The sequence below is a fragment of the Epinephelus fuscoguttatus genome, linkage group LG1 (genome assembly GCF_011397635.1).
Source record: "Epinephelus fuscoguttatus linkage group LG1, E.fuscoguttatus.final_Chr_v1".
NCBI classification, from domain to species: Eukaryota; Metazoa; Chordata; class Actinopteri; order Perciformes; family Serranidae; genus Epinephelus; species Epinephelus fuscoguttatus.
Window position 1 is genome coordinate 28,654,579 of NC_064752.1, and position 58,141 is coordinate 28,712,719.

At 40.9% G+C, this 58,141-nt stretch overlaps 3 protein-coding genes across 11 annotated transcripts; 2 read left to right on the plus strand and 1 right to left on the minus strand.

Moving 5' to 3' along the window:
- Positions 1-508: 508 nt before the first annotated feature.
- b4galnt1b (beta-1,4-N-acetyl-galactosaminyl transferase 1b) lies at positions 509-19,380 on the minus strand. Of its 8 annotated transcripts, none has more exons than XM_049577422.1 (12): positions 18,975-19,380; positions 17,088-17,189; positions 11,690-11,912; positions 11,419-11,595; positions 9,855-9,961; positions 9,373-9,410; positions 9,106-9,286; positions 6,907-6,999; positions 6,607-6,794; positions 5,300-5,440; positions 4,942-5,179; positions 509-2,763 (listed from the first exon to the last, which is right to left on the minus strand). In XM_049577422.1, the coding sequence occupies exons 3-12, from the start codon at positions 11,902-11,904 to the stop codon at positions 2,546-2,548; spliced, it is 1,596 nt and encodes a 531-aa protein (XP_049433379.1). In that variant the 5' UTR covers positions 11,905-11,912; positions 17,088-17,189; positions 18,975-19,380; the 3' UTR covers positions 509-2,545. The 8 variants fall into 8 exon arrangements, with proteins under 8 accessions (XP_049433379.1, XP_049433113.1, XP_049433534.1 ...); XM_049577156.1 differs by having other exon boundaries at positions 11,690-11,998; positions 18,975-19,379; XM_049577577.1 differs by lacking the exon at positions 18,975-19,380 and adding an exon at positions 18,337-18,514.
- A 625-nt stretch (positions 19,381-20,005) lies between these two features.
- os9 (OS9 endoplasmic reticulum lectin) lies at positions 20,006-40,419 on the plus strand. 2 transcript variants are annotated; one of them, XM_049559853.1, is made up of 15 exons: positions 20,006-20,206; positions 20,631-20,813; positions 27,194-27,257; positions 27,341-27,417; positions 29,130-29,228; positions 29,348-29,549; positions 29,867-30,022; positions 31,280-31,395; positions 31,705-31,765; positions 32,777-32,859; positions 32,977-33,180; positions 33,295-33,496; positions 33,915-34,082; positions 34,571-34,680; positions 38,420-40,419. In XM_049559853.1, the coding sequence occupies exons 1-15, from the start codon at positions 20,057-20,059 to the stop codon at positions 38,555-38,557; spliced, it is 2,013 nt and encodes a 670-aa protein (XP_049415810.1). In that variant the 5' UTR covers positions 20,006-20,056; the 3' UTR covers positions 38,558-40,419. The 2 variants fall into 2 exon arrangements, with proteins under 2 accessions (XP_049415810.1, XP_049415889.1); XM_049559932.1 differs by lacking the exon at positions 33,915-34,082.
- A 251-nt stretch (positions 40,420-40,670) lies between these two features.
- On the plus strand, positions 40,671-47,030 carry c1galt1lb (core 1 synthase, glycoprotein-N-acetylgalactosamine 3-beta-galactosyltransferase 1, like b). The gene is made up of 4 exons (XM_049560063.1): positions 40,671-41,259; positions 41,423-41,692; positions 44,380-45,044; positions 46,448-47,030. Exons 2-4 carry the CDS (start codon positions 41,467-41,469, stop codon positions 46,754-46,756), a joined length of 1,200 nt encoding a protein of 399 aa, XP_049416020.1. The 5' UTR covers positions 40,671-41,259; positions 41,423-41,466; the 3' UTR covers positions 46,757-47,030.
- The last annotated feature ends 11,111 nt before the right edge of the window (positions 47,031-58,141 follow it).

Here is a 58,141-nt window from a genome sequence, read left to right on the forward strand (position 1 = left end):
CAAACCTGACAGGTTTGCGAGTCACATGCGGTTCATTCAGAATGGGCTTGCGAGTCTGGTCTCACTCCGAAGTTGTCGAAATCCGGCACTTGGGCAGTGACTTTCGGCATCAGACACTGTGATAGTTTAACGGCACCCAGCGGCATTGCAGGAAACGCGGCAGGACAAGGACGAAAATTAAGGTGGTGAATGTCTGAGTGGGGTGGGTAGGAGTGGTGGTGCATGGGTCCAACAAACATCGACTTTAACCCCAATGTAAATGGAAGTCTATCTTGAAAGAAGACAATGCATGTAACAGGCAGAACATCTTCAACCAATGCAGCCAGGGTACCTTGCATGTCATATGTGGACATAGAAAGTCCAAGACCAAGCACGTCAGTATGTGACGAGGTCAGAGTGAGAATGTGTTGGGCTTGCGACTCACTTTTGGACCGCAACCCACCAGTTGGGAACCACTGCCTTAAAAGACACTTGACTATAATGTAGACCTAACCTTTACAACCTGCCGTCCCAGCCTCCACACATTAATTTGGGCAATGAAAGAAAGGAGTTTGTTTCCACAGATATTTTAATATGTCAACTTCTAAAATAAATTAAAGTAAAAATGCTCATAATTCTGTGATCATTCAACTCACACCAGTGGTTTTTGGGTAAAGCAGGCAAGTTAAAGTTCTGTGTAAACACAATAAACATCACTGTTTGAAGAAAAAAAACAAAAAAAAAACAAGCTCAGCTATAGATCTGTTGATGGTCACAAAGTTCTGACATGAAACAAATGTTTGAACACGCCACCACACAAAAGTCTGTTATGATACTGTCATTCTGACCCCTGTCCACAGAGCGTCACATTTTGGTCGACAAACAAACAAACAAACAAAAAAAAAAATCCATGACGGAGAATCACACAAAAATAGTTTTAAATATTCTTCTCAAGATTTAAAAAAAAAAAATCAGCTGATAAATCTCTGGCACCTCTTTGCTAATAACAAATAACTGTTAAAAAGTCATTTGACTTGTTAGGAAACAATAGAGTGATACAAGGGCGCCATCTAAAGGCCATGGTATAAAACAACAGCATCATCACTTCAGGCATGAGTGTCAGTCTTTGATATACAGTAACTCTCCAGAGAGTCAGTATAAAAACAGAGTTTTCAAGCATCAGTGCCTCACAGCCTCGACTTATCTCAGTGACTTTTTCTCACCTCAGTTTTCAGACTATTCACACTGTGTTTCAAGAGGTTAAAGGTCCAGTGTGTAGGATTTAGGGGGTTATACTGGCAGAAATTGAACATTATGTAATAGGTGTTTTTTTTTAGTGTATAATCACTTGAAAATAAAATTGTTGTTCATCCAGAACAATAAACACTGAAGGAATTCTAACCAGGAGAAGTTTTAGCTGGTTGCAACCTCCAGTCTTCACCACTAGATGCCACTAAATCCCCCTAAATCTTACACACTGTTCCTTTAATTTAACATCGAATTCTCATTAATTCTGTCTCAATGTGCTAGTTTTTTTTCTCTCTTTTCTTACGATGAGGAAAAATAAACATGCACTTTGGTTCATTCAACTTTTTCTTTTAGGCAGCACGAAAAGATGCAATCACTGTCATTGTCATTCATCAGCGTGCACTGAACAGAAACGCTCCTCCTCTTCTTGTTTAGATGTTTGTTGAGAGTGACAGACAGCAGAGGACAAAAACAAACAAGGCTGCTCCCAGATCAGGTAACGCCAGATCTGTTTGTGATGGGACCGAAAGTTTCTCCTCCTCAGACGTGATTAATTGCTCACAGATGACACGTAGGATTCTTGGTTAAAGGTGGGGGGGTATGGATGGCAAAACCGAACACACAGAGATAAAAACACCCAAAAGCCAGCAGCCAAACCTTTGGCACAATGAGTCAGTCGCAGAGTGCAGGTACCGCAGGTGGAAAAGTTCTGAATGCGTTCTTCATGTGGCATTGGTGAGAAGGATACCTACAGTGTGCTCTGTGTCTGCAGGATTGTCACTTTCCGAGAAGTGTCCCCTTGTCCTCAGGCCCTCAGACACTGCTATTGCTTTTCCAGGCTATTGTTTGGATAGTGCAAATTGTAGGAGGACACATGTACCTCTGTTCATATTAACCTTGAATGACTCAGACTGTAAAGATGCTACCTGTTGGGTTTTAAAAGCTTGGTCTCTGTGTTATGACAAGTCGAGGGTGTGTCGCCACATACGATTTGAATCCTTGAATTAATCAAAATGATGCTGGGATTGAAGTGGGTCTGTGTAAACAAGATGTTTGTTACTACAGCTGATTCTCTTCTCTCTGGAGAGCCTAGACCTTCTTCATATTCACTGAAGACTTTTTTTTAGCACTGACAGAATAAACATGCTAAAACTGCTCTAATGGCGCATTTTCTCTACACTGAAGCTTGAATCCTCTCGTGAAAGTTTTCAAGAAAAGGCAAACCAAAGTCGGAAATCTGATCTGAGAGGCGGAGGAAGAGAACTTCTTTGGCAACTCAGGAGGAGCAGCGGAACCCTCGGGATAAGGAGGAGAGGAGCTAATTATGAGTCAAACACTGAAATCGGTTCTTGAAGAACAGGAGGCCATTTTTCGTGTGGGTGGCTTCAGAGGAGGCCGGTGGGTAACGAAACTTGGCATAAGCCTTGTCGCTCTCTGATTGGCTGACCCAGGGGAGTTTGATTTTGGTCGCGTGGTTGACGATGACATCATCACAAGAGCCCACGTGGAGAGATCCCAGGCCGTCGATGAAAAACTCTGCAAAACAAACACAAGTGGCATACACCGTTGACCTGCTATCTCCCTCTAAATATCCCCTGTGGTGGGTCTCAGTTAATCTAAAGTCTAACTGACTTAGCCTCTTAAACCTCACTCATTAGGCTAGCCTTTCCTCAAACCCTCAAGATTTCTACAATAACTCTTCCAAAGACACCAGATATGTCAAGTATAGGAAAAATGAAATAAAATACAAAATACACAATGAAAATTGATGTACAAGACATTTAGAATATTTCCATTTGTTGGAACAATGCAGCCATAAAACATGAGAGGATATCACATGACCTAAAAGCTAATGGGCGAGAAGTGGGAAACTGGATATTCGAGGGCTAAACTGAAGTTAAATTTAATTTTCTTTCATTAGTGCATTTAATTTAATTACAGAGCACTGTTTCTGGGATGTCGGCACACGCTGATTAGAAACCTTCACAGCATAATTTCTTTGCAACGATTATCTTGGTATATGATATTAACTCAATGACTGGAATGAGATATAAATCTTTGGAACATAAATTGCTAAAAGACTTTACTTTAGAGCGTGGGATGATGATTATAACAGTTTTTCATCAGACCATCCTTTTTTTGTTAACGTTACTTCTTGGACTTTTTTTGCCTTTATGATAGAGCAGCTGGAGAGTGAGAGGAAAAGGGAGAGGGGGGATGACACGCAGTTCAGGGCCACAGGTCCTGTTGAACCTGAGCAGCTGCCAAGGACTCAATGTAGATGGGGCGCATGCTCGACCCGGTGAGGTAGCGGCTGCCCCCGCAAACCATTATTTGATGGATAAACTTACCTTTTCATAATGTGTAATCATTAAAGGTATACTATACATGATTGTCACTGTTACTGTTTGTAGACATGCTTGCCAATGAAAGTTAAATCCAACCCCAGATTCATCCTCATTTGGTGTTTCACCTCCCTATAGTTGAGGTTTTTCTGCACTCTTAGATTTCTTTGATGCCTGCTGCTTACAGTCTGGCACCTGGTCGCTACCTTTATGTAAAGCCCCAAACTCACTGAGGTAAATTTAATCTGCAGTGCAAACCAGTGAAGACAGATCAACTACCATCCATGCTTTCACATCTTGTATAATTTCCTCTAAGTACAAAGAACCACTACGAAAAAAATTGTCAAATCACGTCATGTAGGATTACTATGTGTACTCGTGTAGAGGTGGGACACAGTTTTCACCTCTTTAACATCCTGCTCTGATAAATGTGTATTTACCATCACACTGCTGTGTCTTCTCTACATGTGGGACTTTAAGAAAATGTCTATCTTGTGTTCATTGTCATAACCATAATGCTAAAACACAATATATACATTCAGAGTGTCTATTTGCACCTGGGAGAGAACAGTCACACTGCAGCTATTCAGCTATTTTCACACATCCCTATGACACCTTATTATGAATCCCACTGTGTGCTGTGACTGGCTAGTACTGTCACATTGATGCTAGGGTGCAGGAAGGGCAGGGAGGTGGGTGTAGAGAGTGCTGCAGCACCCCCTATTGGCAAGGGGTGGAAAAACACAGTCTGTAAATGGATGGCTACTGTACCATAAATTGTGGGCTGAAAAAAAGTTTAAAGAGTGCATATTTAATTAATTCCTCAGATCTAATGTGAAAATGACATCACATCAGGTCAAAGTGCAAGGGTCGGGGTCAGCTCATGGAGCAGCTAATGTTAACCTTGGGGAGGGTTAGGGATATTCATTTCTCTGAGATTAAATGGTGAATTTAAGAGGAAAAAACTCACAAATGTACTGCCAGAAGAGTCAGGTAACGTCATATATAGACTAACAAAATCCACGGAGAAAGTAAGATATGGTGGATGACGGGATAAGCACTGGATTTACACACAGGAGATCGGGACTGGCTTATTATTTTTAGACTCAAATGACTTATTATTTTCAGTTTTTAGGATGTAGCTGCTGCATGCACACTGTGCACACGAACAGTAGCAGAAAAGACTTGTCCGTGGTAATGTCATATTATGAAGTTGCTAGAACACCCATGAATATACACTCTGGGTGTAAACAGCATTTTTGATTATGGACTCCTGGGTGATAATAGTATGTACTGTAAACATGTTTAAATTACATTGTTTACAGTCATATCTCTGCTCCTATCTGTATGTAATTCTTTTTGTACTCACCCAAGTGAGCTACTCTGGTGAGGCGCGGGTCAAAGCCGACCTGCTGGACTTTGTCGGTGCGAGCAAGGAAGAAGTTGATGACCCCGTCAGTCACAACACAGTTGGGGAAACCTTGGATGATGTGATGAAATCCTCTCCTCATGTGTAAACAGTCACCATCCTCCTCCCCTGACTCAATGGAGATGGTCTGTCTGTAGGTGGCAGTGTAACCTGTGGCCTCCCGCACTGCACCACCCACCTGGACACACACACACACACACACACACACACACACACACACACACACACACACACTAACATGAGTGAAAGCAACACCACCACTGTCACAGTCAGTTAAAATGAATGGGCCATCCCTCACCAGATCCAGAGTGGTTCTCTCTAAAACATCCACCAGTTTCTCCAGCTTGGTGTTGGCTGTGAAGACGAAGTCATCATCCACCCATAGAACATACTTTGTGGTCACCTGCGAGACGGCCAGGTTTCGTCCAGCAAACCAACCCTGTGACACATGGCGTACAGCTTAAACACCAAAGAGCACCAATGTGACATTAAAAGACTTAAAGAGACAATCCACCATCTTTTTTGTGGATGTTCAGTCAGTGTTGATGGTAAAAGTAGTCGCTTAAAGCTACAAAGTCATCACTGCACTCTAAATAGACCGAGAAAGCTGAGCTGGCAACTACAAAACTTCTCACCCTGCCCTTTCACTCCTTGCACGTATGCTCACTCACTATCATTGTCATTGTCATTGTCTGGGTAGGTCAATTGAGTCATCAGCTGATTCTTAATCAACCAGTAGCACAGCGACACACCTTTTCTGTCAGCCTATCATCTTAACGCTCCTCATTTTAAATATGGTTCTCTCTCTGCTGTAGTTCTTTCTTACTGCCATCGTGCCCTCCCTCCACCTCCCCATCACCACCCAGTCTTTACGGATTCATCAGCCTCGTCCACCTCAGCAGTCAGCAGCCTCAGAGTCAGCAGCCACCACCACCACCAGTGTCTGGACTCCATGGGGGGGATTGATCCTGCTGCTGCTCAGATGTCCCTCAGTCACAAAATATCTCCCTCTAGTGTCCAAGCGCCAAAGAAAATCTTAATCAGCACAAATTATCTGTTAATTTATACACTCATATTCTGTATTAAATGTTATCTTAACTTCAGTCTTCTGTCTCTCCTGATTGAACTTAGACCAGCAGGGCCAAGAGGGCAAATGACTGCTGAGTATTTTTGTCATTTACCTCCAGTGTAAGCTATGCTGTTGAGTTACCTCTTAGCGAAGGCTCTGAGTAATCCAAGTTGGGCTTTTACCATAAAAAGTGAAAAACAGATGGAGTGAAGCTGCAGTGTTGCCGTCACTCTAGTTCAGACTGCAGAGCCTCTGTGTTTTTATTTTGTCACCTGCAGAAGTATGGGCATAACTCATAAACCTCAGCTACACTACTGTTTTGCCAACAAAGCAATAGCTATAGGCATCAGAGGCTCACTTGCAATGCATCATGGGACATGTAGGCATCTCAAGCACGGCTCTGTGAGCAGGAGAACTCCGCTTTCTTGGTGAGTATGGCACACACTGAGGAATTCATTGCTTCAGTTGACTACATTTACCATTAATGCTGACTGGATATCCACATAAAACATGTGTATGTCTGACACTTCCCCTACCTTTCCAAAAGGCATGATGTAATGTTCGATGTAAGGCCCGGAAATTGTTTTGGGGTTTTCGCTGTCGTCGGCAATTACTATGGTGACAGTGGGGTAGTATTTTCTCACGCTGTCGATAAGATCTTGGAGCTTATCATAACGCAGGAAAGTCTTTGTTGCTATGGTAACAAGGGCACTGACGTTGTATTCTACAGAAAAGGGAGATCAAACAACCATTAGAGGATATTTGGCTTTTGTCTTCAGAGCAGATGATTATATTTAAAAAATATAAGGCTTATGACTGAAGGTGTTGTGTTTTACCTCCCTTGGATCCTGTGTTGTACAGTTTGGGTGTCACACCATGTCGAATCTTGATGCTGAAGCTGGCTTGATGTCCCTCTGTCTCAAACTGCACTGAAAGACACAACAAAAACTAGTTTTAATAAATTTAATCAGTGTAATAGGATCTACCCGAGGCTGATGGCTCCACAGTTGTTAATATGCTGATTGGAGTAAAACATCTACATGTACTCAATGTCATATTTTGTAACTATCCACAAAAGATGAATAATTATTAACACCTGCCATATGAGGGTAACAGGATGTGAACAATCTAGACAGATAAAATTGGTCCTTGGTCAGGCGTTGACCATTGTTACTAGTGAAGCAGGCCGTATTTTTAGACTGCCTCCTGATTGGCTGCCGAGCTTTACACAAAGAGATAGTGTCCAAACCTCTGCAAATATTGGACTATTATTTCTACATGGTGACCAACAGCCAGTGTGGAGCCGTTAAAAGAAAAAACTAACACCAACACATTGAATTATTAGATCAAATCAAATCAAATCAAATCAAATCAAATCAAATCTTTAAACCAATAGTTTGACATTTTGGGAAACATGTTTTTCGTCTTCTGGTGGACAGTTAGGTGAGAAGATTGAAACCACTCTCATGTTTGTATGGAGCTACAGCCAGTTAGCTTAGCATGGCATAAGGACTGGAAACGGAGGGAAATTACTTGCCTGGCTTTGTCAGAGGGTAACATAATACACCTCCAAAGCTAAAAAATGCACATTTTACACTTGTTTGCCCAATCTGTGTGGAAACAGACATGTAAAAGAAACAATTTCTTGGCTGGGGGCCCGGGGCCAGTCACATCCTGGAATAGAGTGCTACAGGAATGAGTCCTAAAAGCCGGAATTGAGATAGCATGTTAGCACCTCTGGTTCCCACTTCCCGAAATCAGTGGATTTTTGGTTAGATGCCTGAAATAAGCTCTGTGGTTCACACAAGCTTAAGAGACTTTTATGTTTTGTTCTACGACGTAAAATACATCAGTAAATACCCCGCACATGATTTTGAATCCTCCACTTGTCTTAAAGGTCCAGTGTGTAGGATTTAGGCTGATATATTGGCAGAAATTCAATACAGTAAGTATGTTTTCCTTAGTGTATAATCACCTGGAATTGTTGTATTTCTGTTATCTTAGAATGAGCCGTTTAAATCTAGATTGGGAGCAGGTTTATGGAAATCACCATGTTGCACCTCCATGTTTCTACAGTAGCCAAGATTGGACAAACCAAACACTGACTCTGGATAGGGCCAATTAAGTTTTCACATCGGCCACCTTAGTAAGAAGCCCATCTGCAATGAGCAATGTCGGGTAAACATTGATTTATAATGTATTGTAATGCTGCTGTATTTTGTGTTTTTCTTTCTGGTTTTCATCACCTGGTCTGTTTATTTCAGAGAGGAGGAGACCTCTGTGGATAATTCGACTTTTGGTAAAAACCTCCTGAACAATAAACAGTGAAGGATTTCTAGCAGGGAGAAATTCCAGCTGGTTGCAATCTGCAGTCGTCACCACTAGAGGCCACTAAATCCCCCTAAATCTTATACACTTCGCCTTTAAAAAAGACAGTTGCTAAGAGGTGGCTAAATGAGACTACAGAATGTCATCATGCCTTACACGGTTTACAGCCTTGTGTCAATGCTGAAGTCAGCCGTGGTGTCACTTATTTATAGCCTAACATTAGCTTTTTACTTCTAGCGATTGCACTTATGTTTCAAAAATCATAATAGAGGTTTTCATTTGTAAACAAAATCTGTAATAATCTTTTGTTTGCCACAGAGCTTCTTTTTTGCAATTTCAAAAATCAGTTGGAAAACCATCATTAGCCTTTTGTCAAGGGAACCACGGAGATGCTAACCTGAGTGGTGACCATAAAGAAAACATCATCCTTGGAGCAGTCTATCTCCGCTGGTTGCCCAGCAACTACTGAGACCCACATATATTAACACACATAGATGTAATGGCAACATATAACCACATATTGATGTTTTGACACCTTGCTTTCTGGTGTCTTTTGTGAGGATTAAACAAAAGAGATGTCATGTGTTAATGGTGTTAGGAAGATTTTATCACCTTTAGACAGAGCCAGGCTTTTTTCCAGTGTCCCCTATAACTTCTCACAAAAGAAAAGAAAGAATAACAAAGATGATTTTAGTTTAAGGCCTCACCTGTGTCTGCTGTGCTCGGGTGGAACAGTGTGTTTGTGTAAGTGACAAACTGCAGCTGTCGGTTCAGGTTCGGCAGGAGGCTGCCGGACAGAGTCATGTGCATCTCGCCATCACCTTTGATTTTCACCCCATCTATCTCCGCTGCCACATTCAGCGTTCCCAGCGTGGCAGAGATGTTTATCTGCCGCATAATGGAAAGAAAAGGTATGTGACAAAAGCAAAGCAGATAACTAAAATGTGTAAAGACAAACATGGTGACAGACTTACTGAGTAGTAGTCTCTGGGAAGGTCGTGTAAGGCCAAGCCTGAAAGCATATGGATTGACAGACTTTTAGTTTCAACAGTCAGCCATTGTATCCACTTCCTGTCAGCATGAGTGAAAACAAAGTGCTTTCTGAGGAATGAGCGTGCTGCTAACTTTCTCTTCAGGCATTTTGCAGTTTTTACAGTACTCACTCTTACCATGAGTGATAATTTCTGTATGTATTTGCTCTCTGTGTTTCCTGCTTTTTTCAATCCAGTCTGCTTTTGGTACACCAGCCTGGTGCAGTACTGGACGTACAGTGGCACAAATGTGCCAGCTCTAGGTTGGTTCAAGAAGTGACTTGATGTTTGATTAGCTGTAGTCAAACGTAATGTAATACAGCACCACTTGTGTCACCAGATAATCCAAAAGTTTCAACTGTTGGACAGAGATCTAATTTTATAAATAGGGCTAAAAGTGTGTCCCACTCTCTCTGAAGTCTTACCTGGGATGATGACTGTTTTCAGGGGTCGTACCTCCACCCCCTGTGTTGGGTACTGTAAGGGATTGTTAGCCTCTGCAACAATGAGAACATCTGCAGGTGTCTGTGACCTGAAGGGGGGGAAAAACACATCAGGAAGATGCATACTGCAGCCTTCATACAGTACAACACACTGTACATCCATATGCACAGACAGGAATAGAAAATGCAGAAAAAGGCACTTATAATAATAGAAATTACTTGATTAAGGACACAGAGAAAGGTCCATAGGGTACCACATAAAAACAGACAATCATCTATGTACAAAAGACAAGAAATACCCAACACTACATTATGCAAGTTCATATCCAAATCTATTTTCTGCTCTGAAAACACAAACAGCAGAGAATTCAATAGCAGCTATTAATAAAAGACCTTGTCACCTTGTGATTTTGTTCTTGGCTGAGCAAAAAATTGTAGACAAAACTTTTCAGTGTTAAAGGTATGAAAGAGACCAGTGTAGGGAGGAAAGAAAATGAGTAATATGATTATTCCATTTGCATGTCCTTAATACTTAAAGGGACACATTGTTGATTTTCATTCAGCTTTGTATGTTAAGAGTGTGGATAATACGTGTAAATGAACTGTGGTAAACTTCCCTCCATCTTACCAGCACCCAGATCTCCCTGCTCATCTCTCAGCTCAAATCAAACAAGTCATTTGGTGGATTTTTGTAGACAGGCTGTTGCTCAAACTACAGATTGTATTCCCATATTAGGAAACAAAGAGTATAGAAGCAAATCTCTCTTCCTCTATCTTAAACTCAGGAAAAAACTCAAATCAAAATGTATGCCTAAAACTACTTCAGAAACATATTTTATCTCACTGTCTGTTATCTGTAATAGTAGACTGTTTAACAGCTGGCTGCCATGTTGTTTTTGGATGGGAAACTCGCATTAAGTCATCCAACAGCAGGAGCATTTAAAGGTCTGGTGTGGCCCAGTGCATTCTGGTGGTTTCAGGTTTTCTACTTGTGTTTTTGATATTGTATATTTTGGATCACAACTTATTTGCACTTGCAGCTAGTTTTATATTTTGTACCTTACTGTTATCTAGTTGTTAAATTTGCCACCCTCTTTGCTTTATTATTTTAGTCCTTTAATAATGCACTCTTTGTATCTGCACTCCCCAAGCTTGTGTTGCAATTGCTGCACAGCAGTTTCTCTTAGGATAAATAAAGTTTTATATTTTACTTTTTGTCTTGAGAAAAAAGTGGCTGCCACAGCCCTTTTTCTCTGTTTACACTGGTCATGTAGCACCATTCTCAAAAGTATTTGCATCTTAGTACTGCATAGACAGCCCAATTTATTAAAGGCCCATCTTTCCAGCAGTGAAATGCTTCTTTAATTGCTGTTGTGTCCTGGTTAAAGATGGAATTGTGAATCCTAAGAGGCACCAAACTGAACTGAAGCTGAATTTAGTCAAATAAAGCCAAATTAAAATGGTATTCAGGAAGTGCTTTTCTAGCAGTTGAAATACAGCTCATGCTCCATAATATTTGATATATGTGTTTTACAGTGCTGCTCACCTCTCCTGGAAACTCTTGTACTCTTTGGCCCGTCTCCTCTTCATTTCCTCCAGCTCAGAGGCCTCAAAGGCAGTGTGCAGCGGGTGAGCTGACACCCGCGGAAACAAGAGTTGGGCGAAGGGCAGGTTTACTCCTCCACTCTCACCCTCACACACACATCCGTTACGTGCCAACAAGCTGGACAGACGATCGGAGACACATGCATGTGAGAAAACTTGGTTTACACTGAGCTCTGGTCATGTTGATAAATAGACTAAATTAATAGACTTACCTCGCCACACTGTCTCTCACGTGAAAGGGGATGTTGCCTAATCTGTGGTCTGGTTCTGGGAGCCTGTCCTCCAGATGTCTCTCTAGAACTGCCCCTGGTCGCTGCCACACATCCACCGTGGTGTAAGCCCGAGTGGGCCATGAATGGAGGAGGGCCAGCACCAGCACCACAGACACCAGGATGGCAAGCAACACTGTCTTTCTCAGGGAGCGCATCCTGAAACCTGACGCAGACAAATGTATGTTGAAGGACTCCTGTCCACACTTGCCATAAAGAGCTGAAGTTGTTAGGAGGTTTCAGTAGTCTCCACTGCAGCAAACAGAAAGAGGGAATGTTGTTCTGAAAAGCCTGAAACCTTCAAAGATATCCACTTGATTTGATTGGCTTTGACTGTTGAAGCCTCATATTAAAGGGACAGTTCATCCTAAAATCAAAAATACATATTATTATTCTTACCTGTAGTGCTGTTTATCAGTCTAGATTGTTTTGGTGTGAGTTGCAGAGTGTTGGAGATATCGCCCGTAGAGATGTCTGCCGTCTCTCAATTGTAATGGAACTAGATGGCACTCAGCCTGTGGTGCTCAAAGTTGCAAAAAAAAAAAGAAAAAAATCAAAAAAGAAACCCACAAGAACGTCCGAACTTTATTTCTACCGAACTACACCCGCCAACCGTATCACCACACAGAAGGAAGCGTGTATCTACTCATGGACAAGAGGCTTGTGCTTGTGACAGAGCCAAATCTAAACATTTATGGTGTCCTCCTCGGCTGAGCTGTAAAGTTAGCTAGCTCAGTGAGCCACAGTAGAGGGACACTTCATTCTGTGCAGTGATGTGGTTTGCAGGCGTAGTTCAGTAGAAAGAAAATAGTTCCTACATAAAGCCGATCACAACAAGGTCTGTGGATTATCTTGAGTAACCGGGTCATGATTTCTGGAAAGAGACATTGCTGTTGAGTTTTTCAAATGTATTTTTGGGCGCTTTGACCACAAGCTGAGTGCCATCTAGTTCCATTATATTCCAGAGAAGGCAGACATCTCTAAGGTCAATGTGTCCAACACTCTGCAACTCACACTACAACAATCTAGACTGATGAATAGCACTACAGGTAAAAGGAGAAAATGCTGTTTGTATTTTGATTTTAGAGTGAACTGTTCCTTTAACTTTGGCTCCACTTTAGACTACATTTTTGCACAGAACTCAACACTGTGGCTCATTGTCTCCCATCATAAATATGAACATGTTATCTAAGACAGACATTAAAAAAATCAGCTCAGGCTTCAGAGCTGCGGAGCATTATGCCCTGTGGTTACATTTATGATGGAGCCACTTAGTGGCGCAAAGGAAATGGATGTAGAAGCAGTTGTTAAATAAAGACCTGCACTCTAGATGGTATCTACATATCTATGTTGCTCAGTGTGGTGTCGTTTAATGTTCTGGCATCTAAAATGTGGTCTGAACAACAACAAACAATCAGCAATATGGCTTCTTAACCTTCTCCTGTTTAAGTGTGCTCACTACATTTGACATGTGACAACATTGTGGTTCTACACATGCGCAGGCAGAGTAAAAGTATATATTTTTGAAACCAGAGATAAAACACACAGCTGTCTCTAGCCTTCTGCGTGACCAGAACGCAGTTTCAGATCAGCAAGCTTGGTATGCGTAAAATTAGAGTCAGCATTTTACAGCGACATTTAAAAAGCAAATAAATTTAGCATCTGGGAGTTCTCTCCTCTCCTCTCATCTGCTACAGCCACAGAATGCAGATGTATAAATTTTTAGAAACATACCAGTACACAATGATTCCTTTGTCCAACCTTCCAGCTGTGATGAACAAAAACTCTATTTCCGTGCTGAATAAGATATCACAGATGAATGTCGTGGGTGGGTTTTTGGTCTGAGAAACATTCTACAGAGTGAGAGAAGGTTGTCTTACTGAAGCTACGCTGTGATGATCTCATCTGACTGCGCACCAAGTATCTGAGGGGCTTTCTTCATTTCTTTCTTTCTTTTTTTCTATCAGTTGACTCAACACCACCATCTGTTCACAATTTCAGATGTTTTGGCCTGTAACTGTAGAACTTGGTCCACACTGAACAGAGTTTATTCTGTTCAAGCTCAGTGAGTCAAGAGGAGTTCAGCATTTACACCAATTTATATGACCACCATATGAAGAACTTTTTTAAGCTCTCTCAGCCACAAAAACGTGTTACAGGAATAGGAAAGGAAGGAAAGGAATGTCTTTATTATGATGTGACAATTTCAAGAAACAGCAAAATTTGTTTTGCTGTGACACACATGTAATAACTGTAGTTATTCAGAAGGATTCTGCAGGATGCTTTCTTTATTTGTGTCCAAAATTGCTCTGTTCACACAGATATCGCGCCTCATTCACAAACAGTGTGTACGCACAAATCTGTGCTTAAACTGTGCATACGATCATTTGACACACAAATCTGGGATTCATCAATATTTTCTTATCTGAATTTGTTCTTACTCTGCGAACAAATTTAGAACTGCCTCAGACCATGCATACGCACAAATGAGGAAGGCCGAACTGACTTAGAAAATGCAAACACATACCTTTTAAGTACATGCAGAGTCTATAAAACCACATTCATTAAAAAGAGATTTAATTAACATTTTTTAAAATCATTAATTTACTAATATATTGGCCAAATGTATTAAATAACCATGAAATTGACACACGTTCACCCTCATCATTGTGACAATTAAAATATTAACAACAACATGAACAGAAAAAACTATCACTCCATCAATGTGCAGATGATCTGTAATGCCGACTGCCATATCCTTAAGGCTGTGGCCCGCTGGCCAGGAGGCACCCACAACTCATTTATTCAGCAAAACAGAACAGTGGGAATGCGTTTGGGGGCAGGGGCTGTGAGAAGTGGATGGCTTGTTGGTGAGCATCTTTTGTTCTAGTCTTTTATTTCAATTGTTTTTACTTAGTATTTTTAGTAAGTCTCTATTTCGTTAATGCTAAAATGTTATATTGTTTAGGTGACCTGGGATATGGCCTTAAAACATGGCTGATGACACCATACGCAAACCCTGAAACCCCTCAAGAGGTGCACTATAATAACATACATGCCCACACATGCACCGTAGAGCACACTTTTGGCATGCTTAAGGGCCGTTGGATGTGTTTGGATCAGATACGGCCGGTGGCAAACTACTTTATACCCCTGAGAAGGTGTGCAAGATCATCCTGGCATGCTGTGTCCTCCACAATCTTACAATGACCCATGGCATTCCTGTAAGACCCGGCACCATTGCTTCTAACAAACTGTGAAATTTACTACTTCTCTCCTCGCGTAACCGCTTCCTTCATTCATGAATCAACTCTAGGCAAGCGGTTTCCTTATATGGAGAAATGGGGGCGTGGTAGTATGCTAATCACAAATTGCGAGCACACGCCTGTCAATTTAGAATGATTCTGATCACACACATACGCAAGGTGGTGAGAACAAAATTGGCCGGTGCGCAGGTGTCATGAATCCCACGGTGATTTTGCGTACGCACTTATTTTGTGCACAAAGTAAGAAAATTTCCATGCACATATTAGTGAATGAGGCCCATTGTCCTGTCCTGTCTATTTGGTATTGCTGTTTGTTGCTATAAATTACTGCAAACACTTTAAAAAGCGTTCTAAATTTTTAATCGGTCATGGCTTGTGGGATCAAAATTTCTTATGCCTCACAAGTGCTGTTTTCTGCTGTAGAGTGGGTGAATAATGGGCAGTTAAGAAACAGAGACACCAAACTAGCTCGAAGACATGGCCGCTGAATATATCAAACTGTGTAGACCTTGGGCTAATGGCTAAAGAGAAATCTGGACCCCGCTGCTGAACCAGTTGGGAACCATTGCTCTAATATGTAGGATTTAGCGGCCTCTAGTGGTGACATTGCAGATTACAACCAATTGAAACTTCTCCCGCATGCAAAGCTTGCATCAAAACTATAGTGGCCAACGTTAAAATGAGTAGGGCCTTAAGTGGAGCCAGTGTTGGTTTGTGCATTTTGGATTGCTGTATAAAAAACATGTCGGACTCCATGGAGTAGCATGGATTTATAACGAGAACTGGATACAGTGTTAGACGCAGGGCCCCGTTCTTTCCTAAGAAATTTGCTCAGTGGCACATGAAGCCAAAAACATTCGACTGCCACGAACGGCGGTATCAGACTGATGCGAAAGGATGCCTTTTTGAATCGAAACCTCTGACCAAGCTGTGGTATTTGCCGGCAGCGAGCAGCAGCCACTTGCAGACCGTGAATATTCTAGGCGGGACAGTGAAAGAAAAAAGAAAGAGAAGACGAAAATGGAGGAGAAATTGATTGTGGCGGTCTCCGGTTTCCCAGAGCTATATGATGTGTCTCTGTTTGTTTACAGAGACATCCAGAAGAAGTCAGATGCCTGGAAAAGGGTATCTGAAATTGTTGGTTTGTCTGTTAAGTAAAATAGGCCTGTGTCGATCCATGTAAACAAATGCAAAGCACATAAAATGTAAGCTAGGTGAACAGGTAGGTTAGTTAGAATGGATAAAATGAATGATAAAGCCATTAAATAAGCTAGTAATTATGCTGGTATGTAAAATATGCTCATATACACGTGTAGATCCATGTAAACAAATGCAAAGCACATAAGATGTAAGCTGGGTGAACAGGTGGGTTAACTAGAATGCACACAACACATCTGCAGCGCAGCTTGAAAGCCTCGCCCCTTGGCAGCCTTCTGCAAGCCCTGCCAGAGCTGCCAGGCAGCGCGATGCGACCTGATGTGTGACCTGAGTGACCGCTGGCGCTCATGACGCTTTTGGTCTGAATGCACAGTTACTTTCCATCTCTCGGTCGCATTCCCCCCTTTTTCCTTCTCTTATCCTCTTGATTCAGTCCATTCAAACTCCTACCATTCACGCATGACAACTGCCATTTTTATAAAGACAAAACACAGGTAAATTTGTGAGAACCCGACACGATTCAAGCCTGAGAGCCTGAGAATGAGAGCTCTAATTCACATATATCTCTTTCACAATGTCGATAGAAAAAAAAGTATTTTTGGGCCCAGCGGCATCACATGACAGACTCAGAAGGTGTAATTCCACTGTTTGGCCACTATGAAAATTGGCTTCCAAGCCTGGGGCACTTCCTGTGGGCCTGCATGGGAGAGGACCTGCTCCATATGTAGATCTAATCGTCTCATTCCAAGGTGACAAAAACACACTGATTCTTAGTTTCAGGTGGTTTCACACAAATGAAAACATAGTTATAAATACTATATATCTCATTCCCCCCTAAATCCCACACAATGGACCTTTAACTTCTTTTATCTTAATTTCAATCCCTGCACATGCGCTTAGTAAGTAAGAAAATTTACCCAACTGCCTCTATCCAGTCAGTGTAAGGGCATCCTCTATAGGCACCTGCATCTCCAAAAACCATGTAGATAGTCACAGAAATGAGTGAGTGCCTTCCCCATCTGGAAACAAAGACAAATCAGCCAAATGAATAATAAAATAAAGGGTAAACAAATCATTAAAACATCACAGATGAGCCCCCAAAGAATTATAAATGTATGCAAAACTGCACAAAGCAATTACATCATCATATAAAAACACAGTCCGGCAGCTCATCAGCTGCTAGCATGGTCTCACAGTCCCTGGGGGAAATCCTGCAGGGCTGGGGGGAAGACCAATTTAGCTTTATTGTGGTAAGCTAGAAAAAAATCAATAGGATAGGCTCAGCAGTTAGCAGCCAATCAGATGGGCTGCTGTGGAGCTGTGCACTTAAATATCTCTCCAATGGTTTTTTCAAAGTGTGCCTTAAAGAGCACTTCTTCTTCCTGTTCTGTTACACCATGTGTGCATTAGCTTATATTTAACAAACTCACAAGTTTTACTTCCTTCACAGACATAGAATCAAAGTGCAAAGCAAATCAGAGAACAGAGGATTGGATTTATTTCACATCCAGGTGTAGATCTCAGGGGGAACACAGGGGGCACGTCCCCCTCAGTATTTAGAATATGTATTCCCTATAAAAACATGAAAGCAGCAGAGGACTTTTAATTTGACAAATTTATAGACTTAACATAAAAAATAAAGCAGAGTAGGCACAAATCAGTGCATGAAAAATCACCAGAATGCAGGAAATTAAGTCTGCACCCCACAAACTGCAACCAGGCCTTTAGGTTCACGGTCCTTTCTATTGTCTAGATAAATATGTCACAGTTGACAAAATCCACAATTATGAATCTCAGAACTCTTCAAATAAGCAGATTTTAACAACAAAAAAAATAGTGGTTAAAAACTATGCAATCACAAATTGATGTAAAAAAAAACAACAGACTATAAATTTGAGGATTGAGTCATAACATAATACAAAAATTGAATTTCCTCTCTGGGATTAATAAATTATCTTCTTCTTCCTATTCCACTTCTTAAAACTACGAGGAGCAGGAAGAATATTAAGTAATTCTTACAGGAGAATCGTCATCAATCTTTTTTGTAACATGAGGTGTGATCTGTGCTCTGCTGAGCTTAATTCAACCACACATTCCTCACAGAGGCTCAGCCCTGCATATGAATACATATTGTGCATGATGGAAGGATTGTTGGACCATACTTACACACAGATGATCTGAAGTCACAAGGAAAGCTCCACAGGCTAACTGTATTAGCTGCGCTGCTGTTTTTAATTAACCTAAAAACGAGCCTATAAGGACATAAGGAGAGCTGTGGACATGCCTGAGACATGGACTATGGGTCCCTCCCAAAGTGCGCGTGACAGATTTGTTGCCTCATTCACAGTCTGAATATTAAATTACCGCATTTTTGCTCTGCATCAACAACTCCTCTTTGCTGCCCGGCATCCTTAAAGCCTGAGAGAAAATGTGAAAGTGCCATCATCTGTCCAGCTAACATAAATGGCTGCTGAAATAATACGATCTCTCAGATAGGCCCATTAGCCTACCTTGTCGTGAATAAGACTGCAGGAAAAAAACATGCACTCCAAGCTTATGAGGGTTTTCGATTACATTCCTTCCATGCTCCTTAAATCTAATCTAAAACAAAGATCTATTGCATTCTGGCATTTCTCGACAATTATTCGGCTCCGAAAATGTTCACGCCTGTTTTTTCTCATGATTTGCCTGGTAAAGAAACCGCCAAATGTTCACCCATAGCTAAAAAAAAACGACAAAAAAATAACAGACAGAGGACATAGACATTATTATTCCAGTCAAATCACAAGAACACGGGAGCTCACCTCAAAGACGCACCGTGTAGGCTGTTTCACCTCCCGCCTGCACGGAGGTCGCCCCTCTTAATGAATGTGTTCCTCTGTGGTCCTCCAAATGGGATTAGATGTGGAAAAATGGAGCAGCCAAGAGACAAATGAGGCGGCCGCACATCGCAGCACTGCAGGCTGTGGACGGACGCTCCCCCTGCAGCAGCAGCGGCAGCAGCAGCACGGCAGAGAGCGCACGGCACCTCAACACTTCACTCAGCGGTCAATCAGCGGAGCAGCAGCGTCATGGAGCCCCGACATACGACCACAACATAACCTTCTCCTTATACACTCATGCATACAACACACCTCATGAGCTGAATACGAACGAAAGCACGGTTTAAAAACAAATAATGGATGGTACGTTGCGACAACTGGACCTGCTCATGAACATAACTCAACATTAATGTGTGCATATGTGTGTGTGGATGGGTGGGTGTGGGCGTTTGTGCACGCAGGCCTATGTGTTTGGTGTGTCTGGTGTCATGTGTGGGAATGTATGTGTGCATTTTTTTTTTTTAATTGACGGTCTGCCTATATTTCCATCGTTTACTAGCTGTAGCCTATTATGCAAATAATAAATTTCGATTAAATGCATGTCACACAGTTGGAATTCACATTTTATTGTGCTGTCTGGTGAAGAAGTTTACATGTGGACTCTATAAATCTTTTTTTAAAAAAATAGTGCGGTGTTACCCACTAATAAAAATAATCCGCATGATTGCAATTTGGTCAAATTGGTTTACAGCACGCCTCATCCCTCAGCCCAGCGGACACCTGGTGTCAGTACCAATGTGGGAGTTTGTTTTATACAAAGACATACGCTGACAGCCGACATGCGTGTTGCTTAACATGCCACAAAGGTAGAGTACCGCCCATGCGCTCCACGCCGGTGATATAAACTAACACACCCCAGAACTGTATAACCCTTGACAGACGCAAAAAATCAGCCAATGACAGAGCAGCGCTTCTCACTTTGACCAATCAGCTGCTACCATGTCAGAAGTTCTGTGTTTTGTTGTTGCTGTCAGACAAATGGGGGTTTGAGGCGAGAATCAATCATGGCTGCTTCCTTGGTACGGTGGCTAAAAAGATTGTACGTTTTCTTCGCGATATGTCCCCTGTGTGTCCCAGCCTTCTTGAACTTAGAGGAACTGAATGAGATGAAATATGGGATTCAAATTCTTCCCGACCCCGTCATGTTGGGGCAGGTGAGTGCGGGTGTTTTGGGGGGAAGCTAGCGGTTAGCTTGCTAGCTAGAAAGTAGGCTGCCGTTAGCTTGCGTGAAATATCTTCCTCTAACGTTACTAACGCGAGTAATGAAACGCCTCTCTGTTAGCTAATTAAAAACCCTGATTTAAAATGAACTATTTGCTCGCAAGTAACATTAGGAGGTGTTAATGCTTGAGATATATCCATGTGACCTACGCAGCAAGGGTTGTTGACAGCTGTCACAACACCTCAGCTTCCTCACTTTGACCTAGCTAGTTGCAACTTCTTTAAATTTCAAATAACAAACCACGAAAACAGTTAAAGTTAGTTGGTAGTCGAAAGCAGTTTATGTAAGCTTAAGAACTGTATGGCATTGTTATACTCTAAGCTACTGCAGCTGTTATGTCATTGTTTCTCCTTTAGACCAAAGCAGAGGAGGTGATGATGGTGTCCAATAAATACAAGCAGCTGTATGAGTGTCGACTTCCAGCCCAGGCCGTGAGGTTTCATCAGGACCCTGCCTCTGAGCCTGACTCACAAGGGTACACCGGGCCTGACATCCCAGACCTCCTCAGTCCAATGCACACTAACCAGTGTCTAGTGAAGGTAAGTTCCCAACTACTTATCTGTGGGATCCAATAGATAGATGCTTAGTAATGTAGTAAGTAATCAAACCTTTCCCCCCCATCCAAGATAGACCTGTTTCATTGCAAACTGAGTCACACTGACCTGTCACTGTAGCATATTTCTGATTCAAGCGTATGGCTCCAAATGCCTGACTGCTCTAAAAGACACCCAGAAAATACTGGGATGTGATTATTCGAGACTGTGTGACTCAGTATTCACTGTAATGTGAAAGCATATTTGTCTTAAATAGTTTGACTTGCAGTGTAAAGGATGAAGATAATGTGCATATCCATCCCCAACTGGGTACAGGTCCAAGAAAAAAGTAATATACAATATAAAAAGGCAGTCAGAAATGTATCGAGGCAATATTTTAACCTTCAAAACAGGCTGTGTAAACAAACTAAAATTAAAGCTCAACCTGCCAATAGGAGGTCACATGAAAATCAAAAAACTACAAAAAAAACTTTACGCTGTGTTACAAAAAGCACATTATTATACTGAAACAGGGTGCTAAACTGCATATAATACTGATTACATTTTTACAACTTCTTTCAACTTTGCTGTTAGTTAAAAAGCGCACATAACAAAGTACAGTGACAGAGAATATGACACAGCTTAGACAGGGGTTTCAGGTCCACACATAAAACAAGATATCAGTGAGCAAACAGTCCTATTATTCAAGTGTATTGCAAACATAAATATGTATTCTTTATGTTTAGCGCTTACAGTATCCTCTGAAATATAAATTTCATATGAGGTCAGAAGTGAAATCAGATCATAAGTGGTCCATACATGCATTTCATCATTTGGTCCATCATTTGTTGTGATATGTGGACAGCATCCAGTCACGCTGCATCCACAGATGACACAATCCTGATTTATCTGGATGCAGAGTCTGAACAGGGTCCCTGAAAGTATTTTACATTCATACATGTGGTCGTCTTAGTACAGGAGTACCAGCATGGTAGCAAAGCAATGTACTGCTGTGGACGAGGGCAGCAGCAAAACATATTGTAGCCGCCAAAAAAAGTCCCACATTAAAAAAAAATACAACAGTTTAAGTGTACACTATACTGTGAGTATTTTCACTGATTAACCTTTTTGTCAGGCAGCCTGTTCTGACATGGCAGCTGTTAATGATTTCACTTCATTGACAAACACAATAATTTTGGCTCTCTGAGCACAGAGCTGCTGGTCTACCGCTGCCTTAATCAGTTAGTTTTTTATGTTCTTGCTTTACTTTGGTGAATCCTAACTAATCCATTTGAAATGCCAAAGTGACACAATAACACAAACAAAACTGATTGGGGCAGCAGTTAACCAGAAGCTTCTGTGTTCTGCTATGTTAAATCACTGTTTCTCAATGCAGTCTGTATCTGTATATGAAGGCTTCAGTTCCCTGTTGGAAATTGCTGTCTGATGGTAAGGTAAAGCACTGAAAATCTCTTATTATCTCTTAATATAGTGCACACCTAAACCGGTAGGGATTTTATTTAGGTGTGACTTTTTTATTAGGTGGCTAAAATTAATTTTGTTGTTGACCCCTCTGCAGCAGTAAATTGCATAGCTTCTGTGTTGGGCTATCGCCTGCTTCTCCAAACTGGGGGCATGCCAGTTGACATCTGCTGTATGTAAGACACTGACTATGAATAAGCACCTCATACAACCCCACTTCAAAAGATCCAAACTATCCCTTTAAACAAAGTCAAAACTCATCAACCAGAGCTGCTATCACAAGGGATTGTAAAATTCCTAGGGCTGCCCCCTAATAGTCGACCAAACGTTAGTTGACCAGAAAGGTCATTAGTCAGGAAGACTTCATCGGTTGCTTAGTTTCAGAAAAATAAAATAAAATAAAATGTGAAACTCTATTAGGAGCTGTTCCTTGTCAAAATAAATCAAAACCTATATGACTGGACCATGTGGGAATTTAATTTGAAAGGACAGACACAGGAAGAGGCCACGCTCAGAAGTCAGACAGGAGTCACATAAATTTACAGGGCTGGTACCTGTGGTTATTCCACAGGCTAGTTAATAACACGTAGGGCAGGAAATCCGAAGTGTGGGATCATTTTGAGAACGTGAAGGACGAACCCAAGGTGATATGTAAACTCATCTTCATTCGTCAACTACAAACTAAGGATAGACCGATACATCGGCCAGCCGATATTATTATTATTTATGCTTCAGCTTAAATATTTGTTTATTTTATAAAGACATTACTGGAAGATTTAAGAGCACTGAACTCTTTCTTTTTTTATTTGAATGTATAATAATAATAATAATATTCTACCTGTTCTACCTCAACTTTCCATCTTGTTTTAGTATTTTTTACTGTTCAATAAATGTTTCTTATTTTAAACTTGAGACCTGTAATATTTGTTATCATTGTGTCATTTTTTTGATGTAAATTGAGGGAGCAAAAGCAGTATCGGCCCCAGATATCGGCTCAAGAAAATTGGCAGTCCATAATCGGTCATCGGCTAAGGGTGATGGAAAAAAATCGGTATTGGCATCGGCCCTAAAAAATCCATATCGGTCTATCCCTACTACAAACATGACGTATCATCTGAAACATGGAAGTAGCTACGTGCCCATTAGCCACTTAGCACAATCATTACTGCTTTGCCGACAGCGTCATTAACAGGCGGCTCACTCAGTGTGTGACGTACACTTGTAGATAAAATATAGACCTATATTAATTAAAGTTCATTGTAAACATTAACATTAAACAATAAACATTCATTAATATTGTAAACATTGCAGGCAACTAGTTGACTAATGGTCCTACATGAAGACTATTGGTCGACGAGGAAAAATCATAGCCGGGGCAGCCCTATAAATACCAAAAAGAAAATGTACCTTTGGGCAGTCAGCCATTTCCTATCAGGCAGCGCAAACCTGAAACACTGCAGTTTACCCACAGAAATAAGGAACATCACATATCTCAACCCTTTCTCCAAACCTACAAAATAGTGGTTACTGGACAATTAAAATGTGAGGTCATAATCTGGAGTGGTTTGTTATTGTTCTACTACTTGTCTGTGCCTGTGTGCTTTTACCTGTGCTCATGAGCTTTGTCTGTGCTTATGTGTCTGTGTTTAGGAGCTTTTGAATGAATGAATGAATGAACTTTATTTATTTAGCACCTTTCATTCACAGGATGCAGCACAACATCCTTTACAATTCAGCAGTAGAAACAAACACAGGAAAGAGATACGTTAAAAACCATACAACTATACAACAGGCATTCAATAAAACATTACAGAAAATCATTAAAAATGTTAGACAGTTGCTGGCCATAGGTTATTTAAAAAGATAAGAAGATGTGTTTTGAATTGTTGTTAAAAACTGTCCACTGAGCCAACAAGTCCAACATTTAAAGGCAGGGGTTCCATATTTTGGGGGCAGAGTAGCTAAAAGAAGCATCCCCTTAGGTTTTTGTAGTGACCTTGGGACCTGTTAAAGCAGCTGGGAAAGATTTCAGGGATGTGGAGGGTCATGAAACAGCAGAGAGTCTGTGATACAAGAGGTAACGAGGCCGTTAAGTGCCCTAAAACACTAATAGAAGGACTTTAAAATCAATTCTAAAAGATAATGGGAGCCAGCGTAGGTTACTTAAAACAAGAGTTATATGGTCTCTCCTTTTAGTTTTTATTTAAACCCTGGCAGTGACATCCTGAATGATCTGTAATTTTGCAATGGCTGCTTTAGGTAGGCCAGTGTATAGAGCATTATAATAACCAAGATGACTGGAAACAAATTCAGTAGAGGTCTTACCTTTGCTATATTGCATAAATGATAAAATGCAGCTTTAGTATATTAATCAAAATGGTCTTTAAAATTGAGACCAGGATCTAAAATGACATTGAGGTTTCTTACCTGAGGTTGTGTCTGTGTGGCCAGATGTCCCATTTTAGGGAGAACTTGATCCCTCTTGTTTTATGGGCCAGCTAGGTGTATGTCAGTGTTATCTTCATTTAGCTTAAGGAAGTTCTTGTTCATCCATTAATTGATGGCTTACACACAGTCAGTTAGACTGGACAGAGTATTTCGGTCATCTGGCCTCACATACACATACAGCTGAGTGTCGTCAGCTTAACCGAGGAGACTCACACCAAACTGACGGATGATGGATCCCAGTGGCAGCATGTAAATTGAAAACAGCAAGACAGTAAGTAAAATATTGTGGTAGATAGTGTCAAGGGTGTCAAAGGGTGCCTGATTGGAAATTTTCAAGAATACGGTGTTTGTTAAATTGTTTAAACACCACCTTCTCTGAAGCCTTGCTCAGGAAAGGGTTTGAAATGGGGCGGTAATTACAACAAAAGGTGGTGTTTAGTTTAGATTTTTTGAGTAAGGGTTTTACAGTTGCAGACTTAAAAGGGTTTAGACAAAAGCAAGATTGTAGAGAGGATAGATCATCACAGGAAGTGCTGGGGTATCATTAGGCCTACTCAGTGATACAGCTACATATTGAAGGAGGTAAAAAAAGATCAAGCTTGAAGCAGTGGAAATAATTTGAATAAATAGTACCAACAACCCCCCTCCGCCTGTGCTTACTTGGCCTTGGAAAGCGAATGAAAATAAAATCACAGGGGAGAAATCAGAATGAGACTGGCTGAGTTAGCTGAGGACAACCACAGATTGCCATCAGTAATCAAATCTTGGATAAAAAAAGCTCTTGTTGTAAAGGGCCATTTTGATCTTAGAGTCATGTGAATGATCAGAGGGGAGGATGTGTTGATCTGTAAAGGTCTGTTTTTGTTTTGGTCATTAATTATGTGCTTTTGCCTGTGCTTGTGTGTCTGTGCTTGTGTGCTTTTGTATGTTTTCTTTTATTGCCAACAACCTGCAAGGGACTGCCAATGAAAATGTATGGTTAAACCTAGTACATTTTCATGACTGACTCATGCTTAGGTTAATGTGCATTATCCCTTCTTAAATAAAACAATCATACACATGTTAAAACAGAAATGGTCACTTAGAACACCTTTCATAACACCTTTCACACCCTGATTATAATATATTCAAAAGAGACAACATAAATGGTTCATTCTCAGCTACAGAGGAAAGTATGCTGTTGCAAACTGAACCAAAGTCCAGTCATTTCTCTATGGTGCTGCTTTAGTTTTTCACTGGTTCATTTTACAGTTAAGCTCAGGTTACCACAACAGAGATCTTGTAGTGGGAACAAAAATGGAAAAAAGATTGCACTAGATCCACTCGTTCTTGGGACGTGCATTACTAATTCCTCCTCCCGTGGGTGGAGTGGAATTTAAACATCTGTCTGCTCTCTGTTGACAAACCTTCTTCTACAGTGATTCTAAGGAAAGTGACCAAAAGCCTTTGTGCCAAAACTTCTTGAAAATATGCACATTGTGCAACTTTTTCTCCTGCACAGTCAATAGATGGTTATGTGAGTGGGTTGCTGGCATATTGTAAATGTGTTTCTTGACCCAGGGCCCAGTCACATACATATCTCCTTATCTTTACGTAAGATACTTGTGTCTGGTTGCTTAGGGCACTTTTGTTGCCATACCAGGAGATTGCGGCTGTGAGACGTACTAAAAATATCCCTCTATTTTTTTATATTCCTGTAAATACTCATCTCAGTCAGTGACGACTGTGTGGGGGACTACAGGTTAAAATGAATGTTTTGCTTCAGCTGAAATGAGGCTGTTGCAATCCATAAAGATGAAGTATCCTGGGTTTTCCACAGTATTTTACAGCAGAGGTGGGCCAACTCGCCTGAAACAAAGACTAGTAAATACACTTGTAAGACATATGACATTATCTGTCATGGAAAAGGAGCAGAGGTGCTGTTTCACACAGCAAAAGCCACATTATATTCATGTATATATTCTGTTGCCCTTCTAACTAAAGCGATCATTAAACTGGATGCATCATGATAAAAACAGGATCAAAATGTGAGGAAAATATTGTTCTCAACAGCTGATTGTAATTTCATTTTTGTTATCCTTTATTTTTTGTTAATTTACTTGACATTGCAAACATGTTTTTAGCCTTTTGTTAGTATCTTGTTTGGTTTTTTAATGCGCACCTTGATGTTTCCCCTTTAAGATGCATGAGCTAGCTGAATACCTGCATCCTTACATACCAATTTTCAATCAGCAATTGTCGACCAACTTAGCAAACAAGACAACAAGTTTGAAAGTCTGTCGTAAAGTGTCCTACTTGGCTTAACCGGTTAAAAAACATAATAATTTGTGCACTAGTTGTATTCATATAAGATGATCAATGATATTGTTGATGACATTGAGCAAGTAGCCGAGAAGAAAAGGAAAATGTCTCAGTCAATTGCTGTTTATCATAATGTTGCTGTCTGTGTCTTGTAGACGAAGGACTGGTGGACATATGAGTTCTGCCATGGTCAGCATATCAGACAGTACCACATGGAAGGTAAGAGCTCACCTCTGTGTTTGTAATCTGTTTTTCACGACAGTCAGTTTGACAGATATTTGTCATTTGTTCTTCTTTCACAGACACAGAAATCAAAGGGGACATTCTCTTCCTTGGTTATTATGAATCTGAATTTGATTGGAGCAACGAAACAGCAAAGGTAAAGTGGCCTCAATTTTGTGGTTGTGGGTTTTTACAGTTCTTAATGGATTAGATTTCTGGTGATCTTTAAAGAAAGACAAAAAGGGGGAATGGCTGATTGTATAATATGAGCTGAAACATCTTAGTATAGTAGGATGTGGCAGAGGGATCTCGACAGTTGAATGCCTTAGCTTTTCATTTCACATTTTCTCATATTTGATGGATAATTTTCAGTCTAATTTTGGATGTAGTGTCGACATTATGTGAGGTTTTTTTTCTCTGTTGGTGAGTAACTTACCCCCTGTAACAAAATACATTATCATAATTTGCTGAGCTCAACTTATTTCATCCTTCTCAACAAACAAGAAGCTGTCAGTCTCTGAGCTACAGATGAGAAAAGGAAATTATAGTGTTTCCTTTACATTAGCATGCACTTTGCTCCCTTGAGTGGAGACAGACACCTTTTAATCTTTGCCCTCCTTAGTGTTTCCAAGTGGTCTTATCGTTGGTGCTGCTGTTTAAAAAGACAACTGATCGCTTTTTGTTTTTCTCGGAGCCCACAGTTTCCACAGTCACTTCAGTTGTTCTCCTGTCGCCATTTCCACTACTGGGGACAGTAACTGCAGAGAACTTACATTAATACTCTTTGGCAACTGAGTATAGCTGCCGATAGCTACCGGGGAAAACAAAAGTGCTATCCTCTTCTTGTTTTAGTTGCATAGTAGTTGACATGCTTTCTTTGTGCCGTATATCGACCCTTTGTTTTTCTGGGAGATTGTACCTGGTGGCAGACAGAATTGCGTAGTGAAACTGAGGCTTACAGAGAATCAGTCTTAATGCAGATAGTGTCATAATTCTGTGGCTATTACATTGTGCAATCAACATTTACTTCACAATGAGTACAAGTAAAAAAAAAAGTCTGTATTTCCACTTTAAATCAAGCTCAATAAAATCTCAGCGATTATCTGCTGCTGGTGATGTCTGAAACAAATACAGCATAATCCCTTGGGAGAGGGAATTTTTTTTACCCAGGGTAATTTGTTATTTCAAACATCATCAGATTGCCTGCAGGTGTACAAAGCTTGTTCACAGTTATTACTGTACATTAATAACAACAACTCAACACTGGAACCAGTTGCACAGGATGTTCCCAAGTTCAAACTTGTATGACATCAGTGTTTACTCAATAGTTTACATAATAAACTATAATAGTTTAAATATCGTTAACAACCACAGCGGCAGGGCTGATACTGTTTTTACTCCATGAGTCTGTGTGTCATCACGGGAAAGTGTGGTACTGAGGAGACACCTGTTGTGCTGTGAACTACCACAGATGCTGGTTTGAGAATTTTGCCAGGTGTTAATATGTCTGTGGACAAATTCTGTCAACAGTATAGCGTCACTACTGTACAAGATGCAAACACAAACTTTACAGGTGTGTAGATGAGATCACAAAGATCAGTAGTCCAAGCAACAGCACCGGAAATACAGTAGGGGGATAGGAAGTAAAAACTAGGAATCACCGACTGCTAGTGCAACTCAATCCTGCTCTTAAAATGCTGTAGTGTGTCTGATGATTTACCAGCTTTCAGTAACAATGACGACGATTCGTGAATCAATAGAAGGGCACGAACTTCAGAAGCATCACATTTCACTGTTATATGATGCACTGAACTTTCAAGATTATTATATATCAGTTTGGTTAATACATCTTTTCTCTTTATTTCCCAGGCCTCCAAACAGCACAGGCTGAAGCGCTACCACAGTCAGACCTATGTAAACGGCTCAAAGTGCGACCTCAATGGAAATCCCAGAGAGACAGAAGTCCGGGTGAGACATTTGTTTTTCATTTTGCCACTATAAACAGATATGAATAGGGTGAAAATCTGCATGTTGTACCAAGTGATCCTCCTAAATACACCTCCCTAATTTTACATTATTATTTTCAGTTTGTGTGTGAAGAAGGCTCAGGTGACTACATCGCCCGGGTGGACGAGCCTCAGTCATGCCGCTATGTGCTGACGGTTCACACCAGTCGAACCTGCCAACATCCTTTCCTGCGTCCACCATCCACTGCCAAGCCCCAGGGTATCGTGTGCCAGCCGGCGCTAAGTGCCCAACAGTACATGGATTACGTCAAAGCTCAAGTCTGTGAGTTAACAAAAATGAAGGTCACTGTGACGCAGCGTTTGGACGGAGTCTTGCTTCATTACTTTAATGTACCGTCCTGTTGTATCAGGAGACTGCAGGAGGACATAATGTGGGAACAGAGTATTTAAAAGTGTGTTGGTGATATCAGATTGAAACATTAAAGGAGTGAATGCATAACTTTTTAGCAATTGTTGAATAGGTGCTTTAATTTATGGATTCTTCCTGTGTCTATTTGAAAACCAAAAAAAAGGAAATATGTGATGTGATCGCTTCTTCTTCCCCTCCCTCCCTCCTTTCCTTTCTCTTTCTGTTCCCAGCGGACACGAAGCGTAAAGTAGAGCAGATCTCAGAGGAGCTGAGGAGTCTTGATGAGATGTTGGCAGGTAATGAAGGGGCAGATGGAGCAGTGGAAGTTACAGCAGAGGAGACATCTCCTGCACCCAGTGAGGACCCGAACATGTCGGACACAAAAGGTACGTTTCTTTCACAATTAAGAGTCGTGTTGTCACGAAACTGGAATTTTAAACTCTGATATAGTGCCTTGAAAAATGCCATTTTTGATACCTCGGGGAAAATTGACCTTAAGGGCACACAATTTAAAAGTTGCATTAAAAGATAAATATAATGAGGCACCCTGTGGCTCAGTGGGTGCAGCAGTCATCACGTGTACAGAGGCATTGTCCTTGCCGCAGTGGCAGTGGTTTTGATTCCAGGCTGTGGCCCTTTGCTGCATGTTATCCCCCCCCCTCTCCTCCTGTCATACTCAGTCCTGTCAAATAAAGGTAAAAGCCAAAATTTTATCTTAAAAATAAGATAAATATATCTAGCCTATAACATGACAGTGATGACTTGTCTGTTCTTGGTTAGTAGCAGCGAACAGCAGGATGACTGTAGCAAACAATAACAATAAGAAAGGGAGAAATAACAGCTGGTACCTTTTTATCCATACTGCAGAAAATAAGTCCAATCATTATTTCAGAATCATTTCAATATTCAGAATCAACCACCTCCTCAGCCCTGAGAAAAAAAGTGTATAAAACTAAAAAACTAAAATGAAAACTAAAAAGATAGTATACATACATGTATACATGTGCAGATAGATACACATTTCAGACATACATAAGCAGACAGCAACATTGATCAAAATGTAAACACAAATACACACACGCATTCATGTAAATAGATTTATACATCAGTCACAGTTGTCCGTAGCCAATCTATATTGTAATTTGCTCTATGTAAGAATCAATTATGAAACATCACACACGCATTTTCATATATGTCAGAAATGGTTGCCATGTCCTGTAAAATTTACCTGTAGAGCCATCCAGCGTACACCTTATTTGTGTAGAAAACGTCTAGCAATAATGGAGGCAATAGTGTCTAGGAGGAGATATGTTCTCTGGAACTACTCTGAAATTTGCAATTAGTGGGGAAGGGGTAAATCTGACTCCAAAAACCTCAGAAAATGTATTAAATATCGATGTCCAATAATTATTAAGGTTTGGACAAGTCCAGAAAGTGTGAATGAGGGATCCTGTTACTGTTCCACATCTGTTGCTTAATGGATCTGTCTGTGAATAAGGATTGATATTTTTTTTACATCACTACTTAGGATCTGGCAAATATCTACCATTGTAATAATTTTTCACTTCACTAACTAAAAACGAATTGGGTTTTTTATTTCCATCACGTCAGATATAAACTGGTGTGTCTTTATTATCAAACAGATGCTGCTGCTGTGTCTGAGGACGCTGGGTCAGAGGAGGCAGAAGATTCTGAGTTCTGGGAGGGAGTCACAAAACCAGGGAGTTCAAAAACAAGTTCTCCTCAACAGGAGAATCAGGTATAGAAATACATCTGAGAATCAGTTTAACCTTTTAGTAATTGATGCCTCTCTGGGCGACCTCTGTCGTGTCCTCAGTGCCAAAATACTGACTTTCTTTGATGGAGAAGCTTTATAATATTTTAAAATCTCATTTTAATAGAGTATATTTTGATGCATTCTCATCATCTTTGTGCTGTTAATAATGTCTAGACTGATCTGATACATTGTTGATAGCAAACCTGATTCTTCTCTGACCACTAGAGGGCGTAGGTTGAACTTCACATCTCCACTCCACAACTCTAACCTGATTTTGTTTCCTATGCACAGGCAGCAGATGATGGCTATAACTCACTTACAGACAATGAAGTCATGGATGATGGTGATGAAGGTATTGCAACACACACACACACACACACACACACACACACACACACACACACACACACACACACACACACACAAGGAAGTTCAATGATATTTATGATTCTTCTGGTCACTGCTGCTGCTTTGAAGAGCCTCAAACAAGATTAAAAGAACCTGTGCAGTTATGTCATCTGATTTACAAACTGAACGAGTGTAGGTCTGTACTGCATGTCAGTTTTTACATTCAGAGCTTCTATTGAGATTTAAGAATAAGTCTGTTATATTTTATGACGTAAAAAATTCTCAAAGACGAACAAAATCTGCAATTTAAATAAACTACTTCATCAGAATAAATTAGTTTTACATAACTTGTCTGCTTTGCCAATATAAATACATGTAGGCAGCAGGCTAATCCAATAAGGACATAAAATAATGATGAAATAATAATTGCACCCTCAGGCTTATATCAACATTAAGCTATGACAGAAATGGCAATAAAATAAATTACAACACTTCATTTTTCAACTCAAAATCTGAACAGTCTGCTGCGGAAGTTTGGTGTGAGCGACACTCACTCGCTATGCAAAGGACGTGGACTTTGTCTGCAAAGACAGCTGCCTCTCACAAAGCAACGATCAATAGGGAATAATAATTAATGTCTGTTAAATAAACCAAAGCCTGAGGACATTATGTAACACAAACACAAAGAGACGAGGGGGAAAAAGGTGCTCACACTGCAGCCACCACTGGAATCTAATTCTACAAATAGTGTAATAGAAATAATATGAGTGTAGCCTAATCTTTATCTGTAACTGTGCAGAAAATACAGCTTTAGATAGAATAAATAGACATGCAAAAAAGAAAAGAAAGCTGCATTGATTTAAATTTATGAATAAAGCATCAAAATTTCAGTCTCTTCACTGCGACCCTAAACTATTGTTAGTCCAAATGAAGTGCTTTGTTAAATTTTTTTTAGATTGTTGTTGTTCAGTGTTTAACTTAGAGCATTTTCTCTTGTCACATTAATATCTTCCAGCTGAAAAATTCAACTTTAAAATCATCACTGACCCAGCAGACCTGATGAAATTCGTCCAACACCTGAAAGAGAGTAATAGGAAGGTCAGTACTCGCCAAGATTACTGTAATACTTTTTTTGTGCACCGTTTGGAGTGTATTTTCTTTGCAGCTTATGGGTATTCCAATTCAGTGCTACATGTTTGTTTGTTTTAATTTTAGAAAGCACAAAACCAAGCCAAAAGTCAAGGAGAGAAACCAAAAAGCGAGCGGGAAACGGAGAAGGTCGGTGAGGAAGAGAAAGATGAAGATGAACGCCTGCTGCAGGAGTTTGAGGATGAGATGGCCGACCTCTCGGTGCCCTCTGATAAGATTGAAGAGATAAAGGAGGAAATGCAGAAGGAGTTCGACAACATCATAAATGAGGTTTCTGACTAAAAACACAATGGCTGATCATATGTTAAAATGTAATCACGCAGATCTTACACAGCTAAACAATCTAACGACACTTTGATGCGATCGTCTTCTGTCGTGTTACAGGCTCAGCAGGAATTAGAGACAGAAGGTCTGAAGGGGGAGTTCGATCGCACTCAAGCAACACAAACACTGGAAACAACACTGGACAAGCTACTCGATCATTTAGAGGAGAAAGACGTCCAGGACCCGGAGCAGCAAATGGCGGGAGTTCAAAGACCCAGCGACCCCACCAGAGGCAGCCCCAGCTTGGCTCCGAAGCAGCCAGGTAACCAGGCAGCCTGCCCCCGCTGTGGTCACGTACATCCTGTGTCCGCCTCCATCATCCTCATATTTCATTCATATGTGCAATAGATGTTTGTTGTGACATCTTTCATCCCAGACTAGATGCACACAAGGAGACTGATCCAGAGATGTTATCAGATTGATACATTTAAGTATTTTAGTTAGTTAGCGGTCTTTCCTCTGCTGCCATTGATATGCCTGTGGGTGATTTTCAGTGATTAAATCAAGATCCAAATCAATCACAGTATTATAAATCTATGACAATGCAGAAATGTAATTCTCTTAAGACAGTGTTTTGAATTACACATTCTTGGCTCTTACCTCCTCCATCCTGTGGCCCTGCTGATGGGTTTTTTGAGGTGAACTGTGTTGTTTGTCCCTCTTTTGTCTCGTCACCCCAGACCAAGCGGCTGACGACCATGTTAAGATCAAAATTACTAAGTATAAGACGGGCAGCAGCCCTGATGGGGAGGTGAAAGTTCAGGAGATGGGCGAAGGAGACCCCCAGTGGCAGCACATAAAGGACGTGGTTAAAGAACAGCTAGAGAAAGCAGGACTGAAGGCAGAAGGTATGAGGGGGGAGTGCCCGAAACACTCACGGCCCTTTCTCTCTTCCATCTGTTATCTTGAGCATACAGTACCTCTGTACTTCTTCTCTCATCTTTGTCGAAAAACACACAACTCTCAGATTTAGGCTTTTCCAAGGTTTAGCCGTTCAAAAGACACTTAACATCACGCTAACAGTGTGATGGTGTCTTTTATTTTTCATGCTGCCAGCAATTAAACACATGTTTTTGAAGAAGATCAAGAACTGTTTTGGGCATTAGACCAAAATGGAATAGCAAAATAAAAGATTATGGTGGCAAGTTAGCTGAAGCTTAACTTAAAGACAAAGGGAAATGAAAGGTGTGTCCATGTCCTTTCTTTTTCATCCACTGTTGTGTTTGTACCATTCTTCATTCTTTCATTAATTTGTTGTTGTGACAAATCTGAGCCACTTGGGAGTGCATGTGTTTAACTGGCAAGCTGGCCTTTTCCCCTGTTTTTCTCTTTTTAGGTAAGATTGAGGTGAAGATCCTGACACGAAAAAACGCAGAGGAAACAGGTGACCAGTGGCTGACTGAAGAGGATACAAAGTCCTTCAGGGAGCTCCTCATAAATCTCCTGGTAATTTAAGACGGGATAGTCACTTTTTATGGGGTTCAGTTGGATCATTCTGGGTGCGATTTATGCACCATTATACTGTGTTTGCCAGCAGCTATGTGCTGTAGAGTTTGCTTAGTAATTCATTTCAGCCTGCGTAGGATTGAGCAGAGACAGCTGTTGTTTTTGTATGTTTGTTTAAGTAATTTAACCAAACTACGGCTTGAGTAGATGTAAAAACATCCGTCTGTAGTCATAAAAAAACTTCTGGTGTATTGACAGATTTCATTTGTCGGCTGAGTTTTTTGTGAGCAAAAATTAGAACGTTTTGTGGACTTACTTTTTACTTAAATGTTTTCATATGTCCAAACGTTTAAGAAAGAACTAAATGTATGTACACTTGAACATTTGAAGCAATAGTTGAATAGTTGATATGAAGAGATGTGTAAGAAAAGTGACCCCACTCCAAATATGAAGCTATAGCCAGCAGCCTGCTGAATACAGCTTCTTATTTAACAACAGATTTATTTTATTTAAAAGGGACAATGCACATTAATGAACAACAGCAAAAACAGTGTAAATGTGCCAAAGTTAGCGCAGCGCTAATTCACATTCGGAGTCCCTTGGCAGGTAACAAAAATACACAATTTAAGTAGGAAATAACAACAATAAAAAACAGGGGATTTCACATTCAAACATAGCAGCTAATGGGTCTATGAAGTGCAAAGTGCCAATTTACAGTATCAGTTTATGAAGTGCGTGGTTGCCTATTTAAATCTGTTCGCCCAGTTGGGTCAGTCCATTCCTGCCGCCTGGAATAGGCCAAGCCACTGGGGTTCTGCTAATCAGTACCGTATAAGAAAACCAAACATACAATACAATCAAATTTAGCAAGGCAGAAAACATTCATGACACAAAATACAAAGGGGGTGAGTGTATAATAAATGAAAAGAAATGTGGTGCAGGTCTGCACTCATACAGACACGCACCACATAACTGTACGATAAGAGAGTTGTATTGATTGCCGAATCTAATTAAGGAGGAATATATATTTGAAAACATATCTAATTGTATTTCCCAAAATGTCATATCATTGTTTTAAGAGGTAAATCATATTAGCCTGAGTGTCAGATTGAAGCTCCCAGAACCTTCAGTCTGACATGGCTTCCATTGAAGGCGATTTACAAGGGGGAGGGAATTTGATTTTTTCCCTAACCAATCAGTAGAGATCAACGACTCACCCAGAATCTGATGTCATTAGTATCCATGCCCCGGGGGTGCCGAAAACAAGCGAGCATTGCCCGTTTAAAATGTCTCCGTCGTCATCCACGCCCAGCTGCATCGCTGTTAAATCCAGTTTAGCAGCTTCCTTAATTTGGTCCTCCATTAACGCGAGTAGTGGTGAAATACCTCGATAGCATCGTCAGTGTGGTCTGTAGGATCTGTAGCGGTCGCCATTGTTGCTATCCTCACCAGTTACCCACCGGCGTACAGCTTGACATCAGCGTGGCGCTGATTGGCTAATCGCTAGACCCCCGGCGTTCATTGGTCCGTCCAGCGTTTGGACAAAATAAATCGCAAATTCATTGAAGTATGCCAGACCAGAGATGCAAGTGGGTGGGGTCTATGGTCTGGAACCAGGCTAAAATCATATGGTTTCTGGTACGTTCTAGGTCGTCAAACTTAACTGACATTGAAAATGTACAAAACAGAGCATTTCAACGTTTAGTTTACAAAAAAGGTTTATTTATTTGCATGACAGTATGGAATGAAGGGGAGCAGGTTACATCAGGGTGTGACCAGAATAGACATGCTATATGGAGACAAACCTTGGACACAATGGACCCTGTTTAAACAATCCATAGCATGTGGTCTAAAGTGCATGGCGCAAGTGCATTTAGGGCGTGTCCAAATCCACCTTGGGAGCATAGTCTGGGCACAAAGTAAGGTCCAAGGGTTAATGGGGTTGTATTTAGTCCCTTTATTAATCATAGGTGTGTAGTGGGCGTAACATGAGCGCTCAGTCAGAGTGTCATCTCCAGTCCCCTTTAAAGCCAAGAGTGCCTGCACCTGGTGCACTGCTGTTGACATGGCGAATTCAGCAAATAGGAGAAGAGAGTGGTTTTGTGCTCAGAGTACTGCAGTAAGAGCAGTAATGTCAATGCAGCAAATATCGTGGGACATTTAAGCAGCAAAAATAAAAACTTGACAGAAGAAACACACCTAAATGAAGTTACGCTGTTTTCTCATCTGTAAATGTGCATAGTGTCTGTCTTAATGGGAAGTCAGACAGCAGCTCTGCAGCTCTGCTCTGCTCTCTGCTATGTTCACATTCTAGAGAATGTAAATAATGTTTTCCTCATTGGTGTTGTATTATTTCACCCACTTGCAACCCATCCACAGGTCCCTGCTTGTGTAACAAGCAGCGTGTTCATGCATTGTGAACCTGCCTATGTAGGCGCATTGTACGATCTGAAGCAGGAAAAATCTGCACTATTGACTTCAAACCAGGTTTTTGTCGTTCAGTGGTGCAGTCTCTTTCTGCTGTCTTAAAATAGCAACACGCCAACAATGCCCTGGTGGACCACACCTCATTTCATAACCTATATGCCCATAGGCGCACACTTTTGCTACTTACACATTGTAAGCACTGGCTGTGAAACTGACAACTGTGATGGTCTTGAAATAGCAATGACAGACACACTGTGCTGTGCACCACTTTGTGCTGGATGTAAGATGGGGCCCACTGTCCAGTAAAATGTCTCCCTACCTTGCTCACTCTGTTGTTCCTCCTGGCTCCCTTACAGTCAAGATGACAGTGAAGATGACAAAAGCAGTTAACGTATTCATCTCGTATCGTGCCTGACTTTAGTGGATCATAACATATCAAGAATGGAATTAATCTGCAGATCCTCCACTTCAAATGAGACTAAACCTTTCTATGTCGATGTCAATTTTTGACCCACAACAAAGGCCAAAATATGGCATCGACAGACGAGGTAAGGCTTGTTTGTAGCCTTGCTGGAAATGCTGTCTGCAGTGGGATTTTGTTGATCACTTGCAGCCTCAACTAGACAGCTAAGAGGACAAGGGATTGAACAGATGATGGTGGCATAAATCAGAGCGGTCAATAAAACAGGTTTTTCATCAATCATGAATCACCACACAAACAATATTATGCTGATGGGTCCAATAGTCGTGAGTAAGCTGCAGACAGGCAGATACTCCTGGTGGAGATAAAAATCACCTTGTTTGAAGCTGCGATACTTTTACTGAAGCCCCACATCAAAAACAATTCATGAATGACAACTGCTGTGCTTTAGAAAACCAGTCAGTGAATGAACAATGGGTTTCAGGTTTGCTTGGTTTTCTGGTTTGCTGGGAGGGCTCCACTGGGTTTTGTGCAGCATTGTATTATAGAGTTGAGCAACCTTGCCTAAACATCCTCCTCTACCATCATAAAAATGAATGTACTTTATATGAGATGAAACATTAACCTGCAAGGAAAGTGAACAGATGCGCTGTTTCACACAGCCGATGAAGCCTTTTCAGTGGGTGTGATAATTGTTTTGGGTGTCATCTACTGAATCTCAGTGGCTATCCACCTCACTGAAACCACCCACAAGCACACTTCTCTTTTTCCCGTCGATCTGAGAACAGTGTAAAATGTGTGTTTTTTCATTGGCATTTAGCACATCATTCAGTTGAGAAGGTAGTGGTTGTTTTTAAATGTGTCCTTTTCGTTTTTCTCCCCGTCTTGTAGACTGGAGGCACAGAAGAGGTATACAAAGAGCAAAAGAGGCAGCAGGAGTTGGAGAACAACTATAGGTTTGTCTGGGGAGAGTCCCAGGAGGAGTCCCAGTCATCCAGCACCTCCGACTCAGACGACGTGGACATATGAGCTCATTCAGTACATTCAGTGCACCTTTTGTGACGGTGAACTCCTGTGGAGACCAGCAGGGAGGGGGACTCTGAAGTGCGGCCGCAAATTTGATAGAGAGCCCAGATGATTCAGTTACTGCTATTAAACCTGGCGGATAATATCAACCCACCTGTTTGCACATTCAGAAAATGTGTCCGTGTGTCTTGAATAGGCAATGTGTGTCTGTAGTAGGCACCAGTTTATGTGTTGCACGATGAAACCACAGCGTCTCAGCTGTACTTGTGCGGCTGAATGAAGTTATGCATTTTCCCCTTTTTGATGGGATTCAGTTTTGATAGATGGTGATGTACAATATATACCTTTTTTTTTAGAAATATGTCAGTGACTTTTACGGAGTATGTGCATCTAGCTCTGAAGTTGTCAGCAGCACACTGTTGAATTGTTTGCATTTGTCTTATATGTTGCTGTCCGCAAAGACGTCATTACCTTTAAGTGACACAGCTGGGGGGGAACTGTGCATGCCTAAACACACCAGAGGAGTGTTTGCACAGACTGCTCAGTTTAGTGTTTACTACAAAGTATAATTGCGTCTGGATTTGAAAAACAAAGGACAAACACTTGAGGGTTCACAGTCCAGTTCCCACTTGTCTTTGAAACTTTCTGACACGTTGCGTCTGGTGATTAGATTAAACACAACTGTAGATTACAGAAGTGTTTGCGCACATGCTGTGGCACTTTATATCTTTGGAAAAAAGGTTCTGTATACTCTTTGTAACATTGTTTCACAAAAAAAACCTGTTTCCTTTAGGTTGTCTTGTGCTGTGAAAGGGATGCAAAAGAAAAGCACTAAAAGGAGTGCAGGGAGATGCATCATCTTAGTGTGTACTTTCATTTCTGACAAGAATTTAGTTGGCTTCATTTCACAAAGAAAAACAAAGAAAGCTTCAGTGTCAGTCACGCTGAGTGTACCAAAACAATGAATCCACACAAAACTTTTCTAAGGATCCTTCAGAGGTGTACTTAAAAGGGCTGAATTTGTATAATTTGTGAATAATTGTGACTACTTGGAACTCAACGTGTACATAATAATGGCGTGAATAGGTTTTTAAATTGATTGGTTGTATATTAGCACAAATTAGCTGGGACTTAAGTTACCTGTTGTGAAACTTGTGACTGTGCAATCTTGTATATGAAGCTTAATTTCATTGTGGAGCTAAGGCGTATACAAACTTCTCCAGACACACACGATTGAGGCATTTGTTCTCAAAGACGCCAGTGTCCTGAGGCTCAAGATCTGATAAGAGTATGCAGAATAAAAAAAAAGCTTCGGGTGTGCAAGTAGGAGTGTTTCTTTACTTAGCCAACTGAAATTGTCTTCTCAAAAAATTAAGATTGCTCTTACTTTGCTATCGCACCCTTAATGCTCTTACCTGATCATGGGTCTGTGTCACAAAGTGACGTCAGTGAGCCAGTGAAGAAAAACCCAGAGATAACAGATCCTGTTTGTAATCAGGTAACTGTTTTATCAAGGATCACCAGTGTGAAGCCAGGCAACTCAAAGAGCCAGCTCCCTCCTGCAGCTTAAAGGGAAACAAATCACCAGTCCCAACAATCCCTAACAAACACAGGTGTGCCACAACACTGGTGTGTCTCTGCAGTAGTCATTTTGATCGTCACACTTCAGCTGCACATATATGATTTGTTAACAGTGACAGCTCACAGTAGAGGCAGAGATCCTTCAATGGGGCTATATTACTGTATAAACAACACCATATTGGTTTCATACTCTGACAGAAGTCCATTTGTGCTGCCTTGTCCTGTAAATAAAAGTCTTTGAACACTGTTTCTTTGAATAAAAGACACCACATGAGTCTTCTGGACATCATCCAACCAATTGTGATTTTATGTTGAAATCAAAAACATAGTTTATATTTGCATTGTACTAGATAAACACACGTTACATTTCACTGGCGCTGAATCGACCACGTCGGGACTAACAGCTGGGTGTGACTTTATGTACCAGTCATAAATGAACTAATTCATTTTTTGTGACGTGTGTGGTTATTTATTGGCAGTATGCTGCCTTGTAGGAGGACACGTCTGCTCTGCGCTTTTCTTTTGAAATGACGGACTTGACCGGAAGTAGCTGTTTGTTCTGGACGGAAGTCAGCAGTCAGATAAGTTAGATGTAGTTTACACTGCGTTTTGGCAACATTTTTTAATTTGGGTGTTTTAGTCGGTTCGTTAGTTTTGTTTCACTTATTCCGGTCGGCGGTCATTTCAGTTAGCTCGGTCGGTCGGTCACAGCTAACTCTGTCACGTTTCCGTTAGTTGGCACGACAGGAAGCATCGCTAACGTAGCACTGAAGTTAACGTTAGCAGATATATAACGGACTAGCCAGCTAGCTAACGTCAGCTGTCCCAACACACAGGCCAGAAACAGATGATTATAACGGTCATTATGTATATTTATTAAACTTATATATATCCAGGAGGTTATTTAGCTTGCGGTTTGGTTTGCTCGCCCGCAGTTTCGTAACGATAACTGTTAGCAGCATTTTAGTGGGGCTAGCTGAGCTGTCGTTCAGAGAGCGAAAAAAACGGTAACGTTACGTTGTGCTCGAAACTGGCTCAGCTTTCGCTTTTCAAAGTTGATGTCTCCTGTTATAATGAAATAGCTGCGGGATAATCCAGCTGCTATGGTGTCTGCCACACCGCTGGTGAGTAAACCCCACCTAACGGGGAGTGACACACATCTGCTGTCACTTTGTCATTTCTTCACACTCGCCAACACGGCGAGGGGACTTGAAGTTTACAGCCGCAGACTGGGGCCCTTGTGGTGAAACTTGTGTCCATGCTGTCTTCCTTCACTGTCTTATCCAGCACCTGCCAAGTTGATCGACAGTCAGAGAGACGCCTGGTCCAGCATGAAGGCCCTCGGATCCAGATTCTCCTTCTATGCGGGTTTCGTGGTGGGAACCTTCACACTGTACGTGTTTCTGCGGCAGGTGTGGTTTGAGAGGACTGTGTCAGCACAGCAGGCCAGCAGCTTTGATAAACTTCATGACTACCAGCTACAGCTCGAGGAGGAGAGGAAAATATGGAAGAAGGAGAGGTCTGCTCTTTTCAACCTGAAGCACCCTCATCATAAAGGTACGACCTGTTTGTTCCTGTTTGTGCATGTGTGTGTCTTTCAGACCTGTGTGTAATTGACAAGCAAGAGTGAAAACATTGAATTTCCCCTCAGGGGGATTAATAAAGTGAATAAACTTAAACTATAAACTTAAACATCTGGCAGCTATGTGTCCAAAATATGTTCATGTAAACTAATTTAGACAGAAATACTTCAATATCATGTACTGAACTAACTTTTCTATCATTATTCAAACATTTAAATGCGACCACATTTTTCACCAAAGCCCACTGAGTCACTATATCAAGTTCCAGCTTCCTTGTACTTGCAATCCTTGCGTGCCTGACCAGGAAGTCTATCTGTTCCCCTCAGACACTGCATTCAGCTCTATGCTTTATGGTCTGATACTGAAACAAAACTTAGTGCTTAACTAGTAAACAACTTTATTGTGAAGTCCCAGTTTTTACAGTTTTTTTTTTACAACCACTTTTTTCACTCAGTACTCAGATAACAAATATAATTCAGGTTCATCTGTAGCCTGAGTGTCAGACTGAAGCTCCCAGAACCTTCAGTCTGACATGGCTTCCATTGAAGGCGATTTACAAGGGGGAGGGAATTTGATTTTTTCCCTAACCAATCAGTAGAGATCAACGACTCACCCAGAATCTGATGTCATTAGTATCCATGCCTCGGGGGTGCCGAAAACAAGCGAGCATTGCCCGTTTAAAATGTCTCCGTCGTCGTGCATGCCCAGCTGCATCGCTGTTAAATCCAGTTCAGCAGCTTCCTTAATTTGGTCCTCCATTAACGCGAGTAGTGGTGAAATACCTCGATAGCATCGTCAATGTGGTCTGTAGGATCTGTAGCGGTCGCCATTGTTGCTATCCTCACCAGTTACCCACCGGCGTACAGCTTGACATCAGCGTGGCGCTGATTGGCTAATCGCTAGACCCCCGGTGTTCATTGGTCCGTCCAGCGTTTGGACGAGATAAATCGCAAATTCTAGTCTGGGGCCGTTAGTGGCCGTTTTGGTAAGGAAACGGAACCAGGGCGAGTGAGACAGGATCTGGAATTCAATGGATGTGCCTTTCCGTAAAAATAAAAGCACCAAGCTAATAAAAATGCGGTGAAACTTTTAATTTAAAGAATATAATTTACAAGAAAAGCCCCAAGCCATTAAGTTAATCGATTTTCTTACACCCCTCATCACCCCAAATCAATGGTGCGCCAGAATTTAAAGTTTTACTATGGTGAACACTTTTAGTTTGGTGAATTTGGTGAATACCGCATCCGCTCCCTAGACCGGAACCAGAATCCAGACAAAATTCAGAGTGAATAGACACCAGGCTCTTCGCTTGAAGAGCCTGGTGACGCGAGGCTAGCAAATTCATTGAAGTATGCCAGACCAGAGATGCAAGCCTACTCAGCTGAGTGGGTGGGGTCTATGGTCTGGAACCAGGCTAGTTCATCTGTAACTTGTAAAAATTCAATGGTGGTTTGCTTTATATAGTTATAATCAGTGTTAGGTAAGTTTCTCTCAAAATGTTATGTCTTACATATTACTAGTTACCTTCATTTAAAAGTAACAAGTTACTGTACAATATAAGTTACTTTTTACATTGCTTTTGCATTACTTTAACCAAAGTGACCTCAGAAGAATGAACAGGCATTATAAATGGGTAAGGCTAATGTTTCACAGCGGGTAATCGAAGCACAGAAGCTCCAGGTTATTACAGTTCATTTTGAAGCCAGTGCTGAGCAGGTCTGACCCAGTTATGCATTCACAGACAGTGGTTACTGCTTTGCATTAAAATCCTCCGCTGATATTGATTATAGCATGAAGATATAGAACAATTAAATAGCCTGGACCGTTTAGAATAAATGAATATCCTTGAACATTGGGGATGGGCAGGCACAGGATCAAAGGGTAATAATTATGACACATGGATAAATATTTGTGAGACTATGATATGAAACACAAGAAATACATGTTGAGGTTAGCACAACAAACTGAACGGCATGTGAGTCAGTTACTATGACAAATGCAAATTGATACCCCTCCTGCTCTAGAAGTCTAAATAATTTATTTTTCCACTGCTGAACATTTGATTATTTGTTTAACACTTTTAATCTTAGAGGAAAATTTCAGTCTGTCTTCACGCTGCTGTGACACACACACACACACACACACACAATGAAAATGTCAGGGAGCAGTATCTCTTTTCTCTAATGCAGTTAAAATTAGCCTCTAGAAGTGATAACTCAGTTTCCATTGCTGGATATTTAACTATTAAATTGGACACATTTGTGCTGTAAGGGAAAGTCTGCTCTACCTGTGACTGTCTTCACTGTATCGTCAGTCCAACACAGACGCACACACACACACACACACACAGCACAATAACAAAGTCCAGGGTGACACAGCGTTGTGTCAAGTTTTGAATCACAGTGTAAATTAAAACTTACCAATAATATGAACTGGATTCTTTTAAAGAGAAGGAAGTCAAATGTGCTGATTCATGTAGGGTGTTTTTGTTTTTTTAAACCATGCAACACCTCGTCACCACCATTTATTTCCTCCCTTGGATTGTTGTTTCACCTTTAAAAGCATATTATGTTCTATTATATATTAGTGGATATTGCCACAGTGTATTATGGAGAGATTGCAGTCTGAAATCTGATATTAATGTTTATATCTCTTTACTAGGTGAGGATAGTGGCATGGCTGATGAACTGTATAAAAAGGTGCGTATTCTTTGCTGGGTGATGACTGGACCCAACAACCTGGAGAAGAAGGCTCGGCATGTGAAGTCCACGTGGAGTCGCCACTGCAATATTGTGGTCTTCATGAGCTCTGTGGAGGACCCGGACTTCCCCACGGTGGGCCTAGGTACAAAGGAGGGTCGGGACCAGCTCTACTGGAAAACAATCCGAGCCTTCCATTACGCCTACGAGCATCACATCAATGAGGCAGATTGGTTCCTCAAGGCAGATGATGACACCTATGTAATAGTAGACAACCTGCGGTGGATTCTTTCGAACCACACGCCGGAGGAGCCGATTTACTTTGGCAGAAGATTCAAGCCCTATACCAAGCAGGGCTACATGAGTGGTGGTGCAGGCTATGTGTTGAGCAAAGAGGCTTTGCGGCGATTTGTAGAAGGATTTAAAACTAACGTGTGCACTCACACTACCTCTGTGGAGGACCTGGCAATGGGGCAGTGCATGGAGAAAGTTGGGGTGCTGGCAGGGGACTCCAGAGACACTGCACACAGGGAGACATTTCACCCATTTGTCCCTGAGCAGCACCTCACTGCCAAGTTTCCTAAAAGCTTCTGGTACTGGAGCTACTGCTACTACCCCATCTCAGAGGCAAGTACAACAAACATTGCGGACTTTGTCTTTACTGTCGGCGTAGTATTACACTGGTATGAAGAAACTTAAGCACTGCAAATGTTTAAACAGACAGTGTGTCATTTTGTGTTAGCTTAACAACTACATGTTAACAGAGTTTCTGTACCCCCTTGGCTTTTTTGTTGTGAAACTGGTAGAGCCACAGTGACACTGAAAGGTTCTGAGTAGTGACTGGTTAAAACTGGGGTAGGCAGGAATGTGGAAAAGCAAAAAAAAAAAAAAATAGAATTGGAAAACCCACCCTCCCCCTGCAGCTTTCTCAGCTCTCTCCACTCCCACTAGATGACCATGTGCATATGCTTGTGTTTTATACAGTACCCAGTGTTTACTATTCATTAATTTATATAATCTACATGCAGCCCATTCACTTAGCCCCTCCTTGCCCTGTACTCTAATTGTTTATCAGACCTCAAATGAAACAAGATTTAGCCAGCTAAATGTGAACAGCTTCAATGGGAAGAGAAGGGCCAGCAGCTCAGAACCAAGCAGACAGACCTTCGGCTGAAATTCAGCCCCCAAGGGCCGGGGGTTGCAGCCAGCTGGTGGCCAGCAGCAGCACCTGGTCTAACCTGTGTAACAGCAGCAACAGAAAGTTTGCTGATCCGGTGGCGAGTCAGGGCTGTCTGGTCCCCCGGAGCTATGGCTTGCACTGGATGGAATTGAGGCTGCAAACTGGGGGTCTGTTTCTGGAGCCGCTGCCCGCTCTCCTTCCAGTGATCTGCACGTCGGGGAGTGAGGTGGAGAACACATTGTACGTTTAAGGTTCTTGTTAATGTTAGCTACAGAATCTGCAGAATGAGCTTTAAGCTCCAGTCAGCAGAAGGCTAAACTGTTAGCAACATTTTCGGTCCATCTCTGACAGGTTTCACAGATATTAACATGTTTTATTCCACTTATTTTGAGACTCTTTTTTTTGATAAGTCCATCCTCCTTTTGTTGGGTTGCTTTGCAGCGTGGGCAGTCTTTGCTGATATAGCAACTTTCTCTGCAAGATTCTCTGCCATTGAATCAGGCTTTCACAGAAGAGACATGCACACAAATCTGCAATTGTAGGACAGTCAATAGAAACACCCTCTCTTTGAAATGTGATTGGTAGAAGTCTCTCGTCACAGGCTAGGTTTTCCAAAGCTTGAAAACAGAACTGATATGTTCAAACTTTATAATAAGATTTTTGCCCGATAACGCCAAAACAAAGCTGAGCTTTAATCAGATATATGTTGTGACTTTTACTGAAAGGTGTTTTCTGAATGTGTTACCTTGTAAAACATGCAAATGTGTTCACACTTTTTTCCCCACCCATTCTAAATGTGAGACTTTGGCTCCGTAATGTTGCATAACCATATTCTCTTGTTTTTCCTCAGGGTCCAAACTGCTGCTCGGACTTGTCGGCATCATTCCACTACGTAGATGCTTCACACATGTATTTACTGGAGTACTACACGTATCACCTGCGTGCCTTTGGCTACAGATACCGTTACCAGCCCCCCACCCCGCAAGGCTATAACGTTGAGCAGTTGAGTTCCCGGGATGCTTCAGAAGGCAAAAAGGAGCCGACTTCTCAGGAGAAAGAGCGAGGAGAGGGGGATGATCCTTCCAGGACTGACAAGAGACAGGATGCAGGTCCCCCCCCTGTAAAGAAAGAACCTCCTGCTGCTCCAGCAGGCAAATAACAGTAGGACTGTGTGGGTGTGTGAAGTGAAGGGGACTGATCATTAGGTGGGGGGGGGTATTTGCTTATTCATTGATAGTCTTTGCTCATATTTCTACAAAAGTAGAAATACAGTCCACTTTGATTTGAAATGTCCCCACATGTAAGTGCGTAGCTGAAGGACTCCTACTAATGTGAATTGCGACTGCAAGACTGGTCTTAAGGCAGCCGGTGATTTATGACTTCTACCCTGGTTTTTCGAGTTTGTTAGGGTTTTTTTTTTTTTTTTTTTTTTTAAACAGCTGACTGTCCTCTTTAGAAGTTAAATGGCTTTCTGTGAGCTGCATTCATTTGCAAATGAACTAAAGCACCTTTTGAATTCATATGAGTCGGGCATAAGAACCAAGTATTTTCCAGAACCAGTTAAATTAGATTTTTTAGATGTTTTATTCTTTTCTTGACTGAAGTAAAACCCACCAAAACAACTCGATCTACCACGCTCTTGGCTTGCTGAAGCTGTTTGACTTCATTTCTCACAGATAACTAAATGCCTTGGAAGCCAATGAGAACCAGTTATATGTCCTGACCTAAATTTCTGTCAGAGAAAGAAATTTAAAAAAGTGCCTCACCTTTTACATTCAGTCAAACGCTCACTTTGTCCATAGGTGACATAAGTATTTTCTTTTGCGCATACTGTGGTTTGCATGTCAGTTTGCTGTTCTCAAACTTGTTTCGGGCTGCATTCAAAAGCATTTTCACAATACAGGCAAGTTATGTCCATGTGTTGTGTAGGAATGAATCCTCTTTGTTAGGTTGTATGTTGTGGTAGCTCTGAGAAGACTGACTTCACAAAAAAGATTTGTCTTAAATAATAATTTTAACAGTTTTATTACAAGTTTTGTTTATAGGACTAGGGCTTTAACTATTTTTTATTACTGATTAATAAGGAGATTAATTTCTTGACTAATTATTTGGCCCATAAAACAGTCTTCAAACAGCAGTCAAAAACACAAAATTAATCAGTTCTAGTGTTTCCCACAGAATTAGAATCGTTTTTCAGTGGGTCGGCAAATTTTCTGTTTGTGTGCTGTGTGCGTGTCCCTTAGTGATCAGTCTACAGTATGTCCCCTCTCTGAATTCTCTCTGAGGTTTCTGCGGGTCTGTGAATACAACACAGAGTGAACTCTTCATGAGGCTTTTTGATTTTCCTCAGCAGCAGTATGTTGAGTTTGGGTTGCGTGGTGGCAAACTGATCAGTTGATCAGTTTGTGCTCAGATCGATGTATTAGATGGGCAGCTGCTGCAGAGGCGAGTAAAAGCATAGTGCGCGGTGTCCATGGGAACGCAGCCGGTTTCAACCAAAGTAGTTTGGAAAAATGATAGACAGCGCTCAAGTGAGAGCGCTGCTGTTCCAAGAAATAGTGTTTTGCTTCTTTATGAATTAATGAATGGTAGAGTTTCACGTTCACCGTGCCTAGAGTACGCTCTGTTCTCCATGAGTGTGGTACTCTGAATAATTGAACAGTGTACATATATATATATATATATATATATTTATATTTGTAGAGCGCTCCGAGGAATGGTCCTGCTCGAGAAATACAAAATCAGTATGTTGCGATAAATACTGTGGGAAACCCTGAATTTTTTATTTCTAAGATTGAGAGAAGCAGCCAATCCTCTCCTGAAGTTCAGCCGTGATCTTGCAGCCTCAATCAAGTGTTAGTGGAATAGAAAATGGCAAATTCAGCATTCGTATACCCTCCCCGACACTACTTCTTAAAGGGCCAGCGTGTAGGATTTAGGAGCATCTATTGGCAGGAATAAAATCTAATATTCATAAGAATGTTTTCATTAGTTTATAATCACCTAAAAATAAGAATTGTTTTTGTTACCTTCGAGTGAGCTGTTTATATCTACATAAAGAGCGGGTCCTCTTCTACAGAGTCCGCCATGTTGTTCTACAGTAGCCCAAAACAGACAAACCAAACACTGGCTCTAGATAGGGCCATTTGTGTTTTCGCATTGGCCACTGCAGCTAGAGTTTCAGTTCTGCAACCTCAGAGCTAGATGCCTCTAAAGCCTACACACCAGACCTTAAAATCCCCCCTACACACAAAATACAGATACAGATAATTTCAATAGGAAAGCATTGTTTGGGTCATTCATATTTCTCTATGGCTCATAGACACTGATGTCACCATATTGCTTTAAATGAAAAGTCCAAATGTCTAAATTTATGTAGTCCAGCCAAAGATTCCTATGAGGGATGATACCAGACTGCAGACAGACCAGTCAATAGTTGCGTGGTGACAGTATCGGTAATCTGGGTGCTTCTTATTTGTTTTTATCATTGGTTTATGTTCAGTTAACGGCAGACTTTCAGGATGTTTGCCTGTTCTCCAGCCTTGTGTTAATTTGATCTGGATTTCGTGCGTAGACACACCTTCAGCGGGGCGAGGAAGGAGTGTGTCAAATATCTTTCCTTCTTTGAAATTCAACACCATCCTTTCCAAACTATTGCACCCTTATTTACCCGTGCTTCCCAAAGCTGGCACTGGACACACACACACTTCACGATTCCCCTCATCTCGCCCTAGTGGACTCGTCAGCTTGTGCCTTGTAAATTAGAGATTGTATGAGCCATCAGCTGCACACATGACTTTGCACTGTGACATTACCATGATGAGAGTGATGCTTTCAGATGGAGAATAATTGTATTGAATCCTTCCAATGTAACGAGTATGGCCTTCGGGTGAGCCTGCGGACGACTTGTTCGTGACAGCGCTTTCTGGATCAGTGAGAATTTTCCTTTTATACGATTTTAGTTTCTACAATGTTGTGTAATGTTTAAATTTTGGATGGGCCAGACCTTTTGATTTGTAGTGAGTACAGTGTGTGTATTTAAATATTCATAACAATTCCTTTACTACTTTGTAACCAAACAAAGATTCACTCTAACGGGAGATAATTACCAAATACAGAAACCGGCTTCAGGAATCGGGCAGGATTCAGTGATGATTCAAACAGAACAGATTTGTCATTTTATGTGAAAATTTAATGCACTTGAGTGTTGAAATTACTGTTTTTCTTTTTAACCACTTAAACCTCTTACTCTCCTCAAAGGTTAAAAATGAATGAGGTCATTAATGCCTGTCAAAATGCCTTTTGTACATGTTTACACTCAGTTTCCTTCTGTACATGAGCATAGAGCATGTTCAGTTTTTTTTCCTGTTGAAATATAAAGGTCCAGTTTAAACCAAATCAGCATGTTTTATATAACGGCTTCCTTTGACACTTGTTTGACTTTGTTCAAGTGAATTAACCATCTGTAAAACTTTTTGGTAGCAAAGGACTTCAGTGCAGACTCCAACTGTCAGACCTGCGGGCCTCAAACGACTTGTTGATATCCACCACATCTGGCGTCTGATGCCAGTGATTCACACATCCAGTCCTCGACAATCTACTCAAAACATTCAAATTCTATCCAAGGGAAAGGTGTACAGTACTGTATTTATATTTGAAATGTATTTATGTTGGTATTGAGGTCTAAATTGAGTCGATGCGCTTCGGTGTGTAAATGAGTTTTGTGTGAGTGTGTGAGCACACGTGATCAGTGTGCAGGATCGTTTTCAGTGAATGGTACTTTAATCACTATAAATAAATGCATATTTTATTGTACATTTGTGTTGCACTTGTTTACATAATGTTACGTGATGTCAGAACATTTTCCAGCGACAGTAGAAAAGCGTTCATGCATATGACTGTTTCACCTCTCTGTGGTTAAATAACATCGATACATCGTCCTCTCTTGTTACAACAGCTGTGAGGGGTTTTCAGCGCTGTGAGAGATGGAGGGTTTTACAGCAAGTGTTGAGGCGGAGGAGGTGTGACATCACTACAGAGAGCGTTGAAACCTGAGTAGAGAGAACAATGTTTGCAAAAGATTAAAGCGACAGTCCACCCCAAAAATAAGTTTTTCCCTCTTACCTGTAGTGCTATTTATCAGTCTAGATTGTTTTGGTGTGAGTTGCAGAGTGTTGGAGATATCAGCTGTAGAGATGTCTGCCTTTTCTTGACTATAATGGCACAAGATGTCACTCGGCTTGTGGTGCCAAAAAATGCATTTAAAAAAACTCAACAGCAATGTCTTTTTCCAGAAATCATGACCTGGTTACTCAGGATAATCCACAGACCTTGTTGTGAGCAGTTTCATGTAGGAACTATTTTCTTTCTACCAAACTACGAGGGCTGACTGAAAGGTTTTGAGCTTAACCCGGAATATTTTTATAATCTACCACCTTTCCATATCATCACTGACCATGTCCATGTTTCAAACTATTTTTGTTCTAGTTTTGAAAGTTCTTGAAGTGAATAGTGATCAGTGATTTGTTAAAAAAAATTGGGAGTATCCCGGTGTGATCAAATATCTTCATCTGAGAGGAATGTCACCATCTGAAATCCACCAAGACATGCTCAATACTTAACCTGACAATGCCCTTTCATATGCCACAGTCAAACACTGGGTACAAGAATTCAAACGTGGCAGGAAGAGTGTGTAGGGTCCCAATCTGAAGAGTTCTTTTACACTGGGATGAAGGCGCTTTAGCACCGCTTGAGCAAGAGTGTTGCCTTTGAGGGGGATTAAAAAATAGAAGCACTGAAAAATCTATATCTTGTTTTGTTTCCTCAAGGCTCAAAACTTTTCAGTCATCCCTCTAACAACCGCCAACTATATCTCTGCAGAAGGATGTGTGCGTCTACTCATAGATGAGAGGTTCATGATTTCTGGAAAGAGACATTGCTGCTGAGTTTTTCAAATGTATAGTGCCATCGAGTCCCATTATTTTGGAAACACTTGGCAACTCACACTTAAACAATCTAGACTGATAAATACTGCTACAGGTAAAAGAAAAAACATCTGTTGTTGATTTTGGGATGAACTGTCCCTTTAAGCAACAAGGATTTTAATTTTGTCATTTCAGGGAGGATTCAGATCTTACCAATGCTTTCCGTTATTGATGAATTAGCGTCTGCTCGTCTGTGCATACGCGCTGTCACATGGACAAGCCATCCCTGTTGAAAGAAAAACAGGTTTTAAATGTATTAAACCATGATTACACACAAGTAGCTATATAATAATACAAAATAATACATAAGTATATTAATACTGGGCCCGCAACTTCAACCACTCTAATTTTCAGCTCCTGTATGTTGACTACAAAGTACCTTCATGTGAATGTTGTGTTTAAGTTCAACAGTGCATATGGGAGGTGTGCCAAAAAATTGTTGAGCTTTTCCTCGAGCTGCACTGACCTTTGTGAGCACTGTGTGATAAAAACAAACACATGATACTTTCAGCCAAGAAATGTAACACCAAGCAAGCTAGAGGTCAGCAGGGGAGCAGCTCACCATCATCATCAGAGGTTACTGGTCAGTCCTCTATCAGCGGGCTGGTTTATAACAGAGATTTAGGAAATCTAAATGGACTACAAAGTCAGATTAAGGAGTACCTATTATTGATCAGCTGTACTTCAATCAAGGTCGAACAGGCAGAAACTGCATTGTGTCTTATTCAGACCAGTCATCATTTAAGGAGACATTATGATGAATTTATCTCAAGAAATTGACCCGTTATCATGAGATAACAAGCTTTGTTATCTCGAGATGACATCAGTAAAGGCATAATATGAAGGATTGTTGCAAACCAGTTCCACGTACCAGCAAAAGTGAAATTAAAAGCCAACCCCAGATTCACTCTTGTTTGCATTTCGCCTTGCTATATTTGCATATTCCTGTGCTGTGTCTCTTGGATGCATGCTGCTTGTGGTCTGGCACCTGATCACTATGTCTTTATTAAGTCCTGACCTCACCTGAGCTCTGTAGATGAACGCTCTGAACGCATAAGAACACACAGACAGAGGGCAGAGTCTCTGCAGAGAAATACACCGCCACACACTTCTAGTGTGTCATATGTGTCGAGTGAACTACTTACTACTGCATGAGTCTATATATTGTTTTTAGGGAAAATCCTGCGCAGTATAAAAAATTACAAGCACGACCATCCTTGGCTTCTATCAGGTCAGCAGTACTGGGAGTTTTTCTTTCTTGTATTAAATGAATTGCTCTCTGTGTTGCTGAAGTCATTCACCTGTTCTCCGCCACAACAGATCTGCAAGGACGTGGTCCATGTGTCCTGTGTCAAGATACACAGAAAATGAAATACAATGTCATAAAGCTTCAGTATCATAGGTGAGGTAAATACAATCAAAATAATGAATACTGGTTTATAGCTCATGGCATCTGGGAGTTTCTGTCACCTGCAAAAAGAGTTCAGCTTTAGACAGCAGGAAAGGAAGAAGTGTTTCCTGAAAGAAATAACTCACTGTTTGGTTGAGCAGCACTTCTCTTTCCCAGCAGACCCACAAAGCTGTCATAGTCGATGTCTTTAAATCTCTTCAACGGAGCAGCTCCTCGAGCACAGCACTCCAGCTTAGCCTGAAAGACAAAACATCATCTGTTAGTCTGTTGGGAGTGAATGCACATCTCAGCTTCCCACTATAAAACTATGTCTTACCTCTGTCAGTGATTTGTAGGTGTCTTCCTCACATCCAGACCTCGCAGGAAGTAAGACGAGGACGACTAAAGCGACCAGTGAAGCAAGGGTGTAGCAGTTTGGAGTCTTCTCCATCCCTCTGAAATGTAAATCAGATTTAATGCAGAAAAAGCACACACACAACCAGACTTTATTTTCATACTTTAGTTAAAATCATGACAGTGATTAAATGACCAATGTCCAGACTCAAACAGGCCATTATGAGAAGAAAACCTCCATTAACTCCCATTACATATATAACTGAACCAGTACATTAAGTGCATAGTGATTAATTTCATCCGATCAATCAGCCTGACAGCCTGCAACAATCACAGCCTCTCCTCCATCAAACAGTTGTCTGCTTGTCTTGTAATGCTCCTTAATTATACCACTCTTAATTTACATAGCAGAGCATTACAGTGGCTAATGCATACAAATGTATCGTTGACTGTGGAGTACTACATCTAAAGCCTCCTACAGCCCTGCCTCTATTAGGACATTACATTATGGGTTAATTGAACCTTATACACTTCATATTTCTTAACATAGACCTGTTGTCCTCGTTCGTGCACATGTTCTAAATATAGATATTTGTTTCTCTGTTTCCTTCTACCTCTGTGTCTCCTGTCTCTCTCTATCAGTCTACGTGTGTTTGTGTATGTGTGGTGTGGGTGTGACTTTTTCCTGGCACTCTCGCTCCCTCCTGATTACGCCTCATTCACCTCACTGCAGCTGCCTTCCATCAACTCATCAACCCCACTGTGTTTCTGCTCTGGTTCTCCATCAGCTCATTGCCAGATCGTTGTCTCTGCTACCTGTCAGTGTACTTTGCTTCCAGCATCTCACGTGCATTTATCCTGTTTGCTTGTTGTTGGGTGTTTTCCCCCTGCCTAACCCTGTCTCCTGTTTCCTGCTGCTCTGTCTGCTCTGGCTCAGCTCAGCTCCCTGTTTTTGTCCCCTGTCTCGTCAGCATCGAGCCCTAGCACCAGTTTCCCAGCTACCTACCCAAGCTCCCTCAGGCTTGCATTCCCAAGCTCTCATTGCTTTTAAGTGTCCTGTGTTTGGATACACTCTCACTATGTTGTAACAAATCTACATCTGTGCTACCTGCTTGATTAAAACAGCTTCACACTTCTCTGAGAACAGGAACTGTAATTCAGTGGTAGAGATATTAATGTGTGAAGAAACAGTCATTAGTTGAACCACTAAGTGTGACTAATCACATCAGCTCATTGTGATGTGATCATTTCTCAAGGGCAAGCAACTCTTGATACATCCTGCATTCGTTCATGCATCAGTGCATCATGACGCATTAGTTACATGTGTGTTTTCTACCTTTATTATAACATGTTGCCATTTTTCTACTTATTTCTTAAGAAATTCCTGGAAAGAACTTAATGATTTCACACTTAATTAGAAAATAGAATAGGAAAAGTGTGAAATGCATCCTAAAACTGAGTCCAATTAAATGACTTAACTAAAAAAAGTTTTTTAGTAAATTCACAGCAGATAAACAAAACATACCAACATGTGCAATTTGTCTGAAGACATGCATAAAATTCTAAATATATGAACAACTGTGTTAAAATCAATGAATGATAAATACATAGTTATCAGGAAAGGAAATTCTTCTGGAAATCAACAACTGCTTAACTGAAATGTAAACAGAGTCAGAGTTTGTAACAAATTACGCAATTTTTCATTCCATAGGATCCTTTATTTTTATCAGGAGGTTACAATTGGACCCATCATAAGTATAAAATGGCCCAACATAAAAATTATTCATCTACAAATCATACAAAGTTTTATATGACAAAATAAATCAAAAAGATTTAGTCAGAAAACAGGCTGGTACAGTATATCATTGTCTTCTCTGAATAAACAGGCTAACCTGTCATAATGCCATCAGGCTGCTTTATCACAATATGCTATAAAAAAATTAATGATAATATCATGAAAGTCTCACCTGGTAGCAGTGTTGAAATATCTTGATCTGATGCGACAGTATAAAGCAGTGATCTGTTCAACAGTTGGTATCAAAGGAGCTCTATGCCAAATCAAAGTATGTCTTTCCGCTCAGTAGCCTCTCCGTCTCAATTATTATAGTCCTTGAGCTCATTTGTAATCCAATTAGAGCTCCACCCGCCACCCAAACCCCCATACAACCCCTACACACACACACACACACACACACACACACACACACACACGCACACGCACAGTTGGCAGCATCATTCTTATTCATCTTATCAAATGACTGAAAGTGTCAACATGAGATATTTGGATGCAAATATAATAGAATAATTACAGCTGCTGCGCAGCGATGGGTGGGGTCCGGGCATTTTTAGGCAATTCTGAGCAACAAGCTTAAGAATTGGAAGACATTTAGGAATTTAGCAACACAATCTGTATCAGCTGAGGCTTGAACTCACAACCTCTGAGACTAAGAATCAATTTCTATCTCACTGAGCTAATTAGTCATTGACAATTCATGTGTAGCTTCACAAATTGACTAAGCCAGACGTGCAGGTTTAGCAGCCGTCCATGCATGGAAAAGCAGATTTCAAACCAGTGTAAAAAAATCAGTTATCGAAACAAAAATCTGAAAATACACATATTGCATCTAGACAGCATGGAGATGTTGGTAATTTATTTTAACAATGACTGATTTGCTTCATAAGTGAAAAACTGATGTTTAGCTAGTTGAGCTATGTGCAACGTGAGAAACCTCAGATGGTTTCACACTGAAGTATTGACACTGGATCTTTGTGCAACGTTTGGTTTATTTTTAAGCATGAAAAGGCAGATTTTCTAGCAGGAAGAAGACTTGTAGATGCTGAACATTGATGAGTCATGCTCAGGCAATTCTAAGCAAATTGGAGCACAGGAAGATGTTTACATTACAATGTGGATTCTGCACCAGTTGGGGCTTGAACCCCCAACCTCTGGAACTTATGACGGTCATCTACCGCTCTGATCTAATTGGCAAGTAGCAACTCAACAGTGGCTTCACAAAGTGAGTAAGCCATTCACTGTTGTGTAGGAAAGCAGTCATCTGTGCATGGAAAGGCAGATTTGAAACCACTGTAAAAAATTCAGTTATTAAGACAAAAATCTGAAAATACACATATTGCATCTAGACAGCATGGAGATGTTGGTAATTTGTTTGTAACAATGATTGATTTGCTCTATAAGTGAAAAACTGATGTTTAAAATTGCCATTTTATATTGACTCCAATTGTTCACCTTAGAGCAAAATTCAAAATGCTGTCAAAAATTCAGTTTTTGAGATAAAATTCTGACATTTGCCACACATCATCTACCATGACTCTAGAATTTTGTCATTTTTTCATGAACATTGAAGATTTATTTAGCAAGAATTTGCATGTATATGTTTACAGTACCATTTACAGTCAAACATTTTGATGCACTGTAGGCTCAATTTTTGATCAATCAAAAATCTGAGAAACATAGTTTGTGTAGGACAGTCTGAAGATGCTCTGTAGCAAGTTTGGTGTCAATTGAGCAAAAATTGTGGGAGGAGATAGAACTTCATAATTTTTGATAGGTTTAAATGTACAAAAGTTTCTTCAGTGTTGGGGCTACAGTTTGATGAAAGTTGTGAAGTTGTAGCACATATGGTTGATTTGTTATGAATTTTCAAAGTTTTGAACTTTAGATGCTTGCTGTAGCGCCACCATCAGGACTATTGGCTTGAGTTTACAGCTGAGGATATCTGGCATGAGACTGGACCTTTGTGCAAAGTTTGGTGAGTTTTCCCCCATGGGAAGTATGATTTCCTTGGAAGAAGAAAGAAGAAGAAGAAGAATATCTAGGATTACAATAGTGTCCTGGCAGCTTAGCTGCCCGGACCCTAATAAAAGAAGTCTTCTCATTCGTGGTTATTTAATGAAAAAAACAAACAAACATTAAAATAAACAAGTTTACTGTGGTAAGTAAGTGACTAATTAATTATTAATGTCACAAAAGCCCCTTCCTAATGATTTAACAGGGAAGACTCTTTACCAGTTGACCCAGTCAGTCTCAAAATTGGATTTGCCACAAGGAACAGTACGTCCCAGTTTCACACAACATAGCAGCTGGTTATACTGGATGCATTAATGGAAACCTTTACACACAAAATGACCATTTGTATATAAATTACTCATTGCGTATTACATGGAATTTTAGCTTAAACTGTGTTTCTCACACGCCTCCATGGTGAACAAAGAATCCAAAAACTAAGCAAATTCGGTATGAACTGCAGTAAAAGGAGGGCAAAACTATATCAGAACATTTGTGTGCAAAATCCTACACTTCTCTTCCTGAATTCAGCGTAACATGGGGTGAGTAACTGACATACAAATGGTCAGTGATGTGTGTGTGTGTGTGTGTGTGTGTGTGTGTGTGTGTGTGTGTGTGTGTGTGTGTGTGTGTGTCCGGTGTGTGTGTCCCAGGGGAATGATACTGAATGTTTGATGCGCCTGTGTAAGTGGACTGGACTTGGGAACAGCGTACGCCCTGCGAGCGGATATTGCTGCTCTGTCTACACCGTCAATGACTGGTGTGTAAGAGCAGAGATCCAAATAACTCCCACGCTCTCTGAATCAATGAGAGGACAAGCGGAAGGCTTCTGGCTGACCCTTTCCGTCCACAGATGAATACGCAGAAAAGTTTGATTACACCCACCTGGAATTTATAAGGTCACATTTGAACAGCAAAAATCATCCTGTTCTACAAAACAACCACTCGTACCTACTGATCTATACTGTGTTCATGACCATGTCTTTTGTTTTAAGATCATTTTCTTTGGCA

Coding starts and splice junctions, on each gene's coding strand:
- b4galnt1b (XM_049577422.1), bottom strand. CDS start 11,904: ATGCGCTCCCTGAGAAAGACAGTGTTGCTTGCCATCCTGGTGTCTGTG. Junction 9,962..11,418: donor TACAAGAGTTTCCAGGAGAG/GTGAGCAGCACT, acceptor CCCCCCCTTCAG/GTCACAGACACCTGCAGATG. Junction 5,180..5,299: donor AGAGAACCACTCTGGATCTG/GTGAGGGATGGC, acceptor GTGTGTGTCCAG/GTGGGTGGTGCAGTGCGGGA.
- os9 (XM_049559853.1), top strand. CDS start 20,057: ATGGCTGCTTCCTTGGTACGGTGGCTAAAAAGATTGTACGTTTTCTTC. Junction 20,814..27,193: donor CTAACCAGTGTCTAGTGAAG/GTAAGTTCCCAA, acceptor TGTGTCTTGTAG/ACGAAGGACTGGTGGACATA. Junction 31,766..32,776: donor CATGGATGATGGTGATGAAG/GTATTGCAACAC, acceptor AATATCTTCCAG/CTGAAAAATTCAACTTTAAA.
- c1galt1lb (XM_049560063.1), top strand. CDS start 41,467: ATGAAGGCCCTCGGATCCAGATTCTCCTTCTATGCGGGTTTCGTGGTG. Junction 41,693..44,379: donor GAAGCACCCTCATCATAAAG/GTACGACCTGTT, acceptor TCTCTTTACTAG/GTGAGGATAGTGGCATGGCT. Junction 45,045..46,447: donor GCTACTACCCCATCTCAGAG/GCAAGTACAACA, acceptor GTTTTTCCTCAG/GGTCCAAACTGCTGCTCGGA.